Source organism: Telopea speciosissima, chromosome 3, assembly GCF_018873765.1.
Source record: "Telopea speciosissima isolate NSW1024214 ecotype Mountain lineage chromosome 3, Tspe_v1, whole genome shotgun sequence".
In the NCBI taxonomy this organism is placed as follows: Eukaryota; Viridiplantae; Streptophyta; class Magnoliopsida; order Proteales; family Proteaceae; genus Telopea; species Telopea speciosissima.
Genome location: NC_057918.1, coordinates 13,599,653 through 13,671,741, shown reverse-complemented (window position 1 = coordinate 13,671,741; position 72,089 = coordinate 13,599,653). Strand labels below are relative to the sequence as shown.

The following is a 72,089-nucleotide window of genomic DNA, read 5'->3' as shown; positions in this document are numbered from 1 at the left end:
TGAAGAAGTGAGCATTGAAGCCTCTTGACCTAGGGCTTTGTTTTCATTTGATGAAAAAAACATATCTTTGACTCCTTTCCTTTAAAGCTCTCCCTCTCTTTCTCTCGCATAAGAATCCTTGGTTAACAAGCTGGCTCATTCAAGGGATCCTTGCTGACCTCAAGTCTGTTCAACTCCGACAACTGCTTCATATTCTTAAGCTTGACTGCGCTATACGAGATTTAAGAGGGATGGAATAGATTCATTCTAGCCTTGGGAAACTGTATCCTTGAAGTTCAAGTGTTGAAGAACTAATTAATGGCTAAGGCCCAAAATTTTGATCTCCAAAGATGGATAGTTTGATAGGAGTACCACCAGAGATACCCGGATAAAAGAATTCAACAATATAATTGCTTAACCTTCTTGAGCAGATTGCCTAAATCAAAATTTTAAAATCTAAGAATTTCCTCGACTTCTAATTTAGATTTCTTAACCCCAAAAAAAAAAAGAAAAAAAAAAGTGGTAATTATATTGATAATTTATTACAAATATATATATATATATATATATATATATATATATATATTCTACCTTTCTCCGAAATAGAGTTAAAATATGTAAAATGGCTTAAAAATTAATATTTTCGTATAAAGAAAATAGTTGGGTTGATTTGAAATTTGACAGGTAGGGTTTAAGGTTTAGGGTTTGCAAGACACCTTGGGATCTACTCAGTTACAAAATTTCAACTTATTTGAAGCGTGCAGATCCTCTCCAATGAGTTGGAGAGCCCAATGAACCATCCGATGGTTGAGTTGATCATGCATGTGTCGGGATGCATGCAGGCACATATCCTGGCACATGCCCAGCCATTGGATACTCATTTGGGGCGCACTTAATCCTTATTTGAACCGCCGCATGACAGGAATAGAAGGGCATGTTGATTGGAATCAGCATAGAGTATGATGATTCTCAACTCCCCTCCCCCCCCCCCCCCCAAATAAAAAAATTTGATCTCTCTTAATTAAATAAGAGCAAAGTGAAATGTATATTTCAAAGCTTTTGTTCTTCGGTTTACCCTTAATCTTAATTTGTTCTCTCTCTCTCTTTTCGTAACTGAAAATTGATTATTTTGAGGAACTGAAGATTGATTTAAGGCAAAGATGAAATTTAAGCTTACAAAAACAAGTAGTGTATTTTATAATTGGGAAGTAGTTTTCTGTACGGGAGTGTGGCCTAAGCCAGCACTCCCATGTGTCTATCTCTCTCTTCCTTAAAACAAGGGGGTATACGTGTCTTTTCACATAGGGAAGAGAGAGATAGACTCATGGGAGTGCTGGCGTAGGCCACACTCCTGGACAGAGAACTTTTTCCCTTTATAATTTTAATGGATGAAATGAAGCTTGCAAAAATCAGAAGTCTATTTTCTATTTTTAATCATTAATTATTAGTTAATTTTTATTAGGCTTTAATAAAAGTTTTAATATTGGAACAATACATTTATGATGAATTTTTGGGTCTACGTTGAAGGAACGAGGGGCGATAGCGAAGACGTGATACCGGCCCATTGAAGTAGCAAATGTTATATCAGCCCGATTGTTACTCATTTTATGCTCAAACATAAATTTATGAAAGTTTATTTTTTATTGGGGGGGGGGGAAGTTTTCATACACGGCCGTGTAAGCATGCACGGTCATGTCCCCTCTCACAAAGAGTTGGAAAAGTCATAAGCCCCCACGGTCCCACCCATTAATTAATGCCTTGAAACTCCTACCCTCTCACATACATGGCTTACGAAAACTCTCCCCTTTTTTTTTGTTGTAAAAAATTAAAATATGGCAGATCCAAATGCTCCATTTCTTTATAAAAATCATAATATTTATAGGAGAATGTTTCTTTCACCCACAATGAATGTTCACCCATCATTGTGATCTCATAATTACTTCCCTTTATTGTGTGAAAGTCCAAAATGCTCTTGGCATTGCTCCAATAAGTGGTGGATGAACTCTCTTCAATGGGGCAGAAGAAAACTGGGTCTATAGTTATAAATTTCTCAATAATCTTCTTAAAAATTTAAAATAACCAAAATTTTCTCTTCAAAAACTTTTCTATGCTGTCAGAGTGCAATATCCCTTTCAGATAGTTTTTATTTAAAAGAAATTATTTTCACTCTCCTACTCTGAATAGTCAAATATGTATTATGCCATTTTTAAGACAGCCATTGATGTGCGTGAAGATTCTTTCCCACACTGGCAGCATAGGAAATTTTTTCCCAAGCAAGCATTTTCCTACTGGGACCAAATGTGATCACCCCCTTGTGGGTCTATCATTGAAGATATAATAAAATTGTGGGAAGATGGATTATGTCTGAGAGTGTAGCTCCTGCACTCAGACACATCATGGTGTGAAATGATTGCCGAACCCCCATGAAAGGCAGAAATTCCACACTTGATATTTTCTTGTGCACTCCCATTGGCCCTTGCACTAGCACAGGGGCCAGGTTCCCAGACAGAAAATGAGAAAACTCTTTCCCGTTAAGCTCTTGAGAGATTTCTATAATTTTCTTTTGGAATACAAGTGCTTTGGAAGACTTGAACATGGTCATGCTCCTTGCTCACTTCACCATTGAGAGATCCTTTACTGCTATATTATTCCACACAGCAACTTAACACAAAATCCTCTTTGGTCTATTTTTTTATTATTAATTTTATAAATTAAAGTAGATTGTCTATATTAATCTAATAAGTGGGCCTTTTATATCCGGTCCTGACCACTATTTTATTAGTTGAAACTTGGTGTTTTGTTTAATAGTCTATTGAGTTGTTAGGCTTCTTGTATCCTTAATCACCCACCAATTTCAACTCATGTCCACTGGTTCTATGCAACCAAAAACAATCCAGAGGTTAATCTCATGTTAATGGGTCTAAACTGTTTGTTAGCAAAAAATTTCCATTAATAGCTACAAATTTAGAACCAAACTTGATTGAATTAGTGTGATCTTGAAACAGCTAGAAGTGTGTAGTTCAAAACTAAGCAAGAGAAATCTCTTTGTCATGTAATCAGATCATCTTTCTCTTTGAAAGGTGGAATTGTACTTTCCCTTTTCCAGACAAAATCAGGGAATCTTGGCTGGAGAAACTAACTAAAAAAAGAAAGAACTAGGGGCCATCAGCATTTTTTGCAGAACTAGAGAGGGGCTCTCCTATACTTTTGCTCCTAGTGGAGAGCATTTGATTCTTAAATCCATATGCTTTTAAGAGCCTTAGTTGAACTAAAGAAGCAAAGAAGCAAAAGACAAGAATGAGAGTGGTAGTGCTCTAGTTCTTGCCCAATACCACCTCATCTAACCCATAAACAAGGTAGAATTTGGGCCCACAAAACATAAAAAGATCTGAATTTCATTGACTTATTTGAGTACTTCACAAGCATTGCTGGTGAGAACTTGCTCAAAGACACATGCTCCATTATTACTATTCAAGGAACACATGCATCTTTTATGATTAGGGCTTAGATAAAATGGGATTGTGGCCTTGTAGTTGCTTGCACATTTAGTTTTTATATCTCTTTTTAGACCCAACCTTTCCGCCCAAGTCCCAAGTGAAAATCAACACTTACCACCTTAGTTCACCCCCCCCTCAATTTATTGGTCAATTAAGTCCCAAATCTTAACTATACATTAGTCCAAGAAAATTTTCATGCAAGATAAATCATAAATGTCTGGGTTCGAGTCTTGAGGGTGATCACTTTGAGAAAAAAAAAAAAACACTAAAGTTTAGTACCGTCTTTAAACCCATTCCTCCCAGGACTCCGCATAGGCGGGATCAATATTGGGTAATGCCCCTTTTTTTTTTTGTTTGGAGGAGAGAAAGAGAGATTTAGTCCAACTGATGGATTCATTTTCCTTCAATTCTCTGCTTTAACTGAAATGGATAGTCCCTCCAAATACTAGGGTGTATACTTGTGGCTGCAGAGGCTAGTTTTTTACTTTATTTGGGAAGCTAGTGAGATATGTGATAGCGTTTGGTACTCCAAGCAGTTGAGTTGGGATACCTAACCACCAAAGTTTAAAGCAAGGAATTGATTTAAGCTTAATATCTACTTAACTAGTATTAACTTTAGTTCTATTATTATCTTTAAATTACTGATTAGGGTCAACCAAGCCACACCCTAACTGCCTGACTAGTGGTCCCGCCCAAGGGGAAAAGATTAAATAAATAAATAAATAAAAGTACCATATGTTGGTGACACGTCGAGCGTAGAAAGACACATGGCTTGATTATATATCTCTAATCCAAACTATAACTCCAATATTTTATCTCTAACCCCTCTTACGGGGACAGGGTTTCAACATCCAAATGGCCTACCCAGTCATCGACGCAAAATTAAATTTTACATTCTACTTAATTAGAATCTGGAAATGACAATACTCAACAACTTAGGAAAAGAAAGTTTGGATGTGGTAATGTATTGGGTTCTTTCTATTTATAGCTGATCGCGTGGTCCTTACGCTCAGACACTGAAGTGTGTGACATTACTATCTTGTCCCTGGTAAAATAAAAAAATCTCATCCATATTGATATTCCTACATACGATCTCATTAGTCCCACGTTGGTACAAGGACCACGCAACCAAGCAGTGATTTCTTGTCCTTTATATATGCGACATTAGATAAACTAATGAGTGATTATGGGGAAATGTGGGAAGTTAGATCTTGCAAAAAAAAGAAGAAGAACCCATGAAGGGAAAGGGAAAGGGAAAGTGAAAGTAATACATGACTAGTGAGTGTAATGGACTAATGGTGGATTGGTGGGTGGTGGATGGATGTTGGAAGTGATGAGAATAGCAGCAATTGGTTAAGGACTTGACTAAAGCATAAAACCAAGGTTGGGGCATCTTCTTAGCTTTAGTCTTAAACTTAATAATGTTAAAAAAGAGGAAGGTATGGGAGAGGACAAGGAGTGGCCAACCTTTACTTTACTTACTTGTCATTAGACGTCAAAGTGTCCCTTAAACAATATAAAACTTAATGGAGGGCTCTAATTAAAACTCTTAATTAGTGAAGTTTCTCTGTAGGAAGTAGGCCATGTTTAACTAATGTGAAAAAGGAATATTCGAAAGTGGGACCCAAAGAGAATTTCTCAATACACGTTTTGGATCTGTTCCAAGTGGCTGCCTTTTGTCCTTTATTCAGGTCCTTCCACGTGTGATGTTAGTATGCTACCCTCCCCTAAGATATTAAGATACCCCTAAACCTTCAACCTAAAACCCCTAAACCCAAAAGTGGCTGCACTGTTTGATTCATTCAGATAGTTGTCCCAATATTTACTCAAACACTGGTTCAATAGGAATTTTTATCCCCTCAAAGTGTATCGGACAGGGTACTTCACTTATGAACAGTTAAAAATTCAATGCACAAGTAAAGTGCATTAGGTGGTGCACCGCCCTTGAGAGGATGAAAACTCGATTCAGTAGTCCTGTTAGAACGGAATCGCATAAAATGATCAAATATGGGATCGAAGAAAACAATAATTAAGATAATCGTAAACACAAACAGATTTACGTGGTTTAGTTTCACGAGAAACCTTCATCTATGGAAAAAGCAGCGATAAACTTTTCACTAAGCAAAAATGAAGAGACAAGTTATTTCGTCTAACCCTAGAATGAGAGAAAAGTGCCGGGTCAACCCTCTGCATCACGAACTAAATCTCAACTTTTTCTCCTTTCGTGTCACGCTACAAAATATGTTGGGTCGGGTTGGATTTGCATCACACTCAGATCATTGGAATATAAGACATACTCAACAAGTCCAAATCAATGTGATAAAATCCAGAGTGGATTGTAGTTGAACCAGGTAAGGAGGCTGGCTCAATTCTTGTTTGGGGCAAATTGGCCGAACTGATTTGAAGTGACCTGATTTTATCGCATTAGTGTGTACCATATGACCAATTAAATGTTAGTGACCTATTAGGTATCTCATTGCTTTGTTTTGGTTTTGTACACTATCTTGGATTCTAAGTATTTGATACTTATTCAATATCCACTTAAGGGTAAGGGAATTAGAATCCTAACCAAATTGCATTCTTTGATGGGAGGATTGCATTGAGTGTCTATGAATTGAGGGCTCTTGATCCTCTCTCTCACAATCAGTATTGATTAATTGATTCCATTGCTAAGATACACTGAAGGGAAAGAAGAGAGAAAATTCTTGAGTTTCTATAGTTGCACTATAAGTAATTGTCAATCATGGCTCACGGACCTGGCTCTCATCCAGCCGTGGCGGGAGCTGGAGGATCCAGCCCAACAAAGACAGGGAATTTGGTCATTTCACAAGGGTTCACCTGTGAAATGACCCAAACACCCCTTGTTTTGTTGGGCTGGATTCTCCAGCTCCAACCACGGCTAGCGAAGTGCAGAATTACACAAAAAGGGAGGAAGAGAGAGGAACCACAAAAATGCAACAACGGTGAACGATATGCGTTTTCCCTATTCTAATTGTAATTTATGATTCTAGATTGCAACAAACAATATCCTACTATTATAGTTGTATGGGGATGTAAATCCCACAAATATTGCTAGAAACATCCAAAGCATTGGAATTATAATGCATGATTTCATACATTTATTCACAAAATTTCGAAGTAAATCCCTCACTTGAGCCAAATTTATTTAAAGAAAGCACAATAGCTTTTTCTTCATATTAAGATAAAGATTCTTATTTAATCAATGCTTAAGATCAGAATAAGTTAACACTTCAAAGTGCATGAACACATCCATACCCATTATGTGTTCATGCATTATAAGAAAGGGGGGAAAAAAAAGAAGACAGAAGAAGAAAATGACACAAGTTAATTCTCAAGTGTTAATAATTAACAACTCAGCAAAATAACGATGGCAAAAGAAAAAATGAAAGAGAATCACACATATAGAACACAATGATTTACGTGGTCCATGATAAACTAGATTTTTACTATTCTATCGAAGAAATTACAAATCTTCACACACCTCATCTCCCGAGATAACCCCCTTATATATAGGATTTTGCACATTACAATATAGAGAAACCCCAATTCTTAAAAGTACAAAACTGCCCTCCATAAAAATGACTTCAAAAAATTTTAGTTCAAAGGCTCCTCGACCCACTCTCTAACGAGCGAAACCATCGATATTGGGAAAAAATGAACAGTACTTCCTAGATTAGGAGATTAGGTGTCACCAATAACATATGAGATTCGTTTTGATAAACAAGAAACGATTCAGATCTTGTTGGAATGAAAAGCACAGATTAAGAAGTGTGTTCAAGTCCAGCTCAGCCACAGAAAGGGTTGCTTTGCTGAAGAGCAAAAGATTCAGAGAGAATGGCAGAATAAAGACAAAAAAATATTTATAAAATCCAATCTAGCTTTAATTAAAGAAAAAAAAAAGGGACCTGCAAATAAGACAGTTAACCTTTAGCCTTACAACAGTTTAAAGCCGGCCCAGCCCATGTTGCCCAAACTATCACAAACTTATATATTTTAAGGGATAAAGTTCTCGGCACTAGGGGGTGCAGGGTGCGCCTAGACACATGGGAGTGGACAAAATGACTGCCCAACCCCTGAATGGTCCAAACCTCGTTTCTGTCCCGTCCCATGTGTTTGGGCGTAGCCTGTGCCCAGATACCCTCCCGAGACCGAAAACGTAGCCCCATATTTTAAAATAAAAAAGAAAAAGAATCAAAACTCTTATCACAAAACTTGATATGAAAACTGCCCAGAAGGGACCAAATATCTCTTAAAATAATCAAAAATGAAATATGAGTCTTAAAAGTCAAAACTTCCTAGAGGAGACCATATATCCGTTAAAATAATCAAAGATGAAATATGAGTCTATAGTGATCTATTTAATTGCTATCAAAGTCCTTACTAAACCAATAAACTCCCCACACTTAACTATATATTATTGTTATGATAATATTAATATTTAAAAGAATACTAGTAATTAAATTTGGTTTAGCTTATCTCGTGGACCATGGTTACATATAAATATGTAAGGTTAGGACTTAAGTGAGAAAGTAAATAAAGAAACAAGGGGATTTTGCGAAAGTCAAAAAAGAATAACGGTTGGCGAAATCAAGATGTGCCGGATTTAGTTTCGAGGTTTCTACGTTGGGTTTCAATCTTGGGCCTCCCTAGCAACCCTAGGTTTCAGTTTGATCCTAGGTTTTGTTTTGGCCAGGCCTGAAATCGAGACAATTCAAAGATTTCCTCTCCAACGTGCATCTAACTGTTGAAAGTCTTGGGGTGTGTGCCTGGATGACTCCAGCTATTAGATGCATATTGGAGGGGCTGGCACGCTGGAGAGGATCCGAGTTCAGATTTCGGCGAGTTTCGACCGAGATTTAGTTCCATGTTAATGAGATTTAAGAGCAAGACAAAGGAAGAAATAGTTAGGAGCTGTTAGTTTTAGTGGGCTCCTCACATCTTGGGATGGTTAATCTAGGGAAATCCTGACCGTTGGATGGTATGGCGTAGGATTCTTGGTTGAGTACACGTGCTGTTATCTTTCCTTTCCTCTTTTTTTTTTTTTTGATCTTTGCTTCCATGCATGGATTTCTCCTCCAAATATAGCACCACTCCAAGTCCAAGAAGAATAGAAGAGAAAAAAGAGGGGAAAGCTCTCTCCCTCCTCTTAATTTTTATTTTTTATTTTTCTTTTTATGCTTTGGCCTGTTCATCGCCATCATGAGCAACAAAGGTCATAGACACATCGCTTCAAATTTGAGATTTCTCTGTAAATTTCAACTACCCAATACAGAGTGTGAGGGCAGAGACCAAATTTAGTGGATTTCGTTATTCAGATCTTGTTTCAATCCGAAATGGGTACTCCTCTGATCAGTTGAAAAGCAATAAAGACGCGATCCGTTTTGATTGCCGTATCAGATTCGGGCTCTTACTTTGGTTTCTGTGATCCGGGTTTTGCTGTGTTCCTCTGCTTCTTCAGCATTTGGGTAGTTTTTTTATGGAATGAGATCAAGAAATCCAAGCATTCTTGCTGGTTTGTGTCTGTTCATCCGATTTTAGCTCTGGTTTTGTTTTCTGATCTGTATTGTTCTTCTTTTGACTCTCTTTGGTTGTTTCTAAGTGAAGTAATCGATGGAGGAAAATCAAGAGCAAAAGCATGTATGCAAGTTCTGCAGAAAGAGCTTCCCTTGTGGAAGGTCCTTGGGAGGTCACATGAGGTCTCATATGACCATGAATTTAGCTGATACAGAAGAGAAGCTCAGCAAGCGCAAGGCAGTTTCAGTTTCAGTTAATGGTGGAAGCAACAACAGTAGCAGCTTCATGGGCTTCGAAGCTAATGGTCATGCTGGTTATGGTCTCAGAGAGAATCCCAAGAAGACATGGAGGCTTTCGGATTCAAACGATGGAATGAATCGACAAGGTAAGTTTTGTAAAGAATGTGGTAAAGGATTTCAGTCATGGAAAGCTCTCTTTGGTCATATGAGATGTCACTCTGAGAAGGACAAGGAAAGGGTCTCTAACAATAGCTTAGAGGATGATTCATGGATTAGTGAGAACCAGAAGCTTGTCATGGATAGCCAATCCGACAACGAAGGTGCTGCTCCAAGGCGTAGGAGAAGATCTAGAAGAATGAGGTACAAGACTGCTACTGCTTCGTCTTCTTTCTCTGTTGCCAATGCTTCTTCTTCTGTCTCGGAAATTGAGCAAGAACAAGAAGAGGTAGCCATGTGTTTGATGATGCTTTCTAGGGATGTGGGTCACTGGGCTGGAGTGAATTCTGTTGCAGAGTCTTCCGATAATAATTCTATGGTTTTAGAAGCTGGAACTAGATCGTCAGCTCTGGATAAGCGAATTCCTAGAAAGGGAGGTAAAAATTTTGCCTTTGATGACGGGGATGAGACTCTCAAGAGTCTAAAGATGAAGAAACCAAGAGACAAGAAGTTAGAATCTGTTGTTTCCAATTCTGTAAATGCTCGATTCGAGAGGAGAAGATCTGAATTACAGGGTACTGATTCTGGGTTCTTGAGGGATGACCTTAAGAAGGTCGAATCCGAAGTGTCTGTTGATGGGTTTCTTAGAGATGATGAACTGAAGAATACGAAGCTTGAAAATAGAGCTAAATTGGGGAAGGATTTCTCCAGTAACAGGAAGCATAATCGTAAGAAAAGTACATTGGACTATTCTGAAGTTGAATTTGGGAACGATTCCATTGAGGAAGCTGGAATGGATCGAGCTGATTCAGAGATTGGGAAATATACTTCAAGAAAGAGAAGCAGAAGTGAAGCTTACAATACTGAAGTGAGGGGAAATTCTGGCAAGAAGACGAGGTATGATGCTTCAGATTCTGGAATTTGCAGAGAAACTCAAAAGAGAAGCAGGTTTGAGTGTACTACTTGCAACAAGACTTTCCATTCTTACCAGGCTCTTGGAGGACACAGGGCTAGCCATAAGAAGGTCAAAGGCTGTTTTGCTTCGAAGATCGAAAGCAGTGAAAACAGCATTGACACAGATGCTTCTCCTGATCCAACAGCTGACAGTAAGCATAACAAGTCTTGCAGCAACGAGACTCTGATCGAGGAGCAGGAGCAAGATGTAGCAGAGACAAGTTATGGTTCAAAGAAGAGCAAAGGGCATGAGTGCCCAATCTGTTTCAAGGTTTTTGCATCAGGTCAAGCTTTGGGTGGCCACAAGAGATCCCATTTGGTTGGTGGCTCTGAATACAGATGCAATCAGACCATTGTAATTCAGCAACAGCTTCCTGAGATTCGCGATCTTCTCGATCTCAATCTCCCTGCTCCTGTTGAAGAAGAAACCAGTGGCCACATGGACTTCAATCCATGGTGGGTCAGAAACAACCCAAAGCATGAACCTTTTGTGGGTCTGATCTCTAACTGAGAAACCTGATTATGACTTTGTTCTCAAGAGATGCAAGATTGTACAGACAGGTTGGTGGATATTATTTCATTAATTCTTTACAGATTCAAGGTCACTCTCTACAAAGGCAACAATTCCATTTCCTGCTTAAAGCTTCTAAGTAGCAGTTTTCTTAGTGCTGCTCTTAAAGCTTTCTTTTTATCTCCTCCCTTCCAATCTGAATAAATTTCTATTGTTGCACATTTCAGGTTTATCAATCTGTTCACTTTGAAACTTAAAATACTATAATTCAGTTTTATGTTTTCATCTTCCAATGTACCTCTGTCTGATAAAAGTTATCAGTATGAATTAGTAGTCTATTTGAGTTGGAAGAGCTGAGATTAAGCTCCATATGTTGGATAATGTGAACCTATAGTATCCTTTATACTCTTTTCTCCATATAGTTCACACTGGCTTTAGTAAGAATTGATTCAGGAAAAGGGCATCTGTGGTTGTTCTTGTCATATTAATTGTTAAATGGTTGCTGATATCTGATAGATGGAATTGCTAAACTCTGATATCCCCATTGATACTTTGGTAAAGCCAATTTGTATTCCATTCACCTCTGTCCCTTTCTTCTATTGGGTATTGTGTTTGAGTTTTTGCCTGAGAGAAAAGATATCTATATTAGTTGGACTGCTTTGAAATTCTGAGAGTAAATGGATGGGTATGGTTGGCCTATGAAATCAGGAGGAAACATGGTTGATGACCCTTAAATGCATATTGTAATGTACAAGATGCCATGTCAGCTCTAGGTGGTTGTTTAGTCACCTACCATAAAACATGACAACCCATCTCACTTAGTCACTTCTACATGCTGGGTTGGAGTCTTTTTCTGCTCTTCTCTTTAACTTGGTCCAGTAATATACTTAATATATCTTAATCCTGAAGGCTGGCCCCAGAGAGAGAGAGAGATGGTTTAAGTTAGCCTGAATCAGCTTCAGCACAAAAGGGGAATCTGTCTTTATCCAGATTAGTTGAGTTTGCTTCAGTGAACTCTACTTAATGACTTTAGCTACAGCTTAAGCATGCATCAATCCTACAAAGCTCCAAAAGTAGTGACACTAAATTGCACAAATTCAACTCAGCAGCTGAACGACCAGTTGAAGAGAAGAAATTTCGAGTACGATTAATTTCTATCGAAATTATCAAGGTTTTGTCCATGGCTTTCCTATTGTGCTTATCTCAAATCCACCACTCCACCATATTTTTAGATATTTTGAACTTATGAACTAAGGCTCCACTTAGAGAAAAGAGAATTTAACTATAGTTTTATACAGGGCGTAATCTTCCTTTTGTTAGGTAAGACAGAGTAAATGAAGATGACTTGGATTAAAGTTTGATTAGAGATAACAACCAAAGGGGAAAAAAAAAGGAACTTAGAAAGCAGCTTGTTACATGCAAATGCACAGACAATCCTCAAATGGGAATCCACATGACATCCACACCTAACTATTGGTCTGCATCAAAAGTCTCCCAAGTAAGAACTAATCAAAATTGGTCGAAACCCTAGAAATTGGAATCCAAAAGAAAAAACAAAGATTTTCCTGCAAGACTAAAAAGACTTGTAGATCTTACTACAAGATATAAGTTTCATTGATTTTATGCTACTTTTATTAAATAAAAGAACGAAAAAAAATGAAAATCTAAGAACATTTACATCCGATTCCATGATAAATTGTAGGAATTGACATTAATCAGAATCGAAATCGGCCAATTTCAATCTGAATTTTGAAACCATGCTCTTACTTGCTGATGGGTTGCTTCACTGGCTTGGAAAAAAACTAAGAACTTGAGAAGCTAGTCTGGCATGTGCTTGAGAGGTCCTACCACCTAACCTGTCAAGATCAAGGGGTATTCTGGTCTTCAAACAGAATATTCAGTTGGGGATAAACTGATAAAGAAGGATGAGGAGAGTATTATTGTGATCCAAATTACTTGGAGACATTGCCGAATTGGAAGGGTATTTCTGTAATTCAATAAATTATTTGTAGTCAGAGATTATCCAGGTGTCAAGATATGGTTTGTGGAAAAGTTCTTGGAGGAGTTCAGATCTGTTTCAGTACGGACCTCATCCGTTTTTTGACAAGTGACACGGCCAATTTGGTCAATGCTCATACACGTGTAATTATTACAGATGAGTCTACGACTACTGAAATGACGTTAATACCCCTCAGAACCTTTGACGTTGTCGCATCATGGTTTGTGCCGCCACGTTTGCTATGGAAAAGAACCTTCTTTCCTATGGTACACAGAATACCATGTTCATTGGAACTTCAACCTTTCAAGGCCGTTGGATTTAGAATCTACTGAACCTGTGTCCCACATGGGACAAAATACCGTTGTACGCAGGACGTCTGCTACTATTTTAAGTTACTTTAAGAATTAAAAAAGAAAAAAGAAGGTAGAGATTCGGACCAAAATGACGTCAGCATGAGGAAAGAACGTGAGCACTTAAATGGGTCTTATTATAAGGGTCCACGAAAAGGAAAAGTTGTTGTTGCTTCTGAGCCTCTATTGGTCGATTGCTTTATTACTTTAAATCCAATTTTTTGTTGCAGACTTCCCAAGTCAACTTATTTTGGAATGTGGGCTCGACGAGTAGAAAGGATTTTCCACTGATGTGGGCCCCAGGCCCAATGGGCTCAAGTTTGTGAGAGACCAAGTAGAAACCACAATGTTTGGCCCACTTGACCAATTCCTAATTCCTAGTCGGTCGTCGCTCTTTCTCCTTACTTCGTCAAATTTTAAATATTAATTTTGGGTGTTGTCATTAAAGATGAACTAAGAAGTTGTAATTTTATTTTTTTACCCCTTGTTTTATTCTTAAAAATTATTTAATGTAGGGATAATATTATCATCTCACATATATATTGCATTAAATAAGATAAGGGCAAGAAAGTAAGGTTACAATCACCTTGGTTACAACAAAAATTTTCCATTTATTTTATATTGGTGAGCCCTCTTTTGATTATTTTGGGATGTTCGTTTGCATAAGTTTATCTTCGATCAAAATTTGGGAGAGGGTTTACCTGAAAGGTAATGTGGTTCATGCGCTTGCACGAGTGCCAATGAAAATGTCTGCAGAAATATTACATGGACAAGATTTTCACCTTTCATGAGAGTCGGGACAATCATTTCGCCTCCATTTTGTCTAAAATCTGATTAGGTAAGGATCAATTACATAGAATAGAACTGATTAGGTAACGATCAAGCAAGTGGGTGTGGTGGCCCATAATTGCCGGAATTCTCATACTAATGGATCGATGTAAGTGAATCTTCGATTCAGTCTTGCCTTATGGACCAAATTTCTCTTCGTCAACAGAATTTGTGTCTTTATTGCCGTCGGCCGTGATTTTGGGGGTTGACAAGGACTTGGTACCATTGCGTGGGGGATGGGGTAGAGTAGAAATATTTCCATTTATTTGGAGTGGGGTTCCTACATGGGTAGATAAGAAAAAAAATATTCTCCAAAGTAGGAACTAATTTTGCCACGTGGTATATCTAATGTGCCTAAAACTTTTTCAACGGGTACACGCGTGATAATAGTGATTTGTTCTCGAGGGATATGCTCCTCTTGGGGAGAAAAAGAATAGAAAATTGCCACCTAGATTAGGATCTTGGACCTTTTAAAATACGTGAGTCACTGACTCCATACAAATCGTCTAACAATGATATCGAGTTTGATTCAGGTTAGGCACCAGAGAAAGTGTTAGGTATCTTGATCTATCCAATTAAATCAATCATCCCATTTTTTTGATATTTTATTACATAATGAATATCCTTAAACTACAACACATCATGCTCGGAGCCTGGAATCTTCAAAAATAATATACAAAGTAAAATATAAGAAAGGGAGAGAGAATGTTGTTTGGTTGCGTGGTCCATATGCCAACATGGGGGCCAATGGGAGAGCACACCCAGACATTCATGGGGGTGGGGTGGTCATTTCAGCAATCCTATGTCTAAGTGTAGCCGTGTAGGGTCGTGCGATCAAGCAATGTTCTTTTTCCCTATAAAGAAATAAAATAAAAGGGAAATTAAGACTTACCCATATATATATTTTTATTTTGGTAAAGAGGGTATTTATTGAGGGGGGGGGAGTATGTACAACTAGTGACTTCACTCGCACAAAGCTCGTGAAGCCACTGAATGGAATGTGGCCAATCCGTCACACACACAAGACTTACCCATATGCATACATTACAAAACAAGTGTTAGTATACAAGACTATGGATCTAGCTCCTTTCAAGGGAACCCAGCGCCCAGGGAGTGACCAGTGGGGCAGCCAACGACTGGGCTATGCCGCACACATCCAGGGCGTTGGGCTCCATAGAGAGGAGCTCGATGCCTAAACTATCTTCCCTTTTAATCAAATAAAGAGTTATAAATATCATTAAAAAAAAAAACTGATCAAGCTTAAACAATATTTACTAAGATCAAAATGATCCAAAAAAATAAATTGAAAATTAAAAGAAGATATTATGCTTAAATAATGAAAATGCCCATAATGATGCATCCTATTCTAAATTGCAAAATAAATGCATAAAATACGTAAAAGTAAAAATTCTAAACTAATGGATGGCCAAAAAAAAACCCTAATACATTTTAACTACTTGTGGGCTTGACTCATGCACATACTAATTGCCATAATTTTCATACTAATGGATCGATGTAGATGAGTCTTAGTTCATAGTGAACAAAATCAGAAATCAGGTGAATAATTGAGGACAAGTAATTGCCTTGAGGACTGAATTTATCTTCACCCACAGTAAAGAAAATCTTTTTTACTATTAGACATGATTATAGGGATGACAAGGATTTCGTACAATTGGGGGGAATTATGACCCTTAATTCTCTTTACTGTGGGTGAAGAAAAACTTTTGCTTTGTTTTTATCACGGATTTGGAATATGGGATAAAGTTTTAGGCACTGGGGGCATAGGGTGCACCCAGATACATGGGGTGGGCGAAATGATCAGACAGCCCCCTGGATTACTCAAACCCCGCCCATATGTTTGGAAGCAACTTGCACCCAGATCCATTCCGATCCTAAAGAGAGAATGTGCGCCCATCAAATATATTCAGTTCATTGCTTTGATCAAGTTCGTGAACATTTTGAAATAAGTTGATTGAGCTTCGAATCAATGCCACACACTGAAATTCTTTTGAATAAAGTGTAGTAGTGAGGCAAAATTTTGTAGAGTATTTGGTATATTTTCCACGTGGTAGCTTTTAGAGTGCTAAAATTTTGTAATTGTTGACATCATTACATAGTTTTTTGAAGAGAGAGAGAGAGCATGGTTTAAGTAATTGGTATCAGCCGATATCGATACCTGACTACAATGATATTGACCAAAACACCCTTTATAATGTGTAATTCCTAAAACTATATAAAAATACTTAAAAAATAATTAATTAATTAAATAACACCTATTATCACAAAAACTACCCAAAAATCATGAATGAATACTATGCCATAATTAACTAAAGTGCCTCTCAAATGCATAAATACTAAAAAAAAAATGAAATCTTATAAGTATCATAAAATTAGAAAATTATGAACATGCTTAAACACTGTCTATTGACATCAAAATATTCTAAAAATAAATAAATTTAAATATCATGAAAATATATCATGCTTAAAATTATGAAAATACCTCTAATGGTGTGTCCTAATCTAAAATAAAATATTAATGCATATAAATACCTAATATAAACTGATGTGAATCCTACAAAAAAAAACACGTAATAAGACCCAAAAAAAATAAAAAATCACCCTATTATTTAAAATAATTTGAAAAAAGTACAAAATACACCTAATGCTAAAAAAGACATGAAAAATATCTAAAAATAAATACGCAATTTTTTTTATTAAAATGGAGACTGACCATGTACTAATATTATCATGTTACTAAAACATGAAATCATAATTAAGTTTAGGGAAGTAGTTTTCTACTCGGGAGTGTGGCCTACGCCAGCACTCCCATGTGTCTATCTCTCTCCTCCTCAAAATAATGGGGTAGAGGTGTCTTTTCCAATAGGTAGGAGAGAGATAGACTCATGGGAGTGTTGGCATAGGCCACATTCCCAAACAGAGAACTTTCTCCCTTAAGTTTAATTTTATGAACTTAAATGTACGGAAAAGCCCTAATGATGAAAACAGTCATATTAAAAAAAAAAAAGAATTATAAAAATTAAAAAAATACTTAAATTCATGGGAAATATGGGATTTAGGACAGAGATGAATATGACCCACATGATGTTAGATAATGAATCGGATCGTGAAGATGAATCAAATAGATACATTGCATAACGAAAAACCTAAACTGGCCATTATGTAATCATGAAAGGAAAATAAAAAATAAATAGTACAAATGATGAATTCATGATAAAAATGTGAAAATATAATATTACTCAATATATGATGTCAAAATTTCAAATCCATAATTAAAATATAATAGAAGTGAAAAAATGGATTTGGCATACCACTGTTGTTAAGGGCTGCAACGATTTTCCCTTTCTAAAAAGTTAGGGAAAGGTACCTAGCATCTTTGTGTCTATATCTCTCCTTCTCACATGAAATGATTTCATTTTCTTTCGATATGCGATATCATTTTGTTGCGCTCCCCCTATGCCGTTTGCTTGTCTAATTCTAGAAATAAAATAAATTTTCGTTAGATTAAGTGGTACTATTTTAAGGGAGAAGGTTCCCCATGCTGTTGGTGTACAAGAAATCTCTAAAGCCGCACCAATGGTTACCCGCAAGATGGTATCATTAATAGGAGTCCACATGATTAAAAACGAGAGAGAAAATAAATAGAAGAGTCCTCTGAAATGACTAATGTGTTTGGTATGCATTCTTGGAATGCATTCTAGGTCGATTTTGCATTATCAGATGATAAAAATAGTTGTTCTAGTTATCTGAGAAGGTGAAATCGACCTAAAATGCATTCCAATAATGCATACTAAACACAACATAAGAGAACACATTATCAAAGTATGAGCAAGTTTATCATCTAGTTTTATCCTTATTATTTAGGGTTTTAAAATACCCTACTCTGATCTAATAAGAAGTTCAAGTGGAGTGGATAAAGATTCTCTCGTCACATGGGTGGAGAGAAACTAATCCTAAAAATATAAATTTATCATAATATTTTTGGTTTTTGTTATGATTTTTGGTTTCTCTGCCAAGAAACTCCAACACTTTTAGGCTTGATGTGTTATGATTTATATTTCAATTTCGGATTGAATTCATGAAATAGCCAACAAATAGATTTTTGGTCAAAAAATTGAAATTGTTTTGGTTGTATCAATGTGTAATATTTCAAGAATTAAAAAAAAAAAAAACCATTTGGTAGTTAAATTTTTTAGAATATATTCTTTATATTTTTTGGGAAAGGTGTGGTGGTGGTAGTGGTGGTAATGTGGCATGGTGGTGGTGAAACCATTAGGAGAAGAATAAGGGTGGTGTTTTATGATTAACATTCAATTACTACTTTGCCCATCAAATTAACCACGTGCTAATTAAAAAACAAGAGTGAAGTAAAATGAAAGAAATTCTGAAACAACTAGTAAAAAATATTAGCAATGAAATTGTCCAAGAGCTTACTGCCTTTACACAGGTCATCGCCTTAACTTGCCGAACATCATAGTGATGACCATGGCCTACCAAGCAGCGCACCCAAACAAGGGTAACTTGCCCTACTGCATGCTCCTCACTAGGCTTTTCGCACACTTCGGAGTGCGATTTGATGGCGAGTTGAGAGGTCCTCCTGACACTCTTTTCGATGCTACGTCCCTAAAGAAGATGGGCATGACCGGTCAAGAAGGTAGCAGAACTCCTCCTCTTTCTTCTAATGTGGAGGAAAGTGATGAAGGTGATCGGGACGACGACAAGGATTACGAGAAGAGCGAGGATGAGGAGGAGGTAGATGAGCAGGAGGGAGCTAATGCTGCAAATGAAGCACTGAGCCTACTACTGAGGTAGCTGCTATAATTACGAGAATGTCAACTATTTAAGGTAAAGTCTGGATCCTGTCGTCCTCCTTCATAACATTATCTATAAATTAAGGGAAATTTACACATACCACTCTTGAGGTTTGATGAAAGAATATTTTTACCCCCCAGTTTTGGAAAATTCTGCATACCCCCCGAGGATTGCAAACAGTAACCAATAAGTCCATTCCATCAGTTCATGACTAACAGTGTTAAAAACATGAGATGAAATGTCAAAATTACCCATTGCCCAAAAAAAAAACAAAAACTGCAACTACTCATCTTCCCCCAAAAAAACCTGCAACTCGTTCACCGGTGCCGATGCCATCCCACTCTTGCCGGATTGGTTCAATTGTCTTTTGTCTCTGAATATCAAACGCCTTTTGACGCTCCGACGAACACCTTGGCTCGAACCGACCTCCTCACCTCCTCGACTCAACCCAATCTCCTAACTACCTTGGCTTGCCTTGACCCTGTCACCATTACTCCACCGCCACAACGGTTTCCTACCCCTTTGCCCCTGTAAAAATAGCCACAACCTTTTACCCTAAAAAAACCCTGCAACTTAGAAGGGGTAGGGAACAGTTGTCGTTAGGTATGTCATATAAAGTGTTACACCAGATCAATTTTTAATGCTTCTTGTGGGAATTGGACGCCTTTCACTGGACTAGAGGGGGCAATTAATTTGCACAAGCCTGAAATCTGGATTCTGGATACATCCCCTTCGAAAAGAAAACAAACTGTCAATGATAGGAATGGTATTCATAAAACAGACCTGTTATCCAAACACTAAATACTGAGGATCATCCATATAGATAATCTATGATCCTAAAGATCTTAAAACAAAATTCTACAAAGTTCACAATTACAAGCATTTACTCGGAAATGCCGCAAGAGGGGGAAAAAATAAAGAAGAGAGAAAAGATAATTCCAATTATTACAACAAAGTATAGGTGTGGCAGTGGCATAGTTCTATAACACCCATTGTTAATATAATCGCTGCATGCATCAGGGTAAGGAGAGAATTTGCCTATTTTGCCTTCTTGATGAGGCTCATGGTCCTGTACTCGGCATCATCTCTGATGAAGCTCCACCAAAGGAAGCTGTTGGGGATGGTGGATGCATGCCAGAGAGCATGTGCATCCAGATATCCCCAATAGGGAGGAAAATCATAGATCTCCAATAACACGGCCAGCCCTCCTCCCATGACAACCACCCAGAGCTTCCGCCGTGAGGAATGACGTGTGATGCCAGCCCAGACTGCCCACAGTAGAAGCTGAGCTATACCCATTACACCGCAGACCTTCATGTTCCATCCTGCAAGATTACCAGAAATGGTCAAATGCCTACTTACAGTACAGCATAAAAACCTAATCTACCCGCCTCAGCTTTGGAAAATATCCTTTGCCCCAATCGATTTGGGGAAGATGAGTTGAGGAGGTGAGGAGGTGAGGAGGTCGGTTCGAGCCAAGGTATTCGTCAGAGCGTCAAACGGCGTTTGATATTCAGAGACAAAAGACAACTGAACCAATCCGGCAAGAGTGGGATGGCATCGGCGCCTGTGAACGAGTTGCAGGTTTTTTTGGGGAAGATGAGAAGTGGCAGTTTTTTTTTTTTTTGGCAAAGATAATTTTGACATTTCATCTCATGTTTTTAACACTGTTAGTCATGAATTGACGGAATGGACTTATTTGTTATTATTTGCAAATCTCAAGGGATACGTAGAATTTTTCAAAATTGGGGGTAAAAATATCCTTTTGTCAAATCTCAAGGGTGATTTGTGTAAATTTCCCATAAATGAACCATGTGCTAATTTTATTCCACTTGATTTCTAGTTCAGTGAAATGAGGTGTAGAAATCAAATAAAATAATTTTTGAAATAGAAATCACCTCTAGAATGGAAATAGAAATCATACCAAATCAGGCCTACAACCCAATAGTCTCTTTGTCCGCAGGGAAGGTAGAGGGGATAGAAACAGAAGAAGAAACAATTGTCCGCAGGGAAGTAAAGAGGGGGGCAGAAACAGAAGAAGAAACAATCGAAGTCTCTCTCTCTCTCTCTCTCTCTCTCTCTCTGTCTCTCTCACTCACTCAATCTTTCTTTCACCCTCTCTCTCTCAAATCTGAATGGTATTCTTCAATGGATTACAGCAGATGGGCTGAAATGCAACATCATCAACCATCAAACCCTAATCCATCATCAGCAGACCCTTATGCTAGATTGTACGATGCAGAGCAGTCTTACTCCTACGCTCATTACCCATACCACCCGCACCAAACCCATAACCTTAACTTAGCAGAACCTCAGACGCTTCTGAGAAATCACGAAATTTCGTCTGCCCAATACGAAGTTGGCCCTGAAGCTGGCCTTCGTCCTCCAGGAATCGACTCCTATGCTGCCATTAATTCGTACCGTCCTCCTCCTCCTACCCATGTGGGTTTGGAACGCCAGGCGGCCGTCACGTATGGTCACCATGCGGTTCAGATGGGTGCATTGACTGCTGCAGCTTATCATCAGGAAACAGGTGCTGCCGTGCATAATTGGGCTGCCAAGGAGGCTATTCGGCAGTTTGGAGAGGATCCTGTCAGCTACGCCGCTGTAAGTATTCTTGTATCCTCTCAAGGCTCCCGTTGTTTTTAATACTATTTCTTCCCACTTTAGTACTGCAGTAGCTTCTTTTGTTGTCCCATTTATTTTGTGTCATGCATTTTATATGAAATCTTCACGAACTCTTATTCAGAAATAATCGCATTAATCATTTTCTTGTTCTTCTTCTTGTCTCTTCTCTTTTCATTGTTAATCTTGGTTTTCTGTATCCCAAGTGACCATTACCCTAAAGTGTTCATCCCAACATGTATATATCTGATGTCAATTCCTCACACAGGTTGTATATGATGAATATTTGATTCAAATGGTTTGAAATTTTAAGTGATTTGAAGAGCAACTTTATATTCATTCGAAGGAAGAGTTACTAATTGGGAAATGCCTAGTCTTTTTCGGTCAATCAATGCTGATGGAATATTCATTACTGCTTTTTGACTTCTTTGTAAATCAGTATATGAAATGGGATGGAAAGCTTTTTCCTGTGGGTTATCATCAATTTTTAAGACGGCTATTCTTTTAGCATTACGGTATTTTTTTTTTTTTTTTGAGTAAGCATCTGATCTGTTCTACTATTTATCCTCCATGTTCTACAGGGGGAAAGGTGAAGAAGACTTCCTGTCTAATTTTGTTCTTTATTAGAATTGTAGTGACACTTACAATGTATGAAGGCACTTCTTGGTATTTTCCCTTTGGTGGTTAACTCTATAATGTTGCATTTGTCAAAATGTTGCTTCTATGTTGGTGCTCATGCAATATATCAAACTTACAAAACAAAATGATCACCTCCTTCTGGGTCTTCATGGGTAGGAATGGTACTGGTTTGGGTGTGGGGCAGCTTCACGGATATTGAATGAGACCAGTCAAATGTTGGTTATCCCTAAACCATTCCTCCTCATGAAGCATACAAGAGTCTTACTGATATTACAAGTTAACATGGAGGAATCAGGGTGGGGCTTTATGGTTATCTGCATTTTGGGGCAAGGTGGGGCCCTAATTTGACCTGCCCCATTTCCATCCCAGCACATGGGTCTTAGATTTGGCTGTTAAGTAAGTGACTAGTCTAGTCATAGTTGTCTCGGCGGTTGGGCGACCCAAGGCGGCGGAGAGGGTAAAAAATCAAGGCGACACCAAGTAGGCGGCCTAGGTGTCCAAGCCCATGTCGACCAAAGCGCCTGGACGCCTAGGCGGCGCCTAGGCGACGCCTTGACAACTATGAGTCTAGTATTAGAATGGGTTATATTATTGGCTTAGTTGGCCTAGGGCTATCTAGATTATAATCTAAAGCTTAGGAGTATCCCTAGATTCACTTCTTAGGTAATTTCTCTTTGTCCAAGTAAACCTCGAATATCTTTTCGTACCCTGGAATAGATGATGCAGTAGTGGAAGTGTGGTTGGACCAACACAACTGGATTTTGAAACCCAATTCCAAACAGAACCGGCCCAACCCGAGTTTTTGGACCAACAAGGGTTGGTAGGGATTAGTCAGTTATTTATGGTTATCATTGTAAGTTGCAGTTTATTTATTTACTATTGGAGATAACCAATACGTAGGAGAACTCTAGAAGAGTCCTACTTGTTTTGAGCTTTTATTCAGTTGTGTCAAAATTTATTTCGGATTATGTTTGGGATTAGAATTTCTTTGCTTACGTCTCTATATGTGATTTAGCTATCAATTTTTGGTTTTAGGGATGAAATGAATTGGAGAATATATTGGTGTTATGTGCTAGTTGCTATGACAGCTGACAGATTTGTTGATTGCTGAATACTTATTCCTCTTTGATTATAGTTCACCCTCAGGTCTGATTTCTTAATCCCTTAGTTGTTCTTCTTAACAAATCTCTATTCTCCTCATGTATTCTTTCTTATTTCCTGTTGTTCTTTTTCTTTTTCTGTTGGTCTTTGTTTCTGGGTAACACTTAGCCCTATGTAGTTGAATCCATCTTCTTTCTCTCTTCGGTGTAAGCTTCCTTCCCTTGGGTGTTCAAACCCTAGGAGCTCAGGTCCAAAATTTCCTTTACCTGTAACTCTGTAAGCTACAGATCGAAACTAGGACCTGTTTTCAGTTCTACTGCCAAATCTGGTTTTAGGGCGGGCCTTGGTGCAACGGTAAGGTTGCTCCATTGTGACCAAGTGGTCTTGGGTTCGAGTAGGAAACAACCTCTTTGCGAAAGCCAGGGGTAAGGCTGGGTACATTATGATCCTCCCCAGACCCCGCAGTGGCTGGAGCCTCGTGCACTGGGTACATCCTTTTAATATTCCTTATTCAACTGGTGTTTTGGCTTACTAGTTGTATTGATGAGAGTTTTATGAAGTAAGAACATAACTCTGAAATTTCGAGTTGGTCCGACTTGATTTGGTCAAGTTCTGATGCAGGTGCACTCCCATGGATCGACCCGAACCCGTTTGGGAACCCAAATCAAGATGAACCGGGTCCCAACCTTGTTCTGGTTCAGTAGGATATTTAGGATTTATTTTATTTTCGGAAGATATGTAATCTTTTATTTTAGGTTGCTATTAGACATGTAGGGAAATTTCCAATTTGAGTTTTATTGAGTTTCTATTTTAGTTAGTTTAAGTTTTAGGAAGTAATTAGGAGTCTTTATTTTTTTTTTGGGTTTTATAAATAGATGTGTAACCAACGATTGGAGGAAGAGATTAGAAAGAATGAATTGAGTATTTTGGTTTGAATAGCCTATGTGGCTGTGCGTGTTCACTCTTCTCCCCCCCTTATTCTTAAGCGTTCTTCTCTCCCCTGCAACTCTGATTTCTCCCAGGCTTCCCTCTTCTCCTAACCAGCCCCCCCCCAATTTGGTATCAGAGGCGAAGGATCCATCTCCTTCTCTATCAATCTCTCTTATCCCATTCTCCTTCTTCTTTGTATTCTTTTTTTTTTGGCCCAGCTGTTCTACCGTCACACCAGTATCCCATCTCCTTTCCATCTTCTGCAGCACCCCTACCCCTCTTCCTCTCCTTCGACTCAACTGAAACCCCAACCACAGCAACCCCCTGCGATTCCCACAAAAAACGATTCTGTGGAAACAGAAGTCAAACCAAAAAAAAAGAAGGAAGCAGACCCACTCCTTCCGGGATCCCAGCAACAAGCCCCACTGCCCCTTTTTATTTTCCCTTGCCTCAATTGAAACCCCCTCCCTCTAGTCCAGGGTTCCGCCAGCATCACACCCCAAAAAAAAAAAAGAGTGAAGAGAAGAGAGAGCGAGACAGCAAATCCAAAAAAAAAAAAAAAAACCTTGTTGAAGCCCTCACCGCGAGTCGATTTCCAGCAGTGACGGCCTCCTTCGAAGTTGCTGGTCTCCTTGATTTTCTCCTGCTTCCTCGCATAGCAGCTTCCCTGTTGGATTTGAACACTTCAACTGTTGGTTTGAATCGATTTCATTGAAGAAGCCGAACTCGAACTCCATATCCGCGAGTCTTCCGCTACTAGAAGATAAGTCCTTTTTTTGTTCGATTGACTTAATACTCCTTTGCCCTCTTTCTTTTATCATCTTCCAATTCCACCCCCACTCCCACCTTTTAAAATGTGACTGCTTTTCTATGTTATTTTTTCCCATATTGCCCCTTCACCCCACTTATTCGTTTATTTCAAATACTCCCATATTGCCCCCCTACTTACTCATTTATTCCAATTAGTTCTTATTTCTTTTTTTCTTTCCAGAATTGCCCCCTCCCTTCTATTCTTATTCTACTTTGTCTTTCTTTTATTAGTTCCCAAGTTTACCCCTCCCCACCCATCGTTACACCACACTTTCTTTTCTTCTCTTTAGTTTGCAGTCCAATAGATTACAATTCCGCCATTGTTATCATAAACCCACAACATCATGGAGGTTGATCGATACGATTTACTCCTTTCAATTAGTGATGGGTTTCGTTAACTGCAGACATAACTTTCTAATTTGAAGACAGGTTTTCGGAAGCTTGCCGAAAGTAATAACACCTTCTATGATAAGGTGTCAAGCATGATACAATCTTCAGAAGGCGAATCAAATGTGGAAGAAAATATGGTCAACGAAAGTGATGAACAAACTGAAGTACACGGTCCAATCAGGATTGAAGTTGAAGAATTGATCGACGGTCCGATTTCAGTTCTGAAACCCCATGATCAGATTCCCGTCGAAGAGATGTCGTTTGCTAACGACCATCGGCAGATCATGACGGTTGATCATGAGATGGCTCCGATGGTCGTTGAAGATCAACTTGTGGAAGAGAATAAACCATTTGCTCTCTTGAGTGCACCTATCTATTTTATATTTCCAAGTCACTACTTCAACAACGAACTTCGCGTCACGGATTTCATATTGTTCGATTTGGGTTAATTGATGATTTCATACGATCAAGGATGGATGCCGATCAAGTGGTTTTGATTCTCCCGTTCTACAAAACTTGAGGTCGAGTTTTTCTTAACACCGGGGGAATTGATGCAGGTGCACTCCCATGGATCGACCCGAACCCATTTGAGAACCCAAACCAAGATGAACTGGGTCCCAATTTTATTCTAGTTCAGTAGGATATTTAGGATTTATTTTATCTGGGAAAGATATGTAGTCTTTTGTTTTGGGTAGCTATTAGACATGTAGGGAAATTTCCAAATTGAGTTTTATTGAGTTTCTATTTTAGTTAGTCTAAGTCTTAGGAAGTAATTAGGAGTCTTTATTTTTATTGGGTTTTATAAATAGATGTGTAACCAACAATTGGAGGAGCATATTAGAAAGAATGAATTGAGTATTTTGGTTTGAGTAGCCTCTGTGGTTGTGTGTGCACTCTTCTCCCCCCCCCCCCCTTCTTATGCGTTCTTCTCTCCCTTGCAACTCTGATTTCTTCCAGGCTTCCCTCTTCTCCTAACCGCCCCCCACCAAGGTTCGAACTTCTGAAACCAAGTCTGGTTTCCGTCCGCTGCCTTTGGTCGAAGATTGAAGACATCCTGATTGTTGGTTCTCTGTAACCCTTTTGTATTTATTATTGAAATTACCCTTGTCCTTATTTTTAATTCAATTTATATCCTGTAGCTCCAAGTTAGTCCTTATTCTCTAATTCTAATTCCCCTTTTATCCCTTTCCCCATTTAACTATCAAGAGCCTTTAAGATTCTAGTTATTTACTGTTCTGCCATGCCCCTCATACACTTGGGATAAATTACACCGGTACTATTACACATTAAGCCACTTTGGTGCTTGGGTGGGTCCAGAGCGATCACGGGTTGCAATTTCTTAGTGGAGAAATTGCTGTTTCTTCTGTTGATGTCCTGAAGCTTTTCCTTTGCGAGTAACATTCCAATTATGTCTGAAGTTGGTCTATTGGTGAAGGGCAATCCTTAGTTGTGTGATCCAGATTTATGCTCCAAAGACCCAGCTACTGTACTTATCTGGGAGGGGGAAAAAGTAAACAAAAGAAAACCTATACAGTCTCCCATCTCAGCCTTAGAACTGCTATTGGTTGTTTCTATTATTCTTATGTAACATTTTTTTCCTTCTGAAAAGGTAAGTATAGTTATATTGATGAACATCCAAAAAGGCTGCTTGTATACTCAGGAGCTTATACAAAAAGCTTGCTGATGCAGTTGCGTTAGACTTTAAACCAATATGGAGGCCTTTGTGCAAGCTTGGGCGGCTCATAAGGTACTGGTGGCAGTCCAATGAGCTGAAATTGACTTTTGGATAGCTATATTATGAGGTATATCTTCTTCTTTTTTTTGGGGGGGGGGGGGGGTGGTCATTGTAATGGGCCTAATATATTAATACAAGAAAAAGAGATCAGCAACTTCCAATAGTTGCTCTGAAAGACATTGCTTCTGGTTCAATCCATTCTCTTACCCTGATTTGCCTGCTTGCTGCACTGCTCCCCCTTCGAATGGATTGGATCTGCTACCCCTCCAATAGAAGCTGAAGATGCTGGCTTAGAGCAAGTGGGGATAAAGTTAGTTCATGGGATTAATAGTTAAGTATTTGAGTTAGATTAAGATACTTAATAGCTAGATAGGGTTCTGTCTCAAGTTTATTTACTTTACTGTGTTGAAGTTGCTGGTTATTAGTGTTTATGAGTTATGGTTGTTGTTTATTAGTTATTGTTATGTAGTCCTAGATAGGTAGGAGACCTACTAGGAGCCAAACAACAGGATCAAATAACAAAAGGGGCTGCTGGTTCGAATGGACAGCACTAGGATTTAGGTCAATTCCTAGGGTTAGGGTTGGATATTGGGAAAGGGGTTTATAGGGTATTAATGGGCAGGTCTAGAGGGCTATTATGGTATAAAAAAGTTAGGGTTTGGATGAGTTTTGAAATTCTGCAATTCTGGACAGAATTGAGTTGCAGGTTTTGGGCTTTAATGGAGTTAGGGTTTATGGGATTCAAACCAAAAATAAAGGGGATCAATTGGGGAAAAGGATTAGAGGATTAGAAGAAGAATTTTGGCGTCAAACTTACTAGAGATTCCACTGGCAGCAAGCTTCGACAGTTGTGAAGGATAAAGCCACCTTCGAATTTGAAGAAGATCCTCCCAGCCGTCACGGCGTAAGGAGTCAACCGGATTCCACCAGTCCCTTTTCACATTGATAGAACCACAAGGATGCACACTCACAAGAAGCACAGGAGCAGCAACAATGGCAGCCAACAAGCAAAAGCTTTTTTCATTAATCAAATTCGTGTCCAATGCTGGCCTCCCTTACAAACTTATATAGAAGACTCAAAAATAGACTTAAACACTAAAAAGGAATGGCCTAATCCTATCCCTAACCTATTAGGTAATTTAAATTGACTAGGAAACTAAAATACTAAAGGAAATAGACTCAAAACATGGCTGGACTTATAGAGTCCTAATCCAGCCCAACTTACATCACATGACCACTTAGGTTGTCACATGACCACTTAACCAAGTCACATGATCACTTAAATTGAACCAATTGGATGCAACCAATTTGAACCGGTTCAATTAGAAAACATAAAAATAAACTAAGTATTGGGCTAATCCCGTATGCAACCTATGTACCCCTAGTATAGGCTCATTAAAGTGGCCTAATACATAGAAAACCCTTGGGAACAAAGGCCCAACATGTTAATAACCCAACCCTAGGCCTATTTCTAAAGAAATAAGCCAATATCTATGATGAACCTGCATCATATTGTCTCCATAGTGGTATTTTAGCCTCTATATGTTACTGTTTTAGGTTTATGTGAGGATGTGCGTAAACCAAGAGTATACTTGTAATCTTGACTATTATTAAGTTGTTATAAATCTTATTGCTACCGGTGGAGGAGTATCCTTTCTCCTTCTAATCAGTAGCCTCTCTCTCTACCTCTTCTTCTTCATGCTGTTTTATTTTGTCCTACTTTCTCACATGATATCAGAGCAGATCTAACTAAGATTCTTATCTGGTTAAATCTGTTTTGAGTCTCTAAGAGAGTCTAGTAATATTTGCAGCATTATTGCCTGTTTTTTTGCTGTTCCTTTTTGATCATGAGATCTTAACCTGAAGAAAGGATGTAATGTATACTTCCATTATCAGATCTCTCCTCTACATGTTTTCTTTTTGAAGTTTCTTGATGATCTATGTTAAAGTGTACCGTGAGGGGGGAGTTTCTTCCTTGTTAAGTCATGAGAGTTGTGTTGTCTTAGAGTTGGAGTTGGTTTATGGTTAGTCTATTTAAGTCATTGTTGGTCTTTGTTATTTAGTTTGGTTGTAATTTTACTCTAAGTAGGAGTCTTAGTTTAATATAAGTAGTGGGCCTAGGCCACGATATGCTGAATCCTATCGTGGCTCTAGGATAATCTCCGCTTGACCGCTTTTCTCCTATTGTGCTCCCTCTCTCTCTCTCTCTGTTCTCTTCTTCTTCTTCATTAATTCTGGTGATATCTGACTTTGCTACATGGTATCAGAGCTATGAAAGAAAAACAAAGCTATGAAACCCTAGTTGGAAAAATATAAAAATAGGGTTTCTTACTTTTTTATGAAGACTGATCATGCCCTGGTTACTCCCCCTGTTTGGTTATTGTTTCTATGTAACCTGTTTCTGTGCTTTGCTCCTGCGATTAGAGCGTCTTTCCTTCTTTCCCTGCGATTCTAGATTCTAGATTCTGAATTTTCTTCCCGTAGATACGCTCCTTTCATTGTAATCTGTTCTCATTAATGGCCTCACTGTTGAAGCAACTGAGCTCCAAGAGATTGGATTGAACTCCCTAACGGTCAGTCCATTGAATCTGAGGTTTGGAATGAATAAACCTCTTCCATAGGCGATTTAAACTCCAGATTCTTACCCCCTAGAAATTCCCTTTCAGTGAAATAATTTTCGGAGACCAAATCTGGTCCCTGTTTTGCTGCCAAACCCAGTTGCAGTGATCAACATCAGTATATTTCTCGAGCTCTGGTCCTATTGCTGATAAACCCTAGAAGGATTGGAAGTTGTGAGTCATTCGCAAGAAATTCAGGTTGATCCATGGCAATATGGTTGAGTTTCTCTTTTTGAAACTTAACCTGATCTCTGCCTCCTCCTTTCCCTATCGTGAGGTTGAGGGAGACAATCAATCCTTTTATTTTTTTAATCCCCTAATCCTATTCTTCCAATATTACCCTCTCCTTACCTCTAATCCACTCATGTCCTTTTTATTTTTCTTCCAAGTTTACCCTTAAGCTATAATTCTTAATACCACATCTTATCCTCTCTTTTACTTACCAGTTAAACCTTGGAAAATCTGGTTTATTTGCCATTCCCTTTTACCTACCAAGTACCTCCATGGACATTTTGGTTAATTGCAGGTTTTGCCACTCTTGATAAGCTTGAGTAAATTACAAATTTTAAAATTGATTCATAATAATCCTGATCGGGGTTTTTTGAATTCGGGAGATGGCACTTGGCTTGAGTTCATTTCTTTCCATTCCCCAATATATTTTGACATTCCAGAGTAGTTCGTTTCTTTCAACTTTACTTCCCTCTTAGTCCCAGATTCTGTTTTCATGGCAAAGGGCTCCTAAACTATAATGTTTGCATAATTGCCATTGGTCTTTTATATTTGACATTTTATTCTTTGGTGGGCCCTAGATCACGTCAACTTGGGATTGCAATTTTTTAAACATTGGTACTTGCATGGAGTGATGTTTGTTGTTGTTATTATTGGAGATCATTTGCTCAGATTTGTTGCTCATATTTGTTTAAATCTGGCGTATTCTGGATTTTTTTTTGCTACTGCTATTTTTTGGTTAGGGTTTAAGTGCGGCTGATCTTTCATCACTCTGGTTATTTCTGCCGTATGATGATGGGTTATCCTTAATTGCATCATCTGCATTATTTGTCCACACGTTGTATTTTTTCACGTGAGGAGAAGATTGGAGTTATTATCTGATATTTGAAGATTATTATTTTTTATTATCTACTCATGTCATCAGCCATTGTTTTGGTGGATGAGACAAAAGATGGAATTAATGCCAAACTGGAATTATGGAAATCAACCTTGGAATCAAAAGGTTTTAAGATAAGTAGAACGAAGTCGGAGTATATGGTATGTAACTTTAGCAACTTTGGGACGGATAATGAAGTGGTGAATTTGATGAGATGGAGATTCCGCAAAGTAACCTTTAGGATCAATCACCAGTAAGGAAGGTGATATACTAGATGATGTCTCACAAAGGATTAAAGTAGGATGGCTGAAGTGGAGAGGTGCATCCGAACTTTCGGAGTACATGGTATGTAACTTTAGCAACTTTGGGACGGATAATGAAGTGGTGAATTTGATGAGATGGAGATTCCGCAAAGTAACCATTAGGATCAATCACCAGTAAGGAAGGTGATATACTAGATGATGTCTCACAAAGGATTAAAGTAGGATGGCTGAAGTGGAGAGGTGCATCCGAACTTTCGGAGTGTTATGTGATCGACAAATGCCTTTAAAGCTTAAAGGTATATTTTACAAGACAGTCATAAGATCGGCTATGCTGTATGGCGCAGTGTTGGGCAGTTAAGAAGTGGCATATAGATAAGCTAAGTGTAGCGGAGATGAGGATGTTGAGATGGATGAGTGGCAAAACCAGGAAGGATAAATTAAGGAATGACCATATTAGAGCTTTTTTTGGAAGTAGCTCCGATTCAAGATAAGCTTCGAGAAAATCGCCTGAGGTGGTATGGCCATGTTCAACGGAGGCCGCCAGTCCAGAGGAGTGACTTGATTCAGATTGAAGGCTCTAAAAGAGCTAGGGGCAGGGCCTAAAATGACCCTAGGTGAAATGGTGAGGAAAGGCATGCATAGTTTAGGTCTTATTCCTAGTATGACGTCGAATAGAGCTGAATGGAAGGCAACGATCCGTGCAGCCGAACCTAGTTAGTTTGTATTAGACTGTTTTGTAGTTGTGTTTGTTGAGTTCCCTTTCTTTTTTCTTCCTATTATTAATCCTGTTCTTTGTAAGGATCCGTGTAGCCAACCCCATTTAGTTGGGATAAGGCTGAGTTGTTGTTATTGTTGTACTCATGTCATCAGCATAATATCATCTGCTTATCCGTTCATGTCATATGCTCTTGTCATCAATAACAATTTTCTCTTATAAAGATTCATACTTGTTTGCAGCAACAAGATTGTTACTTGTGGTTCCCTGCAACCTTATGGTGTTACTTGTGGTTCACAGCAACCTTATGCTGTTAATTGTGCTTCACAACAACCTTATGCTGTTACTTATGGTTCACAACAACCTTATGCTGTTACTTGTGGTTTGCGACTCCCTATGCTGCACTTTTATTAGTGGTTCAGAGCAGCCTATGCTGCACTTTTATCTGTCTTCTTTGTGAAGATTACTATTTGCCTTCCTTGAGAAGGGCTTATGATGTTGTTATTATCATATTTTGGATTGTGGTTGGTATTCTTTGCCGCTTATTTTGTTCATTGTTGTCTAGATTTATTCGACACTAATATTTTTCTATTGTTGATGCTGATGATTGGTGTGCTTGAGTTGGTGTTGCTACTGGAGTGAATTTCTCTCTGTGCTCACTGACGTCTATGACTGCTATATATGTTCAAGACTGGTTCTGCTGTTAATATTTGTTCTTGTTGTTCCAAGTTAGAGCCTTTATATATATATATATATATATATACTCCAACTTAAGGGGGAGTGTCTTCCTTATTAAGTCAGGAAAGTTGTGTTGTCTTAGAGTTAGAGTTGGTTTAGCTTTAGTCTAGTTAAAATTGTTGGTCTTTGTTACTTACTTTGGTTATAATTTGACTCTAAGTAGGAGTCTTAGTTTAATATAAGTAGTGGGCCTAGGCCACGATAGGTTAATTCTGAATCCTATCATGTTTCTCTCTCTCTCTCAGTTCTTTTCTTCTTCTTCATAGATTCTGGTGATATCTGACTTCGCTACAATCTACTCAAGAAATCTCTCTACAAAGGACCTGCGGTTGCTGTCCTTGATGATTTAATCAATAAATCTCTCTTTCCCTATGTTGGTATTGATTCTTGAAGGAAGGGAATCTACCCCTTGGATGTCAATCATCCTTTGACAGGTTCTTCACTGCCCTATAAGGAGTGCTTGATTGAAATGTCAACTTGATCTGATAGGTTGATTGGAAGTTCTGCTGGTTCCTATTTTGTTAGGACTTAGTTTCTAATTCTGTTTTACTGCAGTATTTCCTTATCTGTCCATTGGATTTTTTTCAAATTTTATGCTTAAGATCTCCACTTGATGGAAGTTTGAAGCAGATCGGATTAAAGGACTGTGAGATATGGGTTGTTCTACTATTCTGCTTCTTGTTGGTTCCAGCAATTGGGGGGTTTATACCTACATTTGAGGTTCTCTCTTTTCCTGTGATATAAGGTGCTGTTTTGATATAGTGTTCTGATATGCTTCTAATCAAGGTTCGACTGCTTTGACCTATGATATAAGCTGCTGGTTTGCAATATAAGGTGTTCTTGGAGTCTTTTGACGTCTGTTTCTTCTTTATGAGTTTTCCTATTCCAACTAGGAAACTGCTGTAGGCTGTCATCCATCCATTGGATTGACCAACAATTTTGATATGTTTTTCTTCATATTTGTAGCAAAATTAAGTAATGAGAACCAGAACCGAGAGATGAAGAGAAGAGAAGAAGTGGGAGAAGAGAGGAGAGCAGTCAAGAGAGATCGAACTTGACTGTCTCCCTCACCATGCCTTTATTTATATAGAGTAGATTACAACTAAAAAGAGGAATTCCTAAGTAAGTTAGGAATCGTAGTTACAACCTGAAAATTAGAAATTAAATAGAACTACTCCCAGTTACAATAGAACTATCATAAACAAACTAGGACTAGGCAATCCTAACTAAAATAGGAGAGACACATAGTAATGTAGTCCTAGGTAGGAGAAGTCCCACTAGGAGCCAGTGGAAAAGGATCACCTAACAAGGCTGCTGGTTTGGGACAGCTTAGCAAGGTTCGAAAACTCAGATCTCGGAGCCATCTCGGCCCATGAAAAAACCGAGTTGGGCCGAGGGCGAGTTTGTGCATTTTTTTTTGTTCGACTCGGAAGCCCATCTCGGTGGGTTTTAGACCTCTGTTGGGTCTGAAAATCGGTATACAGCCTATTTTAGGCCATTTAAACACAATGGCATTATTAGATTTTGCAAAAACAAAGTCCAAAGATGACTTTTACATCGGACACTTAGTTGGTTGGCGGCGACGAATTAAATAGCATAGTATATACATTAATGACATAATTTATGTACATAGACCTCAAACAAAACATTTAATTAATAGGAAAACAAGTTAATAAGCATTACAAATGTTTAAGTTGAATAAGTGATACATCAAATTGCTCAAGCTTAATAAATAACAATGTTACAAGGTATAAGTTACAACTATCATCACATAAAATGAGATTGAATGACATATTCATTCCCCATTTGTCCCACATAGTCTTCCCATGACACATTGTTGCTCCACTGTTGCATATAGTTCTCCACAACATTCATATAAGAGTTCTTATCCAAATATGCCAAGACCCCTATCCTAGGGTATAGCTGTTCCACAGTGGCGTTAGACCGTTGCTGTGAAGGTTGATATCCACTGCTTGTGCTACTGTCATATTGTGGAATGTATGGGACCCAATGCTGGACCCAATGCCAGAGCCAGCCTCACTGCTTTGATAGTTATACGCATGTGTTGATTGCCTAAAGGCCCTAAACTGACCATAGGAACTATATTCAGAATCGGTGCTCTGCTAGCCATAATCATAGGCATAATGAGGTTGAGATGATTGCCACGGCTGATGCTGACTACCAGTATCCATACTCGTGCTTCCAAAACTTGCTAGCATGGTGTTCATACTTGTGTCATCATACTGAGGTTGGTTGTGTTTGCGACCCGTCCTTCTCTTGTAAGTTTTGCTGTGGCCACCATGGTCTTGATCTTGTGTGGCATGTGTAAACTGACACTCACCTGTGAAACGCATAGGGTCCTCCTGTGTTCCCACTTCATACTGGTATTCCTCGCTCATGATGATCATCATAATAACCACCAGCAGGCATGCCACCACCAGTACCACCACCACCACCACCACCACCACCACTACCACTAGCAGGGTCATCACCATCACCATCACCATCATCATCAGGAGTTCCTGTTGCAGCCTCTAAAGGTCTCGATGACTAAGAATGTGCACGCCCCTCTTGCGACATATAGTCGTCAACATCTGTACCGGTTACGGACGCAATGGTGGAGTCGGGTCTACCTCCAGGCTCATCCATCTCTGGTGTACCACGATCCCTCACCCACTGGAATAGGGGATCCTCATCATCATCAGAGTCCTCCTGGAATATGTTGGCTAGCTCGATGGGATCTTTGTCATTCTTCTCAAATTCTTCACGTATGTGCCTCATCCTTAGTCTCATATTATAATGCACATACACCAGCTGCTCCAGTCGTTTACTACCTAATCTGTTCTGACTCTTTGAGTGTATCAATGCGAATGTACTCCAGTTGCGCTCGCACCCAGAGGATGAATAGGTTTGTGAGAGCACTTTGATTGCTACCTTCCTCAGGTTGGGTGAACTTGTATCATAAAGCACCCACCAGTCAGCTGCATTATAAACATAGAATATTAAGAATATATGCATTGTAAAGGGATAAAATTATAATTCATAAATGTAAAGTCATACCACATTGCCACCTACCAGGGTTTGACTTTTGTCTACCCTCCACTGCAGCTTTTCGACTGAAACTTGCTGAGGCCTCTCTGAAGGCTTTGATCTATTTTCATTTTAAAATTCAAAAAGTGTTAGAAGCATTAGTATTTGCTATTTAGTAATTACATTCCTTTACTGACTACCAATGTACTAAAGTCCCATAGTGTCACGTCATCATTGCAATCAGATTGTGTCTTGGGATTGATCTCTAACTTCTCAATAACAGCTTCAACTGCAAGTAACAAATCCGTGTCCAGCCCAAGATTATGCGAGTACTGGTACTTTGGATTCAAATAGTATGCTAGTAAAGGGGAAACCACAAATATAAGTTGTTAGTGACTTAATACTTTTGAGTTTTGAATATGTAAATGTAAAAACCCATATAAAGTGTAAAGTATGTCGAAGTGTTGAACTCACCAGCTTTATGCAAGAGATGACTCAAGTGCTTCTCGCATCGCTCATCAATGATGTTAATGTATGAGCGAGCGCTTCGGGGTATTGCAACTCGGACCATTTCCTTCATCTTCTGCAGGGCAACATATATGTGGGGCAAGGTAGGCTTCTTCTCCGTGTCAATCATCCTTAGTACTGCCACCATTGGTTCTACTATGGCAACAACTTTATACAAGTCCTTCCAAAATCCATCACTTGCAATGGTCTCTTGTGCTGCCTTCCCTTCTTGTGTCCTAGAACCTGGCCAATTAAACCATTGCTCACTTGCAAACATTGACCTCAGACCTACCATCTTCGATTGAATGCTCTTCAATGCAATGTAATTGGTGGCAAATCGAGTGACACCAGGCCTCACTAAATCCCCCTTGCATTTGTCCCTCATCATGGCTAAAGCATAACCATGGTTATACACAAAGGTGGTCACTTGCCTTGCCCTATTGACCACACCAGCCATCAAAGCTTTTTCCCCCATGTCCTTCAGCATTAAATCAATAGAATGGGCTGCACATGGAGTCCAAAAGAGGCGGATCCTTTTACTCTTCTTGTTCATCAATTTCTCTCCAGCCTTCTTAAAATTAGAACCGTTATCCATCCCATTTGCATAACGTTCTTTGCTTCTATATCTTCCTCCACCACTGGCTTCAGTAGCTTATACAAAGATGATGCATCCTTGACATGCTTTGATGCATCAACAGACTTCAAGAAGACAGTCTTCCCATTACAACTCATCATAAAATTTATGATGGACTGTCTAGTAGGTCCAGTCCAACCATCAGCCATAAGAGTAACCCCATATGTGTCCCAATTTGGCTTCAGACCCTCTATGTACTCTTTCAGCTCCTCTACCTCTCGAGGCAAATATACATTATACAACTCATATGATGTAGGCCCCTTCCATCCTGCGCCAGCCCTCCCTGCAACGTCAAGGAATGCATTATAATATGTTCCTTGTGCTACATTAGCTGGAATGCCATTGTATAGCATGAACTTGCTGAAGGCTTTCCGTGCGTCCTCTTATTTATCACCAAACACTTGCGGGATGGTTGGCTGGGAGGCATCTTGTTGCCTAAAGGTAGATGGATCCTGCTAAAAAATGGTATATGGGGAACGTGCTCGTGGTCGGGCTTGGGGCCGTGGGATATCTCTTGTGCCAGTGCTTCTCCTCCTCTCATCTTCTTGCACTGGTGCGGCTGAGCCAGATCCACCAGCTTCTCTTGCTTACTCATATGCCCTTATATTCTCAAAATGAAAACTTTGCCTGCTCTCTGCCAAAGTCTGCTGATAAATCCTATATTCAGCCTCTGATTCGAACTCACCAAGTGTAGGCCTATATTCAGTATCTCCTGTTCCTCCAATGATGTCTACACCAGGCCTCTCTAGAACTGCCTCATCGAAAGCTATTTGTTGTCTTTCCCTCTCAGCTTTCTTTGTTCGTACTCCTCTCAAGTTTTGTGCCATTGCCAGTTTCACTTGGCTCGGAACATTTCGGCATTTGGCAACATCCTTGCCCAGACCAGACAAATGTTCCTTTAACCTAGTTGCTCCTCCAGAATTTAAAATCTTTCCACAGTAGCTACACTTTAACTTCTTTTTGTCGTCAGACATCGGAACTCCATGTAGCCATGCTATATCCCCCATTGTGTAAGAAATATCTTATTTTTTACACTGTTACATAAAAAAACATGTATTAGTTACTATTACAGACTTAAAGTAAGGTATTAAACACATAAAGTATTGTATTCATAACTATTAAACATAATATGAAGCTACTAGAACAATCAAATACCTATCTCTTATTTATTCCCTAACCCTAGTATTTATTTATTAATTAAAAATAATATTTATAATTTTTATTAAAAATAATTATACCTTCAAATATAAAATATTATAACATAATGATGTATTTGACATCATTTGAAGTTGGACATTATGTACAAATGTTGTGCATAATTTTCCAACAAAAACAGGTATTTTTCCTTAATCTTATATATATTTTTAAACTATTTAAATAATATTATTATTAAATCGGAAAAATAAAATAATTTTTTTAATGGGTAAAAAAAAAAATGACTCCATGAGGCTGTAGAGCATGCAAACTAGTCTAACATACATCAAGATCACATCCAAACAATAAGTATTTATCCTATTTTTTTTCATTTCTTTTTTGAAAAAAATCATTTTTTTTTCAGAAATTATAATAAATAATTTAATAACCAAAAAAAAATTCGGCCTCCATCAAGTGATAGATCAGTCTAACTTGTATAACATAACTCAAAATCACACCCATCTACCAAGATTTCATCAATTTTTTTTCAAAAAATAGGTTTAGGGAAAATGGGTTTACCTTTCTAAAAACCTCAAAAACTTGAGCAATCCTCCAAAATTGAGCTGCAATCTTCACTTTGGCACCAAATTCAGCTTCCAACCAAAAAAATGAAGAAGGGAAGAGAAGAATTGAGAGAAGAAGAGAGTTGGAGAGAAGAAGAGAAGCAAAAGGGAGTCTCTGTCGAGCTAAGGCCCCAAAAACAGATTCTGTAATGACTTAAATGAAGTCATTTAGGTCAAATGACCCAGCCCCATACCCGAGACACACTTTTCGACCCGAGATCTCGCCGAGATACTGCACTTTTATGTTTTGGATGGCATCTCGATTCGGCTTTCCAAAAAACCGAGAATCTCGGTGAGATCTGGAGATTTCGGACTATGCAGCTTAGGCTAAATAGGCAGAAATTAGGGTTTATGTAGTAATGATATGCAGGTTTTTAGGAAGCTAATGGTATAGGTTTAGTTAGGTTTAAATAAGAAATTAAAATTCCAGAAATTTAGGTTTAGGATTTCGGGTTTTAGGTTTTAGAATCTAGGCTGAAACTAGGGTTTAGGATGGGAGTTCAGGGCTGGACTTCAGGTCGAGTTTTACTGGCAGTGAGAGGGTGGTTCGACTGAAATTTGGTTGGGTTTTGATGGCTGGTTAGGTCTAGACAGGTTTTTGGGTTTTAATGGTGATGGAGGGATTTAGGGTTTTAATGGACAGTTGAGGCTGCAACTGAGATCGAGTGGGAGGGTTACTGTGATGGACCTGTGGTTAGATTTTGAGTGTAAACTGATGAGGGAATAGGGCTGTAATGATTATAGATGAAGCTAGGGTTATGGGATTGATTAGGGTTTTAATGGAAGGTTAGGAGGAGGAGGAGCGGAAAATAATAAAACAGTAAATTAACTCACTGAATTGCAGGTTCTTCAATGGCAGCATGGAGAAACTTGATTGAAGAAGAAGAAAGACCTCCTGATCTACAAGATGCAAGGAGTTGCCGGAGTCCACCAGCCCTAACCCTTGATATGACTCACAAGGGATCCTTGATATTACCCACAAGGACACTCTCAAAGAGCAAACAGCCGGCATCATAGCAGCAGCATAGAGAAACGAAAATTTTAATGCATAATAGGTGGGGGAGCCTCTTCCCACGATTCTTATTAAATAAAGAGGCCAAAGGCCTAATTCCTAGGACTAATGCAACTCTAATCTCCATCCAAAACCGTGGAGGAGTACAATTAAGTGATTTAAAACAATTTAAAAAACATAAAAAGACTCAATTGACCCTAATGACTTAAAAACAACTTAAACTACTTAAAATAAAGGAGATTCCCTACTAGCCAATAGGATATAAGATCCTCTTAACCAATAGGATCACTTCACTTAAATTAGACCAATTGAACCAATTGGATGCAACCAATTTAACCCGGTTCAATTAAAAACACAAAATAAAAACTAAGTATGGAAATAAACTAAATTAAACTAAGGCTCCTACTAAAACCCTAGGCTTAGGGTGGCTTCTTCAATTCGAGGAGGCTAGGATCTGCATCACATAGGAGGAGGGAATCTCAATATTCTGATCGAGATTCTCCTCCTCTATGTGCTTGATACACTTCAGCACTCCCCCTCAAGCTGGAGCGTACAAATCACCTAAACCCAGCTTGGAACATCTCCTTGAAAGGTAGGTCCAAACGGTGGCTTAGTAAACATATCACCAAGTTGATTGGTAGTAGAGACAAAGGGAGTCGAAATCAATTTCTTCATAATAGCATCATGAACAAAGTGACAATCAACTTCAATGTGCTTAGTCCTCTCATGAAACACTGGATTACTTGCAATATAAATAGCGGCTTGATTATTACAAAACATCTTCATAGGTTGAGTTATAGGAAAACCCACTCCTGGAGCAATGATTTTACCTACATCAACTCAACTTTAGTATGTGCCATTACCCGATATTCAGCCTCAGCGCTTGATCGAGCAACAGTAGTTTGTTTCTTACTTTTCCAGGCGACCAGATTACCACCCACATAAGTACAATAATCAGTAGTGAAACGTCAATCATTAGCGGCACCAGCCCAATCCGCATCAGAAAACCCAACCAGATTAGCTCGTTGGTTAGGCTGATAAATTAGACCCTTACTAGGAGCACCTTTTAGGTATTGCAACACACGGCAGGCAACATCCCAATGAATTTTCTTTGGACCTTGCATGAATTGACTAATAACTCCAACAAAAAATGATATATCTAGGCGAGTGGCAGTAAGATAAACGAGTTTCCCAACTAATCTTCTATACCGAAATCCTCACTCTCAACGGATCTAAGCCTTTGATGTGGATCCAAGGGAGTATCTACAGGTTTGGAAGCAAGCATTCCGGTGTCAGTCAGAAAGTCAAGAACATATTTTCTTTGAGACTAGCTAATGCCTTTCTTGCTTCGCAATACTTCAATACCAAGGAAATACTTGAGAATACCCATGTCTTTCATCTGAAAATGCTGATGAAGCTATGATTTAGCTTGAGCAATATCAGAATCATCATTACCAGATATGATAATATCGTCCACATAGACTACCATCACCACAATTTTTTAGCCTTGACGCCGAACAAAAACAGAATGATCAGAGTAACACTGGGAGAACCCAACCTTAGTGACAATGGAGCTGAACTTATCAAACCATGCTCGTGGGGATTGTTTCAATCCATAAATTTCTTTACAAAGCTTGCAAACTTTGGTAGAATTCTCCCCTTGAGCAACATACCCGGGAGGTTGCTCCATATAAACCTCCTCTTAAAGATCACCATAGAGAAAAACATTTTTTATATCCATCTGATATAATGGCCAGTCAAAATTAACAACCAGAGAAATAAGGATACAAACTGAATTCAGACAGGCAACAGACGAGAAAGTCTCAAAGTAATCAACACCGTAAGTATGAGTATAGCCTTTAGCAACCAAGCGGGCTTTAAACCGTTCAACAGAACCATCTGGAATGTATTTGATAGTATAAACCCATTGACATTTAACAAGATCCTTCCCAGAAGATAAAAATACCAGAGTCAAGGTACTAAAACTCGGGTCTCGGTACCAATTCGGCTCTTGGAAAAACCGAGACGAGTCAAGATCTCGCCGAGTTGGTGCATTTTTTTTTTTTCCAACTCGAAGCCTCAACTTTGGGTCAACCCGAGATCTAGACCTGAGATCTGAGATCTCGCCGAGATATGTCGAGTTTTGTCGAGTTAGGTGAGGTATTAAAGTGGTAGGTGGGTTAAAAAAATGGGTCGAAACCGAGATCCGAACCGAGATCTCGCCGAGATATTGCACTTTTGAGACTCGTAGGCAATATCGTCTCAAAACCGAGAAACTCGGTGAGATCTCGGGAGTTCTCGAACTATGACCAAAGTCCAAGTATGTCTAGACAATAAAGCATCCATCTTGGTATCCATGGCAGCCTTCCAACCAAGTTGAGAAATTGCCTCATGGTGGTTTTTAGGCACAAAGGTAGTAGATAAAGCAAAAGCAAGTGGGTGATAGTTGGATGGAAGATGAGAAATGGACACATACTGCTCAATAGGATAAACAATTAAGGATTTGTGGGACTTTTGCGTACAAGAGCGAATACCTTTACAGACAGCGACTGGTAAGTCGGTAGAGCCTTCAGTATCAGAATCAGATTGAGTGTCGGCCTGTCGGGAGGAGTAGCGTCTGTTGTAGTAACGTGTTTTCTTATGAAGATGGTTATTGTGGTTCACAGCAACTTATGCTGTTATTTGTGGTTTGGAGCTACCTTATGTTGTATTTGTAGTTCGGAACAAAATTATGTTGTTATTTGTGGTTTGGAGCAATCTATGCTGCTCTTTTATCTGTCTTGTTTGTGAAGATTACTACTTGTCTTCCTTGAGAAGGGCTTATGATGTTGTTATTGCTGCTATAATACTTTAGCTTGCAGTTGGCACTCTCTGCTTCTTATTTTGTTTGTTGCTGTCTGAATTTATTTGACACAAAGATTTTTCTCTACTGTTGCTGCTGGTGATTGGTGTGCTTGTGTTGGTGATGTGCCTGGAAGATGATATTGCCTTGGTTCTGTTATTGCTGACCACTAAGTTCTATGATTGTCTGTCCAAGTTGGTTCTACAGTTTATGTTTGTTTTTGTTGTTCCAAGCTGGAGCTTAGGACATAATATGCTCCATCTTGAGGAGGGGTGTTGAAATTCTAGCCATGGCGATGTTTAGCATATGTGGTGATAGTTAACAAGTCATGGTGATGTTAGGTCGTCCCACCTTAGCATAGACTATTGGACTAGGCTTATGTCTTCTAGGCCGGCCGTGGCTTCTAGAAGAGAATGAGAAGCTCTCAACACAAGATAATGCGAACCTCGTGGAGCCCACCCGAGTTCATTTTCTGCTGCCACTAGCTGGCTGACCCGGGCAACCGTTTACCAAAAACACAGGTCTCCGCAAAGTTGTAAGACCCTGTGTGGAGAGTGTGATGCTGTTTAAGCTGTAAAGCTAAGAAGCACTACCGTACTTGGTTTCTCTGTCGTTTTGTAATGAATAATGACTCTTATGAGTCAATATTATTATAAATAAACTGCAGTGCTCATAATTTGCGCATCCAGCAAAACTGTGAGCCTTTTTCTCCCCAATCTCTCTCTCTCTCTTTCTCTTTGTTCTCTTCTTCTTATTCCTTGATCCTGGTATTCTATATTAAGTTTTGTCACAAGTTTGATTACGTATTTGTTTATGTTGTATTTTGTTTGATTGCTGAAATCAAACTCTTGTGATTCTACCTCAGGCCATAAAATCTCTGAAGTCAGAGGTGCCCATGATTTAGGTTCCAGTGGTTTGGACTAACTGTAATCATTCTTTAGCAAGTCATGCCATAAAGATAACCCCAAAGAAAACTAAAGTTGTGCAAACTGTTTGGTGTGAGGTATGCAAGATAGAATGTAATAGCAAATATGTCTATGTTCAACATATATTGGGAAAGAAACACAACAGGAATCTGATGAAACAAGAAGAGTCAAGGATTGAAGGGTTGGCTCTAATGTCCCCACCACTACAACAATGCAGAGAAATTCAGAGACAACTACTTGGAAATTTGCCAGGTGAGGTAGACAATCCTATTGGTCGAAAAATGATCATGAAGAATAAGACTTCTGCCTTTGGTAAGGATTTGGAGTCAAAGATATTGAAGCTTGTGGAAGGTGGGGCAGCATTTCATTCCATGTGGGTCTGTACAACATGCAATAGCCAAGTAGTGTTCAATAACCATGTCACTGGTACAAGGCATGCTATCCAGGTGAAGAAAATAGATAAATTATTCTTCGATTTTGGATTGTTGTACGTAGGTTATTTTTCTGCTAGCATCTCTCTCCCTCTTTTCCTAATCTTCTATTTCTCCCCCAGCAATTACCCATCATTTCACTAAGTTGACCAACTAATGGTATGGTATTTGTAATCCATGTAATTTGCATTGATGAGATCACTAGATATAATAATCCTATTTTTCTATCAATTTCCTGGTGGACACCCTCAATTTCTTCTTGGATCTGCTCCTACACTCCTAACCTGGGCAACTCTCCATAGTGAAATTTAATCATATTTTATCCTAGTGGCACCATTTCTCCACCGTCGTCTACTGCAACTTTGATTTCACGTTGACAACATTACCTAGATATAATTGAGTAGTGTCTGTAGTTCGTGTCATAGTTGACACGGCATCTAGGTGACCCAAGGCGTTGGAGGGGGCTGGATGCAAGGTAACACCAACAAAGCACCTGCTTAGGCTACCATAGATGCCTAGGCAGCCCCTGGTCGCGTTGGTGATGCCTTGACAACTATGGTTCATGTAGATGAATCACTAGATGTGATAATATTATACTTTCTTAAGACACATCTGACAGCTAAAATCATTTTACCTTTTCTTTATTATGCCTCTTACTGTGCTTGTCTATTCGTTCCTAAAACAACTCACACCGCCTCAGTCTGTGCAACTATAATTGGCAACATTTATGTTAGTACGAACATGCAATATATTTTCCAAGAAAACAATTTTTTTTCTTTCCTAAATCAAAGTCTTAATTTTCATAGAAACTAGTTGGATGATCATCTTTAGTCTAATGATTCATACGCTTATATCTACCTCTTGTTTATTGTTAAACTTTCAGCCATACAAGACAGTATTTGATCCCTTAGTTTATCTATATTGATCTGTAGCATTGGTCACAACACTTAATTCCATAGGCAGTTGGTATGGTTGTCCACAGTGGGTCTTTCTCATGTTTTCACCTGTAAGATCATTTAATTCTATCAGTAACTACGGTTTATCAATACTCTTCCACGTGAAGAAATGACATTGTTCTCCAAATTAATGGCTGAAATGGAAGTATCCTCTAAACTTTAGCAATGTCTTATTGCCTCAAAGTTGTATGACAACACATCTTTGCCAAATCATTATTACAAGCCTCTACCTTAAGCTATTTAACGATAGAGATCATGCTGAGGTCTCTCCCAGCAAGGTTAGTTTTGAGGGTTTGTGTATTGGGCTTCCCCTCCCTGGACTTCCGTTATGTTGGTTCTAAAGATGTTTCAGGACATATTGGTGTCATAGATTCTTAGATTTTTAAATGGGTATTTTGCATATCTAAATGTAGTTGTAAATGCATAAGATACATCCTGCCCCTCCAATTATCAGATCTGTCTCAAAATATTAATCTAGGTGCTTGTGTGTATGAGGGGAAAAAGAGATCGTTCTGTGTCAAGATTCTATATGTTTTATATAACAACCTTGTTGCATTAACAGGATGATGAAGTACTCTAATCTGTAGGACAGATTACTAGACAGCAAACCACAGGGCAAGAACACAGTGATAGGAAACTGGAAGAAAATAGGCCAGATTAGGATTAATTTAAGAACTTAATGTCTAACATTTTGATGGGGCTGAGTATTAGATATAATAGTGCTTAAACCCTGTAGAATATATGCTCCAAAGCTGAATGATCCAAGGATGAATCTGCAGAAATTTTCCATAACAGAAATTAGTAACTTCACTCCTAAGTCTGGTCAAAGGGAGTACTTACAGAGGATAACAACTGGTCAAAATATGGACCACATCCGATGGCTATACGGAAGAAACAACAGATCCAAAACCAGAAGCTAGAACTGGGAAAATTGAGAACCGTAGGGGCTGTTTAGCAGTATAGCTTGGACAGAAACACGGTGAGCAAAAACTGAGACAATAGTAGTAGAAAAGAGATGTTTAGATAAGTATTCAGACCTGTAAAACAGAGATTCAATCACCTCTGAAATTCCACAGAAAGAAGGATATGGTTTGGCTTCACCACAAAAGCTAGGTAAGGCTTCACCGGCCACCAGCCAAGGAATCACCACCTTGGTTGCTACTGTTTCACCACAGAAGCTTTCAGTTTCAGCACTGAAGAAGACATTGAATGAGCAACAAAATCGGGGGCTGTAGCCCTACTTCTTCTTTATTTATAACAAGCGATGACTGAAATACAGAATTGGTAACCTTCCCTGCGTGGGAGGCTACTTAGCTGCTAAAAAAAAACAATCCTTCTAGATAGGATCCAATAATTATTACACAAAATAGAAAGTATGTAAATTAGAAACTGCTACTTAGCTATTGACTTTAATACTAAGGTGCATATTACAAAATTGGAAACTATGATAATAGATACAATAACCAAGTAACCAAAGCCATGCTGGCCTATTCTGTCTACGGTGCAGGCCTGATCTAGAACTGGCCCAAAACCAGAACCGTGGCTTGCTTTATGAGCCAGTTCTGCCCTAGGACCCTAACATTGGTCTGTTTGTCTGCTCCCTTATCCTTCCTGTCTGCTGGCCTGCTCTGCATCACAGGAAGTGTGGTTATCTGCAGCAACAAGCCACAGATGCATACTGTTCTTTCATCAACCATATTGATAGTCTTGGAATAGTGCCCATTTGGGAGTCTTGGAACTTCTACTGATGTAGCTGGGTCCTTGCCTTTGTTGGATTCTTGGTTTCCTTCTCAGTCTCAGTGTGTTTTGTCATTTCTCATTTGCTGTCTGGCTTGTTGAACAGAAGCCTGTAAGCAGTATTAGTTTGTGGGAACATGTCTGAGATTGTGAAATAACAGAGATGTACACATTATCAGTCGTACTCATCTTGTGCTGTGATGTCATGCAATTCTACGTATGTGGATTTCTAATCCTTTTCCCCCTTACATATTGGTGAAGTAGCTGCATCTCTTGAAGCTGGAGTTTGTCAGTTGTTCAGTTTTTATTTTCTTTTTTCTATTTGTGGAATTGTTTTCACCCTTAGTTGTGTCCATTGACAATTGGGTGGCTAGGTTTATGTTTTTTACAAAAATTCTGCTTTTCTGGTAACTGTGCAGGCTGCCTTAAGACCTACATACAGGACAGAGCCATTGCATGCAGCAAATCGCAATTCCTTTGGTTGGAGCAAGCCAAAGACGCGTCCTGCTTTGAATGGCACCTGGAAGAAGGGTATGCAGAAAACCAAAATCGTGCAGTCTGCGTGGTGTGAAATCTGCAAGGTCGACTGTAACACCAAGGATGTGTTGGACCAACACAAACTGGGAAAGAAGCACAAGAAGAACCTCGAGAAACTAGGAGAATCAAAGAAGGAAATGAATGCCCCAGCGGCTACAGCAACACCAGCAGCAAAGGATCCTGGGCGAAAAGAAAACCGAGCAGCTGACAAGGGCAAGACTCTTAGTGTGCAACAGGGTAAAAAGAAGGGAGCGCCATCTTTGGAGACCGGGGAGGATCTGGAGACAAAAAGGAGGAAAGTAATGGAAGGTGGGGCAGCAGCTGATGCAGTGAGGGTGTGCACAATATGCAATGTGGTGTGTAATAGCCAGGTGGTCTTTGATTACCATTTGGCAGGGCAAAAGCATGCTAATCTGGTGAAGAAACAGTCAGCATTAGCTGGAACAGCGAAGCCTGATCCTTGAATGGTTACTGCTGCCTAGAAGATGAACTGCCCTGAAAGAAAAGGGGAAAAAAAATATGAATGTCATTATTATAGTTTTAGTCATAAACTAGTTCTTTTTTTTTTATTTTTTAAACTTTATTTTGGAGGTTTAATTAGGTTGTCTTGTTGGATTCCCTTCTAACTCAAAAAGTGTCTTTCTTTAAATCAATCGCTATGAAGTATGAACCTCCCTTTTCATAAGAAAGGTGCAGGCGTGCATCTCTGGTGATTTCGAGAAAGAGTCTTTTGGGTTTGTTACATTATATTATCCAAAGAGTCAAAACTCAAAAAAAGTCACTACTGTGCCCCCCCCATACGACTCACTTGCTGGGGTCATTCACCCATCCAGAGTCTCAAAACTCAAAAGTTGTTCTTCATGGGTATGTATTTAGAAAACTTTTTTCCCCCCCTGGGATTGCTGCCTCTTCTGGGTCTTCTTATAAAACCTTTCTTGACTTTTTGTTTTATTATTTTCCCTGGGGTTGATGCCTCGAGAAAGTTGAACGCTTTTAGAACTTTTCTTAGTTTCTTTAAAGGATTTTAACTTATAATTCATTGGCCATGATTGTTGCAGCAGAGACCTTGAAAGAACTCAGAGATAGTGTGGCACTCTGTCTCTCTCGTTGTCTTCTGTCTTGGTTTGTTTTTTGGTTGATATGCCCTCTCTTGTTCATCACTAGAGTCTCTAGAGTGGTGCCTCAACTCCAGAGAGCCTCTCTACAAGGATAAAGGTGGGGAGAATAGTATTTCTTTTTGGTGAATAAGATTTTAAACACACTAGTAGAGGAATTGTTGGGCTAAGCTCAATCCCATTGTACCCCTACCCACAAACAAAAAGTTACCCGCCCATTTCGGTTGAGCTGAGCTGAGCTGATCACGGTCAAAACTCTGAGTCAGTGAGTTTCCCAACTCGCACAGTCAAAGGGCCTAAAAACACACGTAACGATCGAAGTCCATGTAAAGCAGAACCAGCCTACCAGGACAGCGAGGCCCTCTTCAGTCCTTAGTCCTTAGAATCCTTACCCACTCACAAGCATGGTTTTAATCATCGGTTACGGCCGATACGGATCCGGATTGGTTTGGATCGAACAGATTTACCCATGTTTTTTTTCAAATTTTAAAATATTTTTTTTATAACATTTTTACCCTTGTTCGTATTGATCCACTGATATGGGATAGGTCAGGATTTGATATCAGTCTCCACCGATATTGATACAAATCGATCGATCCGATACCGATTCTTCAAACCATGCGAGTCATAAGTCAAATTGACATATCGTCCACTGAGAAGGGAAGCACAGCGGAGGAGAGTAATTCCCACTTATTGTTAATTTTATTTTATTTTTAGTAAAATTGTTTGTATTGTTTTTAAGGATATAGTTTTTCTAAGTTGACATCATTAACTGTCGCCTTCTATTGTTGAATGTTTGAATTTCAGAAGGATCAAATCTATGAATGAAGAGATTCTTTCTTCACTCATTTTGAGTTCATTGTTTAATATAATAGAAGGGAGAATGCTAACCGGTCATGGGGTGGTGCACTACCCCTGTGCGACTGTGCCCAAACATAAGGGCATGCAAAATGACAGGCGTATCGCATGAAAAGGTGGAAATTTCTAAGGGCGTGATGGTTATTTTGCACACCCCTGTGTCTAGATGTAGGAGCAATACACTAGACACAACCAAGGTATGTTCTCTTTCCCATAATAGAATAAAGGGACAGTTTTATTTTTCATGGTTGCTAGCTAGGTACACCATTCTGACGAGTCATGTGGAAATTAAGTTGGTAAAATAGTTGGGTATTCAGTCACATACTCTCTCATGTATGTCTTATAAATCCTTGTATATATATCAAGGCGCGGGTAAAAGAAGATAGGCAGCTTGATCATGAGGTCCATGCACTTGACAAAAGAGGGCATTAAATTATCACCCCACCCCCAATGAAATAAAAAAAAAATCTCATTCATATTGATACTCATATATATGTTCTCATTGATCCCCATCTTGATGCTAGGTTGCACAACCAAACAATAATCTCTTGCCTATATATTAATAGAAAAAAAGAACTATATCCGGAAGTCTAACCCCTGCATCAAATACAAAATAGAGCGAAACGACCGCTCCACTCTCCATTCATGACATGCAAAAATCCTGCTAAGCTGATGGTGCTTCCGCACACACTCCTATACTCCCAAAAAGAATACGCCGCATTCCCATATTAATAACAATTGAATGTGCATATATATATATATATATATATATATATATATATATTTATGAATGCACCCTATATTCTCAAAGCTTTATTATTGTTTTAATTTAGTTTGTCGGCAGATTAAGTGTTTTGTTTTGGAGTGATAAAAAACTTTACATATAGAAGACAGAGTTTGGACTCTACCCTACCCTATTCCCAACTGAATAATCTTATTAGCTTAGAAAAACAACCTACGTGACTGATTTATAAAAAATAAAAATAAAAAAAAAAAAACTTTGTTATCTATCTATTCTCCACCATTACCATTAAAGAGTCACATTCGATGAATCTGAGAAACTCAGACCTAGCTAGCTAGCTAGCCTACCTCTTTAACAAAAATAATAATAATAATAATGAGCCCAACTTTTGCGGCGGATAGGCCGAGAGATACCTACGCGAAGATGGGGGAGATGAGATGTGGAGAGGGGGGGACATCATGATGCCTCCCTCCCTCTCTAAACCTATAAAATTAATGTTTCTAACTATTAACATGCCTTCCGTCCTCCCTCTAAACCTAAAAATTGTTTCTAATTAATAATAATTAACATGCTTGCTGCTTCCCCTCTACATATTAATAAAGCTTTACTTTACTTTACTTTACATTAGAGCTAGTTTTCAAATATTATAAAGGGCACAAGGAACTAACTACTGCCAAAAAGTAGAAGTGATTTTCGAACCCCGCCAATCCTTTCTTTTTCTTTCTTTCTTTCTTCTTCTTAGGAATTAGGAAAGGTAAAGAGAAATTATAGGAGAACAACAAAATGATCGGCAAGGCAAGGAAAGGCATGAATGAACAGAGCCCAACCAAGCACAGGAAAACCGAAGCAACCTCGAAATCCATGCGGTGCAACTCAATACAATACTCCTCAATTTAACAATAAAAAGTTACAGACACAACACAAAAGTGTCTCTCTCTCTCTCTTTGTTTTCTTGCCTTTTCCCGCTCTCTCTCTCTCTCTCTCACAGTCACAAGTCACAACTCTTTCCCCAAGGCTAACGATGACCTTGGTCTCTTTGAAACTTACAGTCCCTGGAACGAAGACAGAGAGAGAGAGAGAGAACCAGTGAGAGGTGCAAAACCCACTTCAGAAATCTATGGATTGTCCATTCTTTCTCAACATATTCAAAATTTTTTTAAAGAAAAAAAGATGAATGATTCTCAATACAAGTGTGGAAACAAGGATTCCTGCAGATCTTTGGGAAGATATGATTCCTACTCGGCAATAACTTGGCTAAACATTTACAAGAGATAAGAAGGAGGGGAATTAAGAATCAATCACCAAAGCCATAGCTTTTAGTACTACGTTGGCATGGGGCATCAGGAGGAGAAACCATACATACCATTATTTTCGACTTGGATTATTCTCTTCTTCTTCTTTCTTTCTTCATCAAAAGCAAGTCATCCCATCCTAAAGCTTGATCGAGACTGAGATTTGCATGCCCAACAACCACCACCACCACCCTCCCCCTCCCCCAAACAAAACAAAAACAGAAAAAAAATCATCTAAAAATTGATCAAGCTTTTAGCTGGGAATGAAGGTGTTAAATAAATGAAGCATACAAATAATTCACTATATATTGATCAGCAAATAAGGTGTATGGTATGTAGTGTCTTCTTCATTCTTCACTGTTTTTAATTATTTTAAAAACAACCAACCAAACTGATCTTTGCGCTACCAACTTGTATTATACATAAATTACTATTCATTATTTATGTTTCAGTATGAGCCAGCTATATATTTCAGTAATTTACTCCACTCCACTCCACTCCATATGATCTAGTGGAATCATCTTAAAATCTAGACCATCCATTAATTATGTAGCTCACCACTTGTGCTGAGTAACAATTAATCATTACTCAAAACAATAAGAACCATTCATTTTCTTCCCCTTCAAGGGGTTTCCCTATTTGGCTTAATTAATTAGGGATACCATTGTTTCTAGCTCCCCTTCAAGGGATCGAGTTTGATGTCGGTGGAACAGTTTTTTTTTTTATTCTTCTTCTTCTAATTTTACTAAGGCTAATTTTACTAAGGGCGTTCTTGACTAAGAACGTTCTTTTGCGTTCTTTGTTTAGAACGGCGTTCGAGACCAAAAATGACTGTTTGGTAACGGTCTCAAGAACGCTGTTCGTAACGAAAATGGTGTTTGGTAAAACTCTGTTCTTCCCTATTTGATGTTAATTACAAAATTGCCATTTCCTTCTAAATTACACCAATAAATACTTGTAAAATTCTTTTCTCTCTTACCTACCTTGGCATAAAATTAAAATATCTCATTAACATAACCAAAGTAATTATAAAAATATACCAAATTTAGAAAATGCCATTAAAATTGGGTTCTTATGTGGATTAGTGTCATAACTGACAATGCTATGAATGCAGTTGAATAAAAATTGGGCCTTGGTGGATTCGAACCACCATCCCCTTTGAACATGGTCATGTTCCAAGTGCTCTACCAATTTGAGCTAAAGACCCATCAAGTACTCATTGATTAGGGGACACAGGATAAAGTATTGTTAATTAATTTCTCGTGTTCTTCCCAGAGTACTTCCAGCTATTTTTTTTGTGGTAAGGTGGTACTTCCCAGCTAGGACCACCGTCTATACATGCAAAAAACATACAATCTGGTCGGCTTGTAAAGCAGAATGGATCCATCACAACCCTATAATTCAGAAATCACTAATGATGGTGGCATCGCTGTCTACAGAATGGATCCATCACAGCCCTATAATTCAAAAATCATCTATTAGGCAAGGAAGGAAAGATAATAAGGATTTCATACTAGTATAGTAATGAGATGAGCTTATAGCATTTTATTATACTTGAATTTTATGAAGCGGACCAACATAAACCCATGCACGATAAGTTTACTTTTCATATCCAACGAGTTCGTCAAAACAAGCAAGGAAAGATAATACAATGTAATATCCAACTGAAACTCCATGAATTCCACTAACAACAGAGACCCACAATCTCAACTTACAACATAATCAAGAGATCATCTGCTCAAAAAAATTTAAATGTTCTTTTTTTTTTTTTTTGAAGAAATAAAAAAGCAAATAGAGAAGAACACGACTCGCATTACCATAGAAGGATAAAATCATAAGGAAGAAAATCGGATACAAAATTTATTCAAAATTTATTCAAAATCAAGAATACAAAGCAATTTCTATTCGGGTAAATAGAGAAAACAAAAAAAAACCCAACTAAATCGAGTAAACAGCCATTACAAAGAGAGAGCAGAGAGCTACAGATCCGCTACCTTACGAGAGAGTGGGAGAGAGAGAGTCACCTTCACACTGCATTGCGGGCAGGTCGTGGTAGAGAGGATCACGCAGAATCCTTCAAGTTGTTGCTCCAAATCCTGAGACAAAAAAACTGAAGTGAGGGAAAGAACGAGGCAGAGAGATAATAAAATCATCACAGAGAAGGAAAGAAGAAAGGCGCAAAAGCAAGAATCGGAATGACTCAAAGATAATAAAATCCCCAAAATCCATTATACCCATAACATCCATACCTAAAAACAAACCAGAAAATTCACATTATGTATGAATAAAATCCCCAAAATCCCTAACATCCATTCCTAAAAATCCAGACCTAAAAATCAATTTTCTCAACAAATCCATAATCATACCTTTCGGCTGAATCCTTCAAATTTTAGGGAATTCGACCGGTCGATCATCACAAAATAACGATCGAGAGAGAGAGGGCAGAGAGAGACAGAGAGATAGCGAGATAGAGAGTGAGAGAGGGAGACAGAGAGAGAGAGAGAGAGAGAGAGAGCGAGATAAAGGGTGAGAGAGGAAGCGATAGAGAGAATGGAAGAGAGAGCGTGAGGGAGAGAGCGAGAGAGAGATAGAGGGCATGGTACCTGCAGGTTCTCTTATGGGGTGGTCTCCTTCGTTTCCCCTTCTCTTCCCCTCCTCTTCGCAAGTTTCTTTCTCAAGCATCCGACGATTCACGGGTTTTGCTCGATATTTGCTCAAGCTTTCGTTCTTTGTTCTTTGCGACCGTCTCCAAGACGGTCTCAGAAGAACGTTCTTTTGGCAAAAATCCACCGGTTCGTTCTACAAAGAACAAAAAACGACCGGCAAGCCAAACATAAAATGGCGTTTTTTGTTCTTTTTGAACAAAGAACTGTTGAACACTGTCGAACGTTACCAAACGCACTCTAAGTGGCCGGATCCATTCTTGTTCCTGTGCTTGAATATATTGGTGATTCACCAACCCCCCCCCCCCCCAAAATCCCCCAAAATCACGTGATCAATTTAATGAGCCTATACTAAGAGTGCCTTTTAACTAACTCCACCCTTTTGAGTTGTTAAAAACATCTCCATCAACCCTCTAGATAAAAACTAAAATAGGTGTACCAATGTGTAATCATTCTATATATTAATTTGTTCATTTGGTTACACGGATATTACTATTATTAAAGAAAGAGAAAGATACTTGGATGCGTGCGGTGCGTTACCCTTGTGTCCAATCACAGGGGCTGGCATGCAAAATAATTGTCACACTTTTTAAAAATCCTGTCTTTTGACGGTCATTCATGCACCAGATCGTGTCTGGGGCATAGGGACAACGCACCACATGCACCCAATAAAGGGTTCTTTCTCCCTTATTATTATTATTATTACATAGTATCTCTAGATAGACACTTCTTTATTGGATGCTTATCTACACCACGACGCAGCTTGGTGTTGAAATTTTATTTTATGGACTTCGTCCACATCACTCTAAATCTGTGAAAAGTTTTAATACAAAACCATTAATCACAAAGAAAATTTAACTAAGTAGATTTTTGGTAAAATTTGGAGCCCTGAGAAAAAGTATCAAGAGTATAAATTTGACAAATGGTTACTCAGATGGTCCTCCTATCTAATGACTAGATTAATCTCCATTGACCTTTCAACTGTAAATATACACTGAGAAAATTTCATTAAATGGGTCATAGAGTTGAAATAAGACATGAAATTCAATATGTAATGTGGTAAAAGGCTGGTTAAGATTGAAAATACACACTATTTTAGCTTAAGCTTACCATTTTGATTGTAGAAGAGGTATTTCGATGAGTACGGTATTAAAAAAGCTGGCAAAGAAAAGAGTAGGCTACAAAAACCCGAAAGAACTCTTTCTTTCCCAGAAGCCTATCCTTCTTTTGATGTATGATACCAATCGAGTATAAAAACATTGCAACAATCGCTTGTAATTGCCCATTCATGGTGCTCTATCCATCCAATGGTCTGATTGGTTGCCTCCATCATCCTTCTCATGATAGAAATGAACTCCTCTAGACATCCTCCCAATATCATCTTCTTCATCATCATCATCATTATTCATTATGAGTGCACTCTTGATAGATCCTCGCCAGAGAGACTTCTAGATACAACAAAACCATCTTCACAACATTACTTTCGTATAAAACCAAAATCCACCATATATATATATAAGTATTTTTTTTTTGACACCATTAAGGTGTTAATAGATTTGTAACCTTTTTTTTTTTTTGCCTATGTTTTATTCTCAAAGTACTTAATACAGGGAGAAAAAAGAAATTCAAAAAGTTGAAAGTCATTTAATGCAACATTTAATACTCAATGTATATATAAATTCAGAATTAAGATTAATGATTATCCGACTATCTAAACTCTACACTTACAAAACTAAAAGGGTTTAAATAAATTTTTTTAAGAAAAAACATTTGTAGGTTTAACAATTTTGTCCCTCCTAGTCTCCAGTAACCTACTTGGGAACAATTTGGACAGCTGAGAGAGTTAATGACTCCAAGTCGGCCAATAAAGGAGGCAAAAAATATGTCTTAAAAGCATGAAACTGGGTTAATTTAGTGCATTCTGGACCAGAAGAAACCCAACTCTACTTTTAGGGTTACCCTAAAACATTAATCGAAATCCATTTAATTATCTTCTTTAATGAGGGTACTTGTCCAACAATGAATTAGGATCTCCTCTCAACTATGGGGGCACCAAATTCTCCAATAACCTCGTAGGTTAAACACACGCGCCAGTTGATCAGAGATGGTATCTATGCTATTGCTACTTTAAACAAATAAATGATAGAAATATATATTAGTATTGGGTAAAACAGAATTTGATTCCGAAGCATTTTGAGAGCAGGGTCAAGTATATACCATCTTTAATTTGCTTTCTCATGAGTTACGCATTCCAGAAGGCACAATATCACCAAGCAATCCTTCATTCGTAGTTGTTGGAGGCCGTCTTTGCTGGGTCGGCTGAGGCAGTACCTGCAGGGACGACAAGCTTTGAGATTGCCCAACTTCATCACCACCTGAGACCTGGTGGTGCAATTGGCTGACATGAAGCGGCCCTCCTCCTAAGGGGAACTGCACCCTCGGAAGATACAGCTTCGAAGTCGAATCACCAAACCGGGCTGCCAAGGAAGCTGCTTCATGATGAGGGATGACACAACCACGAGGGAAACCAACTGCGTGGTGACAGTGTTGGCCTTCGTATGTTGTGATAACAATTGAGGGATCTTCAGATGAACGTTCCACTCTCTTCTTTACTGTGCACTTGCTATTTGTACAGCGATAGTAGCTCCTGTAACATAAAGAGGGCAAAAAGAGAATTTCATTACTTGACCACTGTTATCTTGTCTTTCAGTTCTTCTAGCTTCGACCAAAACTTTCTGGATTGGAAAATTATATGTAGAATTATTTGAGGACCCCTTCCCCATTTTTTTTTCAATTTCTTCATGTTTGACAATCTTAATTGGCCTGACTTGATACTCATCTTTTGAGATGCCACTTTGAAGCTATTGCATCACTTTTTGACTAACAAAACAAACGGGTCATCATCCATTTCTTTTGAATAATCTGTTTTTCTGGAAACCTGTAAAGGTTATTTGTTAAAAATGGACAAAGGGAATATCTCAGAGAACAGCTTGATGCAGTCTCCTCTTGTCAGAGAAATTTAAAAAAAATTAAGTATTGCAGAATATAAGAACCCTATTGTTCCATTGAAAAGAGGATTGGGGGGGAGGGGGGGAATGAGACACTGCGCGCAATCAGAAATTTTACATCAAAACTGGAGGGATATGGTGAATCATTTGATAATTAAACATGAGTTCATGCAAATACATTTGGGGAATGTCTGAATCTTGTTTGTTTAATTAGCTAAGAGAAAGAAACCACAGACCTAGGAAATGGGCTATTCTTGACAGCCTTCTGTCCATATTTTCGCCATCGGTAGCCATCTTCAAGATGATCAACTTCACTCTTAGTCATGAATGCAAATCTTTGTTGTCGAATCCGCTTTTTCCCCTTCTTTCTACCTTTGCTCCTACAAAACATTTTACCTCACAGCTATTAAATTTAAAGTACAATCAAGAAAATTCTAATTAAATTGAGAGTTTCCAAACAAATATATGAATTGAATAGTATAAGGATATAAATCAAATTACAAAATGAACACATTAAACAAGTCAGATTATGAATTAAAAACCAACAAAACTCCAAAAGCAATAATGGATGAGATGAATCAGTTCAGAAGACAAAAGAAGAAAAAAAAGAAGTAGAAGTAGAAGAAGAAATAATAATAACAATGTGGCACTGTAGGGGAGACCAATAAATCCCGACAAAAATCTGAGGCAGTAGTACAACTTGGGATGGTTTGATCGTGAAGGATCAAGGAAGACTGTGACAATCTTTTAAGTTTAGAATCAATAAATATTTTGATTTTAAAAAGATTACAAACTAAGAAATTAAAAAAACGCGCAATTCCCGCCGTGACAAGGGCTGGGCAGGATTTGCCACTCGATCACGATAATATTGGGAGATCTATTGAATTTTCTAGAAACGATAATTGGCATTCCATCTGATAAATTTAACAAATTAAATTTGCAAGAATTTATTGTGATTATTACAACCATTAATTTCGATGGTTTCTATCTTTATTTACGAATTATGTGAAAAGGAAGGGAGAAAAAGAAACAAAAAAGAGATTAGCCTGTAAAAGTTGCCCGTGAAGGAACAACTTTATTACGATTCTGCCAGGAGAGAGAGGCAAAACCACTCACGCTATCTCAGCTGGTTTTCCGTCAGATCCAGTCGACTTCTCCGGCGGTTCATCGCTCGAGCTCGAAGACACCGACGGATTCGAAGCCGATGCTTCATCGCCACCACCACCGCCGACCGATACCGATCCCGAGGCAACAACCGTCGTCTGGCTAAGACACGACGGCGGTTGAGAAGTACTCCAACCACCAGTACTCTGCTGTGAGTGTGAACCAAAGCTTCCCGCCAAATCCGACCTTTCATCCAACTCGATCTGATCGAAACTAGAGAAGCAACCACCAGTGTCTGGATCTTTAATCACCGTATCCTGTTGTAGATTCCATCCGAATTCGCTTAAAATACTACTCTCTCGATCGCTACTGAACAAGTAATCGCTGTCCCAGCTTGAGTGCCCGGAAAACTCACTCCCTGGTTCAGGCTTACTCCCATCTTCTTCCATGAACTCCAGCGAAGATATCGATCTTTTCTTTGGTTTCAGGATTCCAATTCTCCGTAGATAATTCAAGCGAACAAATAGAGAACGAGGAAAAGAGCGAGAGAGAGACAGAGAGGGTGAGGTTTTAGGGTTTGTAGACGAAGAAGTCTGCTTTTTCCTTCCATTGGAAAGGACGCATAGTTTTTGAACTTTTTGAAGGCTTTGAAAGCTTTGTCCCGTCAATATACAACACAAGAGAGAGAGAGAGAGAGAGAGAGAGAGAGAGAGAGAGAGAAACAAATCGCCGTCAACTTCCCACGTACGGAAGGTCGATATTTAACTAAATTTTTATTTTTATTTATTATTTATAATTTATTTATTTTTGGCCCTTTCGCCGTTTCGCGGGTTATTGAGAACAAGAAACCCAAATTAGTCTCATAAAAAAAAAAAGAAACCCAAATTAGGGGGACTGTGTGTGTGACGGTGCGTATGTGCGCCATGGTGCGTACGCAACTGACAGCGGTTTCTCAACACACGTACAAAGCCTCCATAATCTCAAATATTTGAGGTTAGGGGCTTATTTAGGTGGGACCCACTTAGAACAGCTGATTGTGTGGGCCTTCTTCCTTTGATGTAATAATTTTTTATGTTTTTTTTAAATTTTACTACCTGTGATCCCACTTGTGCCTTCTGTAGGGGGTGGTCAAAATTGAGACCGAATCGGGTAAATCGGCCTGGACCGAAATGGTTAGGTCCAAATCTAATCGATGTATTATTGGATAGCTAGGTTTCGGATTGGGGTATTACAACCCTGACATCGAACCAAACCATACCATAAATTGAAACGATTCAAAAACCTAGATTGAAATCGAAACCAAACCAATCTACTCCGACCAGAAACCGATTGAAAAATCAGAATTTTTATAGTTTTGTGTATAACTATGTATGTTAAACCGAACCCAAACCGAGCCAAAACTAAAATAACAAACTATTATTTGAAATTGATACAAATCGAAACTGAGTTGAAACCAAATTTTCCTTATTGGTTTGGTTTTGGAATCACCATTTCCACCCCAAAACCGCCTCAACTCAAAACTGACCGTTTGACACCCCTAGCCTTGTGGTCACAATAAGATGCTACGTTTGACAACCCGGATTATAACTATGTTCCTGCTACGTTCAATAGCAGGCACCAACTTACAATTCCCTTCCGCTTTGGGTTCATAAATACTCCTTTAGGTTTAGTATTTTTCAAAATATCCTTGAGGATTCCAAGTTTTAGCTTCATTTATTCCTTTATAACATTTATACTAATGGATTTTATGATATTGTTCTGTTAAGTTGTCATTTTATATGGTAGGCCCCACTTTATTAAGTAAAAACTACCATGTTCATATGAAAGAGAATTTATAAATTTCTTAATACAAACATTATTGACTGGCAATCATTAACTTTGCTACTAAGTAATATTTTTAAATCATTTTATAAATATTTAAATAATAGATTTTCTCCTGAATTTTCGTGTGGGTCATTGCCAAGATATATATAAATCTGGTCAACTTGCTTTGTATTGTTTGTCACTTTGGCTATGGTCCAAAATATGTATTTTCTTCATATGGAATGAGAGTATGTGCCAAAATGTGGTTCAATAATTTTTTATAATCTTTTTCAAAATGAGAGTATATGAGACTATTAGGTATGGATAGAAGATGGGCAATGTTTGTGTTATTAAATATTTTTGTCTAAAAATGAGAGAATATTGTGCCAAAATGGTTCAATTCTTTCATCATTTGCTCCAAGCTTTAGTCAAACATCTAAATTTGTATATGTATAGTCCTTTCTTATTTGGGTATACTTTGTATCATTTGCCAAAAAACACAAAGGATTCAAAAAATCTATCCTTATTACCTTTTGTCAAAGATGGAAAGAGCTAGAGCATGATGGGCTATTGGAAAACTTATCCTTAGTGATCCAAATAGCAACATTGGACTCTAGTGTGTAAGGGACATTTTTTCTTGTTGTAAATATAACAATGAAATTATAAGAGATAGACTTGTCTTTCATCAATTATTCACCAACAGAAATTTTGCAATATTGTGATGCGTCACAAAAAGTCTTGTATAGGTAAACTTGAAGATGTTAGGAAAAAATGGTGAGGTTGAGTCGTGCCATCGATCACTCTCTATAAGACTGTAAAAGCCCCCCCTTACAAGACAGTCTGAGTATTGAGAAACAACCTCCAAGATAAAACAGTACAAGTCCTTCTAGTAGTTGTTACACTCGTTTACTGGGCCACATAGAGATACACTCAGGTTTTGTTTAATCTACCAAGACATGATTTTAAAAACACATTCTTAAAATAATGAAATAAGGAAGCAAAAAACAGAGTAGGAGTTTGAGAAAGTATGCGGGAATGATAGAGTTTAGAACACTTAGAATCATAATCTAAAGTGTCTATGACGTCCTCTATTTATAGAGCAGAGATGCCCCTGGAAACACTTGTCCAAAGAAGCCTAAAGGATGTGTCTATCTAAGAGATAATGCACAGAAAACTAGTTATTGCCAGCATCCAAAACATTCTAGACGACATGCAACAAAAGATAGTCAATGATGGTGTTGCGTCGGACGATGCTGGAAAAATCTGTTCAACATCGGACAAAGTAATTAATATATATTGGTAATTGGTAAAATAGCAAACCACTGACATCAGGATAACCCGACGTATGCATATGTGAAAACAAACTCCAACCCCCTTGGAGACAAGAGAGCATAGTGAGTTTCTCTTCCAAGGAACCCTATCCATGTGGTTCCTATTGTACAGTATAGCCTCACTACTCTCTTCCATAAGCAATGTGGGACAAAAGAATTCTCACTCTGATTTACTAAAAGCACCATCAAGGAGGTCATGGGTTCAAACTTTATGGAAGACACGTAATGAGGGGAAAAAAAAAAAAACCTTTTAAAAATGACATAAAAGCATCTTGAAACTTCATTTGTAAAAAGCATAATACATCTGAAACTCAAGACATGACAAATATTTGTTAAAAATGGTTTGTGATTGGGTCGTTTCCGTCTTCCCTTTAAATATTAAGGTTAAATATTTTCCATTTTTACTCAATTTCAGTAAGAAAATAAATATAATGGTAAAGAATAAACATCAAACCTTTTATTTTAAAATTAGGGCATGAAAGCCAATCCCCCACCTAAAAATCAAAATTCAGATATCCTAAAAAGTAAAAAGAAACTCAAGCATTTTATACAAACCAGATATCCTATTATTAGGTTTACTTGTTAATTAAGGGTTAATTTTATCATGATTATGAAAACAATGAAAATTTTATCTGTAGGCACATGCTGCTCACCTGCCTTGGTATCTACACAGACCCACCAATTTGGGGGGGGGGGGGGGGCATGAGATGGCTCGTCAAATAAGAGGGATGAGGATAACGAAAAGAGAGTGTGCCAGAGGGGAAAAAGAGAGACTATGAGAGGGTTGTACATTTCGACAACGCGTACAACTTTTTTTCATTATTTTCTAATCACTAGTTGAAAACAATATCAATATGTAAAGATTTTTAATATATATGAAATATTATAGAAAATTAGGACTCCTTAGTCTGTAAATGCATTAATTATATATTTGGGAGGTAGGTTATAAATACCATAATATAATTATGGTTATCTGGTTATAATTACTAGTTATAAGTGTATCAGAGTATGCAAATAAATCATTAACCAGACATTCTAAACTCAAACATTGGAAGGAGAACAAGATTAATTTAAACTTGGTTCTTAATTTCTTATTACCCAATCCATAAAGATTTGGATTAGGTTAGAAGGTCCTCCTAATTGCAGAAAACCTTGTGTGGAGTTAAGTTGACCATAACTTTGTTCCAAATTCTCTCAAAACGTGGCAAATCCTAAGCCACATAATAGTAAAGGCTTTTAAGTGGTTCACCATTAACCCAGAGCTAAAGGTTTTTACTGCATGAAATAGGGTTCAAAAGAGAGATAAGGTAGGGTGCGTATATTGCACCAAGTTCCAGTGTAGGGACTAGGGAGAGAGACTTTAGTTCAGTTTTGTGTGTAAAGGGTTTCAGATTTTCGGCACGAGAAAGAGACGTTGGAATCGCCGAGTATTTAGATGTACTTATAAGAGTGGTTTGGAAAACTTTGAAGGTCGCTTTCTCTCCTTGAGTTGAGTCTTGAGACTTCAGTTCAGTTGAGAGAGAGAGAGAGTGCAGTGCACCGTGAGTGATGCTGTGCGTGTGGAGGAAGTGAAGTGGGGGAGCAGTAGTACTGATGAGATCCGATTCTGCTTTATGTATCTACAAATAAATACATATATGCAATGTATGTACCATATTCAATAACTTGGATTTCACGCAATTACGTCATTTTCCACAATATCACGAACTAAATATTCCCAAAAAAAAGAAGCTTAAAACAAAAGTCCAGAAGATCGTGTGGGGGAGTTGAGCTACGGTACAGCCGTGGTTGTATCATATTATCCTCCGGCTACTATTACTACTACTACTAGTTGAAGCACTTCACGGAGTTTTTCTAATTCTTCTCACTTAACGGTCAACCGTTATCTGGTTTTGGTAACCAACCACTAGCCAATCAGTCATGGTGTCCCATCCCCCATGTGCAGCAACCAATCGGAATAATACTAAGAGAATCTCATGAGATAAAACCGAACAAGTTTACGTGTAAGTAGTGAGACTGCATGACATGTAATATGTCTTACATTAATGTAATTATTCTTTTAGAAACTTTTCTTATTAATAAAATAAATAATTCTTAAAATTACAAGGGCACTAAAATACTGTAAAGTAGGATACGATTCCGTAATCACCGATTACACCACACGAAGACCATTTAGTTTAAATTTAATTAACTTCCCCCTGACTCTAATTAATCATTTAAGTATTATATTAAACATCTAGGGGTAGCTTTCTCTCATCTCATAGATAGTCCATCGATGGTTGGAAGAGGACCCCATAACTCATCTACTTTGTGGGCCCCACTTCACCTCCCACGCCTGAGCTAATTTTTTGGACGTTTGAAGCCCCGTGGGACGACAGAATCGTACAATGGGCTGCTTTCGGGCTTTCGGTGGATATGAATCATGAAATGAAAATGAAAATTCATGGCTTTCGTTCGGGCTTTGGATTTTGGGCCGGATCTTCAGATTGCACTAATAAGTAATAAATAAAGGATTAAATATGGTTATTAATACACCGACCCGACCCAATAACATCCTGGAGGATCCGGAATCCGGACTTGTACTGTATATGTATCTATATGCCACGTGGATGCAACTGTCCGTGTCTTCTTCAAGAAGCTAGCTCCAATTTATAATCAAATCTCACTTTCTCCGCCAAAATAATAATAATAATAATAATAATAATAAAATAAAAAACAAAAAACTTAAAACTCTGCAATCACCATCACTCTTTAAATATAGATGTTAGCTTTCAATTTTCAAGTAGGCCCTTAATTTTAATTAATCGCCTTTCTTTTCTAATAATCTCTCCATAATGACACGGATAAAATATTACTGCTTAATTAATCCGTGACCCACATGTAGGGGTCACACAATGTAGGAGTTTTTATTTCATAAAGGGCAAATAGTCATTCTGCCCTTCCTATGTTTTGGGCACCAGCACTATGCAGCCCGACAACCTTATGTTTTTTAACAAAATAGGTATACGTAAGGGTGTCAAAATAGAATTGAAACTGACTATATACAATTGAAGTAAATTCAGAGTCCAGACTAGACCATAGAGAAATGACTTGATTCTGATTTAATAGATTCTTCTGTCAATTCGATTTTGATTTGCACAGAAAAATAAATAGTTCTAAATCAAAAATAATAATAATAAAACTTGACTGAATAAACTCAATTTTCGTTACTATTTTTTGTTCAAAGCAAAGGTTGGTTACGTGTTTCTAACGGTAGTTTTTTATGCTATTGGAATGTAAAGTAAGAGAATCCACAATATATATTGAGATGATAAGCTTTAGTTATTCTAAACCTATCTGCTTACGTGCTCAAATTATATTTTAAAATGATCAAATTAAAAGGTACAAAGGTGAAATAAAATATGAACTAGCACAACAAATAACATGTAAATTAAATGTGAATAGAAATTAAACACATTACAAATCGCAAACCGTTTTTCAAAACTAACACTACAAATCGCATGTAAATCGAATAATGAAACAAAATAGAAACTGTTAAAATCACATGTACAAAGATTGTTTCAATGTATTTTATTTTTTTTTCTTTTATTTTCTTGACATCCAAGCGTCCAGTAAAATCTTCTCTTTCTTATAGTTTTTCTCCTAAAATTCTTCCATGGTGGAATAAGAAAGAAAACGAATTAAAGGAGAATTCTAAACTGTTTGGCTTTTTGTGGGTCTGTTACAAAGGCTTAATAAAAAGGATTACAGTAGGGTTGAGTCTCCTTATTGGGGACCCAATTAGGAGCAAAAGGACAAAATTTTGGATTTCCTCATAATCCAAACACAATTTTATATTAATACCTACAACTTAATTAAGAAAAGGCAGATTAGCAGATAAGATAATGGCCAAAGGGCCAAGTAGAAAACTCCAAATTAAGTCATTGGGATTGGCTTATTTTGAATCCAGCAATGTTGATCTATTATATTATATTATAAATTTTAATTTTAATTATAAACCAAAATAACGTTCTTATCTATCTCTTTATCACCCATTATCTCCACCATATATATGATAAAATGTGCTCTGCTATGCGGTCCATCTGTTTTCATGGTTTCCTCGTCGGTATACAGTGTGGGCCTTCTACAACCTCTCAATTGCTGATTAGAGAGGGCTTTAATTTGCAAGTCACATTTACTGGGTCTAAGTCTTTTCAGGGGTGGGGCGGTCATTTTGCACCTTTCTGTGACTGGACACAAGGGTCACGCTTCCTTTCAATGTTTTTTGTATGTACATACATATAGGTAAAAGATTTGCACGAAACCAATGTGTGAATCAAACTACACGTCAAGACACATAAATATGGGTCCCACATGTTTTCTCTCTCCTCAAATTCCCCTTATTTATGGATTTGTCTTACGCCCCTCCCATTACCCGCAATTTGCATACGCGCATTCATGTATATATATATATGTATATTTGTCATCAAGTTATGTTATGATAAGAATTTTTTTTTTTTTTTTTTTGGTATATTGTGATAGGAACATATATATGTGCACCGACACTATATTCTTAGGGCCAGATGTGACATGAGACCATCTTAATTAGGGGTATGGATTATATAGGGGTATGGATTATATCTATAATATCAAAATTATACTCTCTTATGGTTATAATAAACCAAATTATATTTGAATCTTGGTTATGAAATTTGACCAAACTAATTTAATTTTATATCTGTGCGATCGATCAAGATCAAACGGTTCAGATCAACCAACCGACATGCGGTAAATAGTATTAGAAAAGAATGCATGAATGTTATTATCTAGTAATTCATGTTATTAGCATCATTATTATGGTTAGTGGGTAATAGCATGATATCCTTGATCAAACATTTTATGTCCCCCCATGAAAGTGACCTTTGGAACCATTTGCACTGGATAACACATACACAAAAATACACATTTTAGAACCCCAAAAAAAGGACTACTCACAATCTCACACTAATTTATATAAACACAACCATGCAATGAACCAAATATTTGTAATGATTCTGTTTATTACCTTTATTAGATTTGGGATTAAAGAATCCTTAAGAGATTCTTAAAAAATATATTAATTACACTATGTTGCTTTATATATAGCTAATTAAAAATAGACCACATGTGTCAAATGTCGATAGCTTTCGCCCACAAAGAGATAAGTTCTGATTGGTATAAGGTGTGCCAACATGTTTGAAAAGGCGTCGCATATTTCACACCCAAAAAAAAAAAGTGAATTAAAAGTTATAAGAGGTTGTTATTAAAGGTGAAGGGGGGGGGGGGGGGGGACTTTTTAGGTTTTTCCTCTTTTATCTTTTTGTGGTAAGTAATTAGAGATTAAGTAGAGGAACCACTTCCACACCTACTTTGGGGCTTGCCTTTGGCCCTTAATTAATTTGATGGGTAATTATATAAAACTTAGATTTTAATTAAATTTTGACATATGATCAAAGAGGGTATTAATTTGGTACTGCATGGTTAGGATATCTTCGTGTGTGTCCGACATTGACATGGGATGGGTAGGTGACAAGTGGCATAAAATGGGACCTCCCATGTGCTATATGATATGTTTGGTGAGACCTAAAGATATCCCAAATAATGTCACCCTGGCCCCTTAATTTTGTTTTTTATACAGTGCATAATTAATTATTTTAATACATAAGGATGACATGAAATAATTAATTAAGTTTAATATATAAATTTTTTTTTTTGGTAAAAAGTTTAATGTATAATCCACCACTGTGTCACTGTTACTTCACATTCATAAACTACAAATTTAACAATAAGGACGACGAGACAATGAATATGATAGTGACTGCATATAGTGACATGACCATTAATATGAGAGAATAATAGATGGAAATGTTAGGTCATTCACACTTCACAGTAGTAGCAACCATGGATTGAGGTAGGTATCGTATTGGTATCGGATTGCCCGGATCGTATCTGTGTCTTTTGAGGCCGATACCGATACCTTGCTGATCTTAGATCATGTATCGGTATCGGATCAAGGGTAAAACTGTAAAAAAAAATCAACTTTTAATAAAAATATGGGTAAAATTGACTGATCCAGGTCGATACTGGCCGGTCTGAATAAGTTTCGGATCGATATCAACAGAGACCGATATCTCAAGCACAAGAGTAAACTATAGTCGAAATATCTTTCGATCTCTATTGTTGTCAGTTGGGTGTGGAGTCTATGGCAGCATCAAGGTTATTTTGTTCTAGTCTTGGTTCTTGATGGGCTCCTGCCTTACAAGATATCTCAGGGCCCACTTGGAAGCATGGGCTTGGGTAACACAGTAACCTGATACATGGGCTCTTGAAACTGATTAATGGGCCCCCCATTAATGAGGTTTTGGTCTAAGCCCGACAACGGTTCTTATCATTGGAAAGCTTGGCCCAAGCCTCCCCTCCTCAAATCTAAAATTCAAGGATTTTTGAACTTGTTATCAGAGAAACGATTGGACAAAGTCAATTCCAAGACAGATATCAGTGAGATCGAATCGGACTGTATCGGGTGGCCAGATTTGTGTTGTTTAATCGCAAGACAGTTTCGTTGATACACCTTATCCAATCCCGATATTTAAATCGTTTAATCAGTGAAATTTGAATTATATCGAACTGGGCCTCAAGCGCGGCCCAATCCATAATTCCCAAATTAACCCATCTTTAATTCCTGAGTCCTGAGTCCTGACCTGGTGTTGCGTTGAACTTCTATTTCGGCCCAAACATTATCGCCGCATAGGCCAATTTCAGGGATAGTGACAGATTAGGTTTGACAGGTCCCCCTTAGGCCTTAGCCTTTTAGTGGTCCGGTCCAGAGTCCAGACTCTAACCAATATGGACCATACAAAGTGGTCCGGTCCAGTCCCCATTTGGCTGAACATGGTTTGTAAGAAAACAAAATGTAAGGAAAATTGATGTGTACACACACAATCAAAACTGGATGTCTTTCCTTGTTTGACTTTTACTATTTATTATTGGAGTCAATTTCTCTCCACTTATGGTGAAGAAAGAATATTTTCATCTACCCCATTATCCTTTGATTTGATTCGAGAAGGGTAATTCGGATCATGAACAATAGGAGGTGGGAATTAATAATGAACTTAGAATTCAATCACAGTTTCAAATTACCCTTGACTGTTGGTGAAGGGTGACGGAAAATTAATCCTTATTTAGTTTAGTTCTTCAAATTTGTGCAATTTTGATTACTCTTCTAGCTAGGAGAATTAATATAAACACCTCATTTTGTAACCTAGATAGAATAATAACCATAATTCAGCGAATCTTAGTTGACCCGTTGAAAGCATCAATTCACTAGTTACTCGAACAAACTCGGATCGAATCTAGTCATTTTTTCTACTAGGCGAGTCTACAAGACCCTTAACTAGATTTTTTAACATGTATTTGGGAACTGATTGGGACATCCTTTGGGATAATATTTGTATAAGACAGCGAGGGTCAAGCTAGGAGAATTTCAAGTACACCCATAAACTTAACTTGGAGAAGCTATTCAAGGGAATTTGAAGAGAAGAACCAAACCATGTGAGCTTCAATGGAATATTAGCATTGAAAGGGTAAATGATTTGTTCTGAGTATAGTCTTGTATATCTACCTTAAAGAGGTTTGCGTATTGTCCTTAAGTTGTTTGTCTTCCTATAAATAGGGATATGTAATGTGCTTCTAATTAGTATATATGCCTCTAACTTGAGGTTGTAATTTGTTGAGTAGAGAAACTCAACATTCCCTTTTTATAAAGGAGGTTGTAAGGTTTTGTTGTGAGCCTAAGAAAACCATAAGGTTAGGTGCCAGCATTGAAACACCCAAGTTAGGTGCGCATCGAAGTAAAACTCCCCTTTTGGCCTTTTTTGTGGTTTGATGGTGATTCCATAATGTAGACAAGGTTGTCGAACCACTTATAATTGAGTTTCTTGTCTATACCTGACTATAGGGGTGAAACAGGGCCTAAGTCCTCTTAGCTCAACCCAAGCCCAACCTGGTCCTAGGTCAGGCTGAGATATCTCAACCTAGGCCCGACTTTGTCGGGCTCATTCCAGCCCAGCCCGACCCTGATTGACCCTGATCAGGCCCGGCTTGGTCGGGTAGGCCCTGATTTACCCTGATTTTTTGTTAGGGCTTGGACTTACCATGCTTCATGTGACTGTGTATTGGTTTATTTCATACTCAATTGACTATTAGACTTTTTTTTCGGTTAAAAAACTTAGTCCAATCTTAAAATTGTAAATATTTTTTCATTGAATAGATAATTATCTCCTCTTTTTTTTTTTTTTTTGTTAAACTAATAGATAATTAGATATTAAATAAAAATTATAAAATGTAAACAATAAATTGTAAAGCATAACCTCACACTAGGCCGGGTTGGACTGGGCTTAGTCCGAGGCCTCAACCCTAACCCAGGGCCTGAAAATTTAAACCTTAAACCCGTCCTCAAGATTGAAAAATCCAGTCCAAGCCTTTTTGGACTCGGACCGCCGGGGCCAAACTTACATCCCTTTAGTGATTATAGGTATCAAATCTCATCATGATCATCAACCCATGTGTTGTAGGCACTTCCATTAAATTTCAACCATCAGATTTGTGAAGGACAGTTTCATGCCTATCAGAAATTGAAAAAATCCATAAATGTATTTTATATTAATAGATTCGATTCTGATGGTTACAAAGAGGTCATTTATTTGAGCGCCAGCGAGGTATAGAAACAGCTTTAATAGTATTCAAAATTTTTCATTCTGAGACCGCGAGGTTTTCTATACATGATCGAGCAGAGCAGGATTTGGAGTTCTTACTACTCCAGTTACAGTGTAGAGCCTACGAAAGGTATATAAAATTTCTTTCTCCTCTCTTTGTACCGTTTTCTTCCATATTGATTTTCTTCAATCCTCTCTTTCTCCTTGATACTTTGTTGCTTGGAAGAAATTTTAATTCTCTTATTTGTTCTTGAATCGGGCATTTCTGTGCAATATTTTGCTCAAACCCCTGTATGTTATCCATGGTGGGTTTTGAAACAGTTTCTTACGTCGCAGGTGATTCTTTCCAGAATAGACGGAGATTGCGAGGTTTTTAGCCATTTGAGGCAAGTGAACATTTCTTTCTTGTGCAGTATTTTAGTTTTCTCTGCGTTGGCTTTTCTTTATCATTTACGGACAATGGATTTGTTGCCTCCTTGCTGCTTTTGAATTAGGATTTGTGGTTATAGGTGTGTCATTGAAATGTTCATTTTTTATTGTCCCTCTTGTTTTGATTCTATAATCCTATCGGTACAATTTTAAAAGTAGCTTCTTCTTCGTTTGAAAACTACTACTGTCAAGAATCCAGAAGAGTAACCATCTGCCCTACTCCCCCCAACGGCTGCCACCCCCCACCCCCAAAGAAAAAAGAAAGAAGAACAATTGTTGAAGAAAGATGATCTTTGATGACTAAATGAAAAAAATTATGGAGCTTTGCTTATCTCAACAGAGAAGTGACTTCCTTGCAGCAATTCAGAGATTTATGGCTGAGTCTTCTCTAACCATTTCCTTTATTTTTCTAATTTCTATAAGAAAGATTATCTTTGATGAATAAATGGATAGAATTTTGGAGCTTTGCCCATCTCAACAGAGAAGTGAATTCCTTGCAGCAATTCCGAGATTTATCGTCGAGTTCTCTATGACCATTTCCTTTGTTTTTCTAATTTCTATGCCTAGTGAGGATTAAGAGAGGAGAGGGGGTGGGGGAGAAAGGAAAAAATCAACAACAACAACAATTGATGAGTAAATCGATAAAGTTACCGAACTATATCAACAGAGAAGTGACTTCCTTGCAGGAACTCAGATTATCACCGAGTCCTCTCTGACCATTTCCTTTATTTCTCTAATTTCTCTGTCTGGTCAGGTTTTGGGAATAAAATTTGTCTGATAGCTGAAAGTTAAAATCCATCTATACATAAATCACATTGTCATGACATCATCTATTAACCATGTCCTCATGATAAGAAGATAAACTATGTCAACAAGAAAGTCTGTGGTGGGTCCTCGCTGGTTCAGCCTGGAGTTACTACCTTGGTTCCCGATCAAAACCATTAAATAGTGGTACTTGACTATTTCCCCTAATCCGGACATGAACTGCCAGCATAAAAACCTCCCAAAATCCAGGAATGAGTAGACAGTCACTTCCTCCGTTCTGCGAAGACAGTCCTTTCCATTTTTTCCTGTTCCAAATTCTTTGTCCATCTCAAAAATTCGATAAGGATATTTTATGAGGTTTACTATTTTCCCTCTTGCATTGATTAGCATATTTATTTATTACCCAACTTGAAGAGAGTTTAGATAAGTAATGTAAGGCCAAATTTTAAAAAATCAGGTGTTTTTTAATTCTTTAACCCCTCCTTAAATGTTGGGCTTTTTCAAAGGGATGGTTATTGTGGAATATAGGGACTATATAGTATCTACTTGACATATATTTGAAGAACATCCCAAACTCATGATCAGAGGTGAAAGGATCCTTAGCTTTGGGAGTGGTTTGACTTCACTGCCCTAGCTTTGGGGGTGGGAGGTGGTTTGGATGCAACCTAGTTGTTAGATTGGTATGATACATATCTGAGGATAGATGGATTAAGATAATGAATGGGAGAGAAATTGTACGGGGAAAAGGGGTTGGCTTTACTGAGGAAGTCTTGCCTTGTTTCTCAAGAGAGAAATTATAGGGAATCAAACTTATCTTCTTCCCCCTCCAATTAAATTTCACTTCTTAAATAGATCTACAGGAGTAGCTATCTCACGCACACGTTCACACTACTCAGCAACTACCAAACCTACAACTACCCATTTTCCTTTCACACTTCTTTCAATGAACTTAATCCTAATAACATGGAAACTACCCATAATATCTAAGCTACCCACTCCATAAAAACAACATGGAAACTACCCATTCCCTCCCATTTACATGTAACATTCCCTCATTCCCACCCCCTTGGAGGTGTCGTCCTCACGGGCAAACAAAAGTGGTTGTGGTGAAGCCAAATATGCGCCTGAACTACCAAGATCACCTTCAGAATGTTGGGATGAAGGGGGCTCCAACTTTAAAACCCCATTAAGGCCAGGATCATATGGGAAGGACAGTTCGAGTAATCGATAGATTTTCTCTCAATTATCATTCTTGTCTGTGTAGTTGGCAAATACAACATCAGAAAGTCCATCAAAGCCACCATCTTCAGGAAGTCGTCCATAGCCATTCT

The 72,089-nt window shown here is 38.2% G+C and overlaps 3 protein-coding genes across 6 annotated transcripts in view; 2 read left to right on the top strand and 1 right to left on the bottom strand.

Moving 5' to 3' along the window:
• LOC122656150 overlaps positions 1-11,164 on the top strand; it is a 21,995-nt gene extending 10,831 nt beyond the window's left edge. Inside the window, exons 2-5 of one of the 3 annotated variants that reach the window (XM_043850605.1) lie at positions 2,204-2,206; positions 6,173-6,185; positions 9,124-9,923; positions 9,960-11,164. In XM_043850605.1, coding sequence (XP_043706540.1) covers positions 2,204-2,206; positions 6,173-6,185; positions 9,124-9,923; positions 9,960-10,871 — 1,728 coding nt within the window. In that variant the 3' untranslated portion in view covers positions 10,872-11,164. Of the gene's footprint in view, positions 1-2,203; positions 2,207-6,172; positions 6,186-8,601 lie in introns of those variants that run through there. The other 2 variants (XM_043850603.1, XM_043850604.1) reach the window with 2 other exon arrangements.
• Positions 11,165-20,914: 9,750 nt separating this feature from the next.
• On the top strand, positions 20,915-47,424 carry LOC122656194. 2 transcript variants are annotated; one of them, XM_043850664.1, is made up of 3 exons: positions 20,915-20,952; positions 21,007-21,485; positions 46,799-47,424. In XM_043850664.1, exons 2-3 carry the CDS (start codon positions 21,027-21,029, stop codon positions 47,378-47,380), a joined length of 1,041 nt encoding a protein of 346 aa, XP_043706599.1. In that variant the 5' UTR covers positions 20,915-20,952; positions 21,007-21,026; the 3' UTR covers positions 47,381-47,424. The 2 variants fall into 2 exon arrangements, with proteins under 2 accessions (XP_043706599.1, XP_043706598.1); XM_043850663.1 differs by having other exon boundaries at positions 20,915-20,958.
• An 8,244-nt stretch (positions 47,425-55,668) lies between these two features.
• Positions 55,669-58,186, bottom strand: LOC122656195 (probable WRKY transcription factor 57). The gene is made up of 3 exons (XM_043850665.1): positions 57,711-58,186; positions 56,831-56,974; positions 55,669-56,233 (listed from the first exon to the last, which is right to left on the bottom strand). The coding sequence occupies exons 1-3, from the start codon at positions 58,145-58,147 to the stop codon at positions 55,822-55,824; spliced, it is 993 nt and encodes a 330-aa protein (XP_043706600.1). The 5' UTR covers positions 58,148-58,186; the 3' UTR covers positions 55,669-55,821.
• Between the last annotated feature and the right edge of the window lie 13,903 nt (positions 58,187-72,089).

What these genes read in the sequence shown, in the direction of transcription:
- LOC122656194 (XM_043850664.1), top strand. Translation starts at nt 21,027, where the DNA reads ATGGATTACAGCAGATGGGCTGAAATGCAACATCATCAACCATCAAAC. An exon ending in ATCCTGTCAGCTACGCCGCT is followed by an intron (nt 21,486 to 46,798) that starts GTAAGTATTCTT and finishes GTAACTGTGCAG; the next exon opens with GCTGCCTTAAGACCTACATA.
- LOC122656195 (XM_043850665.1), bottom strand. Translation starts at nt 58,147, where the DNA reads ATGGAAGAAGATGGGAGTAAGCCTGAACCAGGGAGTGAGTTTTCCGGG. An exon ending in GGAAAACCAGCTGAGATAGC is followed by an intron (nt 56,975 to 57,710) that starts GTGAGTGGTTTT and finishes AATGTTTTGTAG; the next exon opens with GAGCAAAGGTAGAAAGAAGG. An exon ending in AAGAATAGCCCATTTCCTAG is followed by an intron (nt 56,234 to 56,830) that starts GTCTGTGGTTTC and finishes TTTATGTTACAG; the next exon opens with GAGCTACTATCGCTGTACAA.